Consider the following 72,089-nt stretch of genomic DNA (forward strand, 5'->3'; position numbering starts at 1 on the left):
GTGTGAATGTTGTTTGCCATCCTCTACAGGGAAGTGGTTTGTGAGCACAGGAAAGGACAATCTGCTGAATGCATGGAGGACTCCATATGGAGCCAGCATATTCCAGGTAACAGCACATACAGCACAGTTTAGAGTTACATCTCAGCTTGGTCGCCATGGATAACGTGTTCAAATCCTCCGACATTGCATCAAGGGCACACACATTTTCAGCAGGGAGTCCCTAAAATGCACAGCAGTTGGATCTCAATGTGAAGCTGCACTTTACTTTCTACAACAATTCTGCTCAAAAACAAACAAAAACAAATCGTATTTTTCTCCACCAGACTTGTTTGTTACGCAGCTTCTATCCGTCTTGCCCTTTCCCCTCCTAAGCACAACTTTAACATTTGTATACCTCTTTTGTTCCCCTTGCAGTCGAAGGAGTCCTCCTCGGTGCTGAGCTGTGACATCTCCATAGACGATAAGTACATTGTGACTGGCTCAGGAGATAAGAAGGCGACTGTTTACGAGGTCATTTATTAGGAGGAGGAGTGCAGTCTTTAAACGGCGAGACCGTCCTTCCGTCCAGGCACTTTGCGATGTCCTCTTCACTATGTACAGTTTTAACTTGCATAAAATGGATTTGTATGGAACAAACCAAACTCTTTACTTCTTTTCTTGGACTGTGACTTTTTGATCTCTTGGCAGTCGTGGATTAAATTGAACGGCCAACACTGAATTTTTCTTTTTTGTAATGGATTTTTGTTGTTGTGAGTGAATGAGTGAATGTTCACAGTCCATCCTGGTGTGGAAGCTGTGATCAGTTGTCGCAGCCACGCCCACATTACATTCCCGTAACACCTCTTTGAAAAATACTACCTGTGGATATTTGCATAAAGATTGATTTTTGTGTTTTGCTTATGTTAAACTCTTAAAAGAAAATGCAATCTGTAAGGGCAGCACTGTTATTTTTTGACATGGAGAATCTGTCTAATTTTTGCCTTTGTGACATGCAGTAAATCATTACGTCATACCGAATTTGCTTATAAATTTGTTCATAAATACCTTTTTTTTTTTTTATTTCAAGTTGCCTCTCCAAAATCAGTATTATTATTTTAATTATTCTTTTAAAATCCATTTAGCAGTGGAATTGGAAGGTTTTGTACTCCGCCATATCTAAAAAATGGATGCTTAATATGTTAGAGATCTAGAGTTTAGTGTCATTGTGATCAGTAACAGTGGTGATCAATAATGCTCTTATCTCTATTGTCTCAGAGATTTCAATCATTCCTATGTGAGCTTTACAGAACAGGTCGCTCAGACAGGAGCCACATGATAAAAACAAACAGCATCACCCAGCATGGAAATGTTAAAATACTGCATTTTTTGTCCTTGAAGTTTACTAAAATTTCTAATATTGGCTGGTTTTAGTTTTAAGTTGATGTGTGTGCATTCATGTCTGTGTGTGTGCGTGTGTGCGTGTGTGTGGGCAAACAAGCAAAATGCTCATGATTACCTTGGTTACCCTCTCTCCTGGCTGACCTTTGCACTCCATTCTGGTCCTGTGGTTCAGATGTCTCTCCCAGCTTCACTCTGACAATTGCAGAAAACCTATTTGGCGTTGGACATCACACAGACCTGTGTAACCTTTGTGTTTTTATCCCTTTGGACCAACATTTCTCTGAAAAACAAGCGACTGGTGATTTTGAAATGATTTATTTAAGTGTTGGCTTGTAGAGATAACACAGTGCCTTCATGCTGCTACACTTCTGACTGCTTTTGTCCTGCTGGGTGTTCAACTACACGACCAGGTGAAACGTGTTGGACTCTACTGTGGGAGTGGTTGTTAAAACTTGGTGTTTTTTAGTAAAAAATGTTAATGAAACATACACTTGATTGCCTAGTGACAGATTAATCCAAGCAGCTTGCCAGGATGTCCCGTCCAATTTCTATCCATTGTCCTTTGTCCACTGCTCTTGGCCTCTAATGCTGTAATAAGACAAAAGCAGGTCCATATGACACACAGGTATCAGACACATAAGCAAAATACCAATTTGAAACAAACAAAGGCATCTAGAAATGTACAGACTGGTCTAACAATAATCAGAGTGTCTTCCTTCCACCCCAGATCTCTAATTCCAGCTGGACACTTACACAGAAGAAACATCATTCATATTCAATACATTTCAGCGACAACACTAAAAGTCATTCCATCATCCTATTGAATTGTCCACAATCCCCCACGTATATGAACACATTTTTTGCAGTAACATGCTCACTAACTGCGATCATCTTGACCCTGCCTTCACAAAACCAAACCTTTACACAATATCTATACACAAATCAGCCTACAAGACCCCAGCAAAGCCCTAAATCAAATGCTAAAAAAACAATTACTTGCATATGATTGATTACCAGCTGCATTCTATACACTTTTATTTATTTATTTATTTCCCTCCAAAATCCCCCTCAACCATGAATATGGCTATATCACTTTTACTTCAACCTAATAACAGTAAACTGTATCAATCACACACACTTATCTGAGTGGATACAACATGCAGGGCGCAGCTTGAAACACTGTGAGACTGAAAACAACAAGGAAAAGAAACCAGCAATAAACAGAGGACATCTAGTGAATGTTGATGTATTCTCATGTTAATCATACTGGTTTCCTGTTAATCTCCCCTCTTGCACTTAACCCACGCCACCTCTCTTCCCCCTCATGCCTATCAGATGCAGAAACAGAGAGGTATAATTGTTCTTTTCTTATTTTCAGAAGCACTATTTCCTAATTTACATTCCTTAACCACAGATCGGATATCTGAAGGTCAAAAAGATTTGATTCTACTTAAAAATGGGGTTCAGAGGTTGTGGTGAACATCTGGTCCACATCTCAGCATATTCCAAAAGTACCTGTTTGCTTCTAATTATGGTTTCGATACATAAACTCAAACTCCAAGTCAATCTTGATCTTAATAATATAAACTAGGATAAAGGGAAGGCAGCAATGATAATACGGTATGTCGTAATTGCTTTAGTTGTCTGGATTTGGACCAAATTGCAGCTATCGTGGGCTAAATAAATGTAAGTCTACTACTGAGACTGATCCCTCTGGTGTGAATGAAGCGACTTCATTCCAGTCTATGATGCTGGTCACATGTGGGATCTGACTAGGAGCTCTGTGAGACAGATGGACTGGGCTGTTCTAATGAATATGACCTGTGACGTCTTGCAGTAACACGACGACAATGTACATTTTGAATTGTCACGACAGCAATTTGTTTTCACAGCATTTGCCTTATTCTGTGTTTTCTCAAATGCACCGGGCGCACGTCTCTGTCCGCTACAGTCAGACACAGTTTGATCTAATCCACACAGCGGAAACCGACTTTCACCAAACTGCCATTTTAACGCTCTGCTGTGCTTTTTGCCGTTGTCATTAAATCTGGTGGCAATCAACTGTGCGCGGTAATCTTTATCCACGTTATTCAAAAAAATACACACAAGATATACTCCCGCCTGAATGTTATGTGTCTCATCCGAGTACTATGAGTTAGCTGACCCACATGGCCTGACACAGAGGACGTGGTAACACACAATAACAATGTATTAATGAACTCATGAAGGTATAAAATAACTGTTAACATAATAATTCAAACTTACAGTGGAAAGAAACTGTTGCTAGTCAATCTGTTTTCTTCAATACGAAATGCCTTTGCTCTCTTTTTACTAGTCTGTGGTTGCTTTTATTAAATTATTGTGTGAAGTGGTCTATGACTCATTGATTGCTCTTTTTTCAGTTTTCCTCTCTCATAAATACTTCTTAAATAACAGAGGTACTTCAGTCTTATCAAGAGGTGTTGGTTATATACAAAGTGACAGTCAATACTCTTTACCGATTGGTGGAATCTTACAGAAATATGTGAACGAAACAAGCCTGAATGTCAAGCCTCATCTTTAACACCAGCAAACTATCAGCCTCCCCTGCAGTCTGAGGACGGTCAGCTGAAAAACAAACGTCCAATATAAACACGATGGAAAGGAATACTGCCGACTTTACAGATGAAATTCCCAAGTCAATTTAGTCTGACCATAACAATAACAGTATGTGATTTCTCTCTTCATGTCCACACACTCATGCACCACAGTTCACACATCATCAGGTGAAACAATGTTCAAACCTGCTGCTTTTAAAGAAGAGTATCCAAGATATTCAAATGTATTGTTGGAAATGGCCGTTTAGTGGCAGAGGTTAACCCAGTGCAAGAGTCCAAGAGTTCCTCCTTCCGCTCCTGTACAACCATATTAGCATAAATGTTTGTGACAGAACACTTGACTCATCCACTCTTCACATTTTTCATTCCACATTTGAGGCCATTAATGGACTCATATTAGCCGGCCCATTATTCTCTGCATCTCTATGGCATTAATATGCAGATGATTTACTTGACAGTCTGGTGGCACTTCACACAGTGGACAGGCTACAGCACATGTTCAACCAAAGCGGCGGTTAATGTTGCATGAAAGGTTATTGCTCTGCTCGATGACCGAATGGCCCATAAAGGAACTTGCAATGCTCCTATGTGACAAAGCCTGTGTGCTTGCACCTGTTAGTAATAACTGCAGGGAGCAACATGGGATGGACAAGACTGTATAAGTTGCCAGGTTATGCTGGAAATCAGGTTACTTCTTCAATTATTCAGACAAATGGCAACTGCTCTCTTGTTAGCTTGTTTGACGTTTCTAGGTTGTTTGTACAATTCAAGCAACTAATCAATTATGCTTTTCCACAGCCAACAAAATCAGACTGTTATGATCAATCTAGAGATATAATGCCACAATGCCACTGGATTTCACTGACTTCCCATTATTGTATTGTGTCTTGTCTTTGTAGAGAGCTTCCACAAGGGCCTGTGACCAAAAGCCAATATTGGGATTGTGGAGCCCAAATACAGACCGACTACTGGATCAATTATCTTTGCCCAAACAGGCTTCAACTTCACTGCCTTTACACATTTGTATGTTGCATGGTGTGACAGAAGGTTTTTTTTTTTTAAACCTGTGATGTAAAAGCCGGCACACTCCACATATAAGTTAGTAAGTGTGTAGGGAAATAAGGGTTTCAAGAGCTTTAGTGTGACATTTCAGTGCAGGCTCACAGGTCACCTTTGGTCTCTGTCTAAGCTGCGGCTGTGGCTGTGCTGTGTTCATAGGCACGGCGGTGCTGGACCGCTAAAGTGGACTAAGTGATCTAAGTGAGAGCTGTGGAGGAGGAGGCTACACCATAACAGTGAATGATACTCCTCGTACAGCTCTCAAAGCACTCCAAACAGCCAAAAGTGTGCGAGAAGGAGGAAAGGTGGGGACGCAATGCAGGAATGAGCCATCTTACCTCAGCATTTTAGATTAAGAGCACTTGCAGCTTGGAAATTGTCCACTTCACTGGCAGACTCCGAAGCTGGATTAAACAAACAGGCCTCACAATATCAAGATGGTGTTAGGCTGTGTGCCTTGTGTAACGAGAATGATTCTGGCCCTACAAAGATAAACAATTGATATGCGTTTATGTCCTTCCACAGATTTCATGTTAATGAGCTGACCTTTATCTGACAATATGGGCCACTTTGCAGAAAAACTACAATACTAATGGAAGAATTGCTCTTAATTAATTCAAATGCATTCAGATTGATTTTAGAGTACTGACAGAAAAGTCTAGATTAGAAGATAATGATGGGCAAAACAGTGTGAATATTTACATTGGAGACAAGGGAGCTGCACAATTGTGAGATTGTAGCTCACTGCATTCTATTCACAAGTCAAACCAAGCATATTTGGTCCCATTGTCCAGTGGGGAGGCACTATTGAACAGATGTATACCAAGTGAGACACACAGGTCAAATCGTGTGGGCACAGTTTAGTTCCCTTAAAACTGGTTGGAACACGTTCTATCCAGCCCCCCCTCCTTTCAGTTTAAAAATGGTAAGTACATCTAAGGACGGCTAAGCAGCACACACACACACACACGCACACACACACACACACGCACACACAAGCACACACACGCACACACACGCACACACACGCACACACACACACACACACACACACACACACACAATTTCATATTTTTACAATCCTTTTCACAACTGGACCCTTTAATCCACGAGGAAGTCATAAATCAACCACTAACAAATTGGAGCAGAGAAGCAACAGAGCCTCCCCACTTATGAGCAGAAACAAAAACATTTAAACATATTTCATCAGCAGTGGATACTCAATCAGACTTGCATTTTGGGCCATTTCCCTCAAAATCACAACATAAGTGCAGCATTTTCCCCTCTAAGGGCAGATGAAACTGTGGGATAATGATGCTATTTCTTCTGACACTGCATCAGTGATGGTTGCTAGGAGATTTTTTTTCCCCTCAACAAAACCTCAAAGCCTTGATAACAGGAACGGGGAGGTCACTGTGGCTACTGTGCTTTGATTATAAACCTCAGCTGAACTTAAAATCATCGGTCATTCTTTTGTAGGGACCAAAAAACCAATATCCCACTGTGCATGAGGGACGATTAGTTCTGCTAGGAAATGCCAAGACTGTTCACTTAAATAATAAACATGGATGAACAAGCAAAAGCCTTTACCGCAGATAAAAAATGGCTTTAATATTTTTAAGTACTGCCATTGTACAGCAGCTTCACATCATAACAATAGTTACCACGGGCCTTTTAATAACATCTGCAGGTACAAGACATTACATTGTAAGTCACCGTCGCCAACTCGGCTCTCAAAAGGCATTAAACTAAGTCATAAAAAGTTAAGGCTAAAGGCTTAAGTGCTATGACAGGCATTTCCACACAGCGTAGCAGCAAATGAGCAAACAACGAGGGAGACAATAACTCAGTGTGACATTTTCTAACGTTTCTCACGGTGCTACATTTTTCTACATTTTCACACATGCACATTAAAAGGACATAAGGATGAAAGTACATTTGTTGCAATGGTCGGCCCCGCAAATATGAAATTATCAAGAGGGTGAAAGCGTATAAAGGAAAACTGGTGAATGGAGATTTGCACCATTGAAGGAACTGGTTATCCCAGAAAAGTCTGTATATTCAGGATGCAGTTTATTCTGTTAAATGAGATTATATTACAGCTGTATGGCTGCTAGTTCTCTCTTTTAATGTCCTGACTTGGTTTTTAACTCACACTTATGCGTCCTCACTCAATCCCTTTTGCCTCATCTGACTCACTGACGCTCATCTCCTCCTATTTTTCACCTTGCCAGGGCTGTCACATCTGTGAAAGAGATTGGATGAGGGAACGTAGGAGGGGAACACGTCCATCAGCTTATGTGCTGGAGTAAATTTGGCAGTGATCCTGTAATGAGATGAAAGATTTGTGAGAAGCTTTATGCGTTCGAGTGATTCAAAGGGACATTTCTTCTAATAGCTGATGCCGCTAACAATCGGGCTGCCTTGTAAAAGGGTAGACTGATGATTAATTCATGTCTCTGCCATCTTAACGAGGTTGTGCCCATTTAGTAGGTGGGTGGATGTGGGTATGGGGCGGGGTGCACTCTGCCACGCTTTGATATCCTACATTCAAGGCTGTGTCACACAGTAATGACTTCTTTGAGCGGTGAAACGAGCATCATTATCTCTTTCCAAAAAGGGAGGGTTGAGAGATTTCTGCTCAGCTTGTCTAAAGACTGGATGAATCAGTCACCACTCTGTGTGTGTGTGTGTGTGTGTGTGTCTGTGTGCGTGCGCGCGCGTGTGTGTGTCTGACAGAGAAACAGAGAGAGAGACAGAGAAAGACAGAATAACAATCACTTTCTATTCACTGTTTGAGGGAGTCAGTAAAGTGAACATGTTATTTGCAGCATTCATAGTCTTTATCTCTTTTTTAATTAATGTATTCCTACCTTCATTAGTCCCATTGCTGAAAATACCTGCTGTGGTTCCAAATATCACAGTAAAAAACATGCCGTGACTTTGGTGTTGCAACATTTGGATCATGGATTGTACATTACATTTTTTTCCTCTATTTTTATTCCTTCAGCATGAGTTGATGATTTTTCCTTTCACATCTAAAACTGGCCAAGGGCAACCACCTTTCAATTACAACTGGATTAAAAACAACAACACAAAACCTCTGTTCTTCCCTTTCAATCCATCCAGAGCCCCTGTGTGTGTGTGTGTGTTTGTGTGTGTGTGTGTGTGTGTGTGTGTGTGTGTGTGTTATACAAGCACTTTCCCTGCACTCCCCTCGACGCACACATCTACTCTGTCACTTCATCAGTGCAGCGGTGTCAAAGGGTCAAGGTAAAGTGGAGAGAGCTGGATGAGTGAGAAGGTTTAAGTTCACGTGGAGAGTGGAGGATTGTGTATTTCCTAAGAAAACAGGAGCAGCCATTTGAGTGGAGGTCATGCACATTTCCATGCATGCTGATAGAATAGGTGGGAGCGTTGGAGGAGAAAGGCCTCTTAAAACTAAATGAACTAAAAGCTCTTGGTTTGAATGCTCTTCAGCCAATATATTGCCAAATGTACTCTACCTCGGAATAAAGCACTCGGGTCACAAGGGATATTTTTTTGAAGCTTTTAGGCTAACTCTAGTTCCCACTTTAGACCAACTTTAGTTGCCATTCCTAAATAAAACAAGGACTTTTTCCCCGTTAACTGGAAGAGCACTTTTTAAGGTTCAGTTCAGGTTTCACGTACCAGGAAAATAAGAATTTTCATCTCCCTATCAAGCACCATCTGATAATTAATCTAACAGCAATATGTATACTGTCTTTGTTTCTACAAGTACACAAATGTTCAAACTTCAAACTCATTAGGAAGAATGTTGTTGATTGTTGTTATTTCTAGCTGTCTTCCACAGTTCACTCTGACATGTGGATTGCAACAAATGGTACTTTAGTGCCTTTAATATATTGATATCTCCCTGGAGCCCCCGTTAGTTTTTCTTATAAGGGATTTAGTGCTTTCAAACTCCACATGGTGGCAGCATAGCTTCACGTTCTCTTGCTGGGGAGTTTGTTCGCAAGTTTTTCTCTTCAGCAGGATAAGGGAAGAGAAGCCTTGAGACCGATTCTATTCATTACAATCACCCATAGTCATTATTCAAACACCCTGATGGAAAGTTGTTACAAGCAGTAATTCACACACACTATTGAAAGAAAACAATCAGAAAAGTCACAACTGAAGTGCAGTGATACGGTACCGCCTAAACCCACACCACTAACCTGCACACACAGAGTTCATAGAAACACACAACTTCATCTATTGAACTCCATATCACACAAGGCACAACTGAGGGCTTTACCCAAACAACACGTCAGGCCCTTAAAGGCACAAAGTAGCAGTTAACATGAGTTTGCAAGCATGTTAGTTATATTACATACATGAGCCAATGACTAACATTAAGAGAACGTACACATGAACTGGGTAGAACACACACCACATTTTAATTATAGTAGTTTATTTTTAAAGAAATATTAACATGAGGGAAATGGGTGAAACAAAATTATTACAATTACCATATAGTTCATTTCCAGGAACCTATGAGTAAAGTGTCGGTTTACTCTCTCCACATGTAAAACAAAAGTAGATTTTACTAATTTAACTAACTTTAATAATGTGATGTTACGACTATGTGGCGACACGCTTTAAGCTGCCAGCAGGTGGCGTATTAGAAGATATGGAACATCACCCCTGTCAAATTTAACCACAGAAGAAGGCTCTTGCTAGGTTAGCTAGCAGGTACAAACTTGACGTTTATATATCTCAGAAGCGTGAAAATGCTCTTGCAAACGGTGAGGCCATGGCTGCTCCGCTGCAGGAGTCTGCCCGCAGCTGTCACCAGGTCCTATTACGCGGATCAGGTCGCTCGACTCGGCTCTCAGCCCGATAAACACGCTGCTGAATATCAGGTAGGTTAGTCTGATGCTAACAGGGGGCGAGCAGAGCTGCAGCGTCACACCAGTGGCTAAAGTTCACCTCACAGCTGTGGAGGCTGGAAAAGATAACAACAACAACAGCAACAACAACAACAAGACAACAGTTTAAACAGAAACAACAAAAATGTCCCTCCTGAAATACAGAGAGGCCAATGCTAATGTTAGCCAGTGGAGTGTCAGAGGTCAAAACCTTGAGCCCAGACCAGACAAACACAGGACTGATTTACAATATAGAATCTAATAATGTATCTGTTTAACTTGGTACATACTGTACACTCTTTATGGTTGCAGGGCAGAGTGAAATCCCAGCAGAGAATCATGTATTGAAATGTATGGGAAACGTGTGGCATGTTAAGAATACTTTAATGTAGTTTTAATTGAGGAATAAGGTGTTATGACATAATCTTTAATATCCCAGCTTGTCCTGTGTGCAGATTGGTGCTTCTGCTCTATGTGGGTGTCAGTAACTTCAGCTTTTTGTGTCATTTTGTTTCGTAAAGGTTGTGAGGTGGTGCTTGTGCCTGTGTCTTGAATAGAAAGGAGCACATTATGTTGATGCTGCCGATACATATGCAACATATTCCAGATTTCAACATGAGCTTAGTAATTAAGTGTTTTTTTTAATGATTTAAATTGGCTTCACCGGTGCAGTACCAAATATTGCCACTTGATGTCCTCACAGCCACAGTTTATTCTCCTTGTTTTGTATCTTGATCTGCCAATCTAGACTTGAGCATGAAGATACACAGCCCCACATTAATTCCTTCATATTAATACTGACTTTATGTGACTGTAGGTAGGATCAGGGCTGTTTTGGTGGTCATCTCTTTACTAAAGCACTAAACGGAGGAGGTCGTGACTTCCTCTATGGGGGGAAACGGCTCAAAAACCTTACTCATTACACTTTCATTAGCTGCAGAATCAGATTGACTTATTTTGTAGCGTGGAAAGGACATCAATCTTGGCAGAGGAGAGGCGCTCTAATGAAGAAAACGCAATAAAACCTAGCTTGATGCTCAGTCAGGCAATGAGTAGAAAGTGGTTTGTACGTGAAATGAGGAGGGTTCTGTCAAAGTCACTGGTCTTATGTGCTTCATCAGCAGATGGGTGAGATCTGCTCCTGACACCACGTTAACGTTCCAACTTCACTTTCCATGAAACTGAATTTGTTGGGAATCAAACTCCCAGCATAGAAGTCTTGGTTGTGCCTTAATGTAGCCTTGATGATGTAGAGTAGAGTAAAGCTGTCAAACGTTTCATCTCAAGGAATAGTTTATGTACACACCAGATGAGATGAGTTAAAGTTTGTTTTTTCGGAGAATCCACAGCGTTCAGTGTTCTGCTGTCTAGTCTGACTTCCCTTCACTGTATCTCACTGCTCAGTTTTTATCCAGAGGCCTCATTTCATGCTTTGACCGCCATGTTTCCCTGCCAACCTGCCTGGGTCAGCATCAAGTCACAGCACAAAGTGAATTTATCTTCCCTATCTCAATGCGGGCCGGTGCTCTGCCAGAAACGTCAATAATAGAAGTCGTTTACATGGACCAAGAAAAACAAACGTGTGTTCATATGTTCTGTGTTTTTCAGGAAAATTATGAGCGAATGCAAGTCCTGGTTGATGAATTGAAAAGTCGAACGGAGAGGATTAAATTGGGTGAGTACAAGCACCCGATGTATTCCAGGCCAGTTTAGATGATCTTTAATGTGAAATTATGCGGAAATATTTTCAATGTGGCAGCCGACACGGAATTGAATTTGTGTTTTTAAAGTTCAGCTGTTGAAATTAGTGAACTTCTTTTTTGTAATCTGGGAAACCAAAAGTGCTGACACGTCCTTTTCTATGACACACTTAACCCCCCACCTGTTCCAGTGGAGCAGATAGTAGGACAGAAACAGGCAATATATTAGGCCCGCGGATATTAAGGTAATCAGGACATCATGTTTCCAGGTGTGCATGTGCAACTACTCCTCTGTTGCCTAAAAAAAGAAAAGCAACTAACAAGTTTGTGTAAAATATTATCCCTCACAGTAAGAGTCTCTCCCCTTGTTATCAAGAATCAGGAAATTCAATGAATCCCAGGCAAATGTAGCTTCTTTTATTATTATTGGGGCTCTTTATTACCGAAAAACAAGTAGGTGTAAAGCTTTTAGAGGGTGCGTTACTAAAAGTTGAGAATAATTTTGGCAAATAAGTGTTGAAGCTGTGGATTATGGATTTCAAAATGTGTTGACGTACAGAAAATGCAGTAAGCTACATTTGTTTCAACATCCGCCTTTTTGACACATTCAGTTAAATATCAACGTTCCAGTGTCCAAACTGTCGCTGAATTGTCTGTTTGTGTGTTATTTTGCGTCTGGTCACTGCAGGTGGGGGAGAGAAAGCCAGGAGACTTCATACTTCTCGGGGAAAGCTCTTGCCAAGGGAGCGTATAGACAGACTGCTGGATCCAGGGTAATAACATAAAACTGCCACCATAGATTTTTACTCATCTGTGCATTTTTAATATTCTACATTGTTAAGTTATATAGTTATAGCCACCAGTCCTGATGCAAGATACTGTATGATTGCCATTATCCTGACCTCTATACACACAAGGTACAGGGAGGGCCAAGATATCATTGTTGTCTTCTTGCAATTAGAATACAGTAGGCACCAGAGTTTCATGTTAAAAAAATATAAAACATCTCCATCTCATGCATGTTTGAAGCTCTTCATTTGTTTTTTTTCCGCAGGACTCCTTTTGTGGAATTCTCCCAGTTTGCAGCGTACGAGTTGTACGGAAAAGAGGAAGTACCAGCAGGCGGCATTATTACAGGGATCGGCCGGGTTTCAGGGTGAGCGCTGTCCACTCTTCAGGCATGAATTTAACTGAATTTAACACCAAATAGAAACTCTTTTGATGTAGTTTTGGCTTAATTTAATCGTGAAAAATCAGCGTCTCTTGGCATCCAGTCATTTCATGTATTGAATCAATATTGGCAGATTTTTATTAGCTGATATCATCTCAGTGTGAATGAAAGGAATAAAAACAAAATACCATCACGTCACAATGATGATGATGATGATAAACAATGTCAGCGTTATAGTGTTTCTGCTACTGCGATTCAGTGTTTACAGCACTATGCAGCATTTGAACAGTCAGAGTTGTATATCACAGCAGATGGTGGTTCAGTTGGTTAGAATAATGGGCCTCCAGAGGCTGCAGCCTGTCAATACTGCATATGATAACCAAACTCACAGGTTCTTTATATATCAGCTGTATATGTTAGAACATTGTCCAGGATTAGTTTATTAGTGCATATTTGTGCCATCATTACCGTGAACATTGAGTATAGACTGGGCTCTTCTTACTACTAATCAGTTCATTCTCTCATTATTCAAATATACCAAAATCAAATTAAAATCAACTTTGATTCCAAACCACAAAGTTCTGCCTCTTGAAATGGTCTGTGTGTTGTCTTTAAGGCCATATAACTCATTCAATTTCACTTCACTGTTCCAATACTGTTTCATAGGGTGGAGTGTGTCATTGTTGCAAACGACGCCACTGTCAAAGGGGGAACATACTTCCCAATTACAGTGAAGAAGCACCTTCGTGCACAAGAAATAGCTCAGCAAAACCACCTGCCGTGCATTTACTTAGGTAAGTTGTTAAAGGTATTGTTAAGGACACTTTTTAAGACCTCTAAAAATACTCTGCATCCTGTAAATCATGGACCTCTGGGGAGAAAAGCCCGATACTTCTGCGTAGACGTAGACCGTCTCAGGCGTACCGGGCTGAGGGTTTCAGGCTGCAGTTCCGCATACAGGGAAAGATAAAAATTGTTTGTGATAAAGTCAGCAGCCAGATGTTGAATTTATAGTCCACTCACAATCTATCACTAACACTCAACCCCGCAGGCTGGAGAGGTGGCTGTAAAAAAGTTTGGTAATGCGTGGATAATGGCGGCTTTGGTCAGCTTGAATTCATGCCGTTACAATGATTTTGGGTGATGTATCACTTTAATAATCAGCGTGGTCTCTAAATGTCCTCATGTTCCTCGCTCCTCTAGTGGATTCAGGAGGGGCCAATCTCCCCCGACAGGCCGATGTCTTTCCAGACCGAGATCACTTTGGACGCATTTTCTACAATCAGGCCCGACTGTCTTCAGATGGAATATCGCAGGTAGACTGATGTTGAATTTCACACACTGAGCATATGGCGCTCCACAACAAAATGGACGGACGCCGCTGTCTCGTTTGTTTAGTTCTATTACAGCAGTACGGTTTTGAGGGACGTGAATGTCAAAGTTGCGCTGTGGCTTAGTCGTAGTTTGTTGTCTGTAGGTAACTTAAGGTAAGTCCAGCTGCCACAAGCATATGGACGACAGATTCATATCCAGATCCTGACCGAGTTCTCCAAAACTTTTTTTAGATTGCAGTTGTGATGGGATCCTGCACAGCTGGCGGAGCATATGTACCTGCCATGGCTGACGAGAGCATCATCGTGCGAAAACAAGGAACCATTTTCCTCGGAGGACCTCCTTTGGTGGGTAAAAGTTTTCACTACACTCTATACATTACAGGGCCAAGTTGGCTCGTTCCCCCGTTAATGGATTGCAGCCTCATCCGGCGCTGCCTGCCACAGTTTTTAACAACATCATAAAGCAAGCATGAGAAATAATTTAATAATATCCTTTAATATGTCCTTTTTGTTGCTGTAATTTCATTCAAGCTATAAATAGTGATTAGTTAGCAGATAACAGGTCACAATGATGGAGAATGCTGCAGTCATATTTCTGTTAATGTGTTGCTGTGCTGTAATCCCTTCTGCCTGGGCCTCGGCAGGTCAAAGCTGCTACCGGGGAGGAAGTATCTGCAGAAGACCTCGGTGGGGCTGATCTTCACTGCAAGTATGAAACAGCAGCGCTTTTTCATGTTAAACTGGCCAAATATCCTATATCATAGTGTTATTCAAGGTGTTGTGGTTCATTTTGGTTATTGTACTATTGTGGTACAGCTTAAATGTGTGTTTTCTTCCAGCTAATGAAAACAAAGACACCGGCTCGATGTGGAGCCAGATTAGCTTCTACTTAATATTTGAATATGTATACAAGTTAACGTACATATCGCATACTTTCTGTAAATCACCAAGATTTTGGCCTCTTTCAGAAAATCTGGTGTCACAGACCATTACGCTTTGGATGATAACCACGCCCTCCATTTGGCGAGGAAAGCAGTACGAAATCTGAACTACAGGAAAAATCTCGAGGCAGGTCCTTTAGCGACACTGATCATTCACATCCGTGGTTCTCCATAGCTTCTCCTGACGTGGGTGCTCTGTCCTTTATTTGGCAGGTGACCACAGAGCCGACTGAAGCTCCTCTCTATCCATCAGATGAACTCTACGGCATCGTCGGTGCTAATTTGAAGCGCAACTTTGACGTCAGAGAGGTAGTACCCCACTTCCCTGTGCTGCGTTTTAAGGTGTAGAGATTCTAGTCCTTAAAGTGGGAGTTGGCCATTTTCTTAATGACCATCTCGCTCTGACACCTCCTGAAGTCCACAACCTATTTGGGCAAATCCCATGAGCCCAAGTGCTTTAAGGTTTTAATTATTATACACTTAAAGCTTCAACCGGGGATGAAATAATGACCAATTCCACATTATTCCTTAAGTGAAAGTCATCAATTTTTGGGAATAATCTCATGCCTCACCTTGATGCTGTGTGCCAAATGGGTGTTTAGTCAAATTCTATTACATTGATTTGTTGTATTCCGACTTTTAAAAATGAGTTTAAGAGCACAAAGACTCATAGTAACACTGTTAATTATTTAAAAATGCGCTTTAAGTCCTTTAGCAGTCTGTCTAAGCATTTAGCCAATAATGAGAGTCTGGCTTCTGTAGCTTGTTTATCTTGTTTCTCTGTGCAGTGGTCACCAGATGTTCTCATGACTTGGACCTTTTGATTGTTGTTTGGGTCCCAGGAGCAAAAATTAACACTAACAGTAAATATATAAAAGTGTCAGTGATCCAGAACTCTATCAGTCAGAAAGTTTAGGTGAACTAGCCGCTTCCTTTTTTTCCGCAGGACTTTGCCCTTCAACTGTTCCAATCATTTTAAAAACAGTTGAGCACAGCTGGTGTCAGAACATATTGTAAACGTAAAAAAAAAACCTCTTCCTAAACCGATAATAAGATTTTTCTCCCCGGCGCTGTGGTTTAGCTTTGCCTCATTGGCCTTTTCATGACTCATTGCAGGTCATTGCCAGAGTCGTAGACGGCAGTAAATTTGATGAGTTCAAGGCTTTCTACGGAGACACACTCGTGACAGGTGCGTAAGACGACATCTTTCCCCTCACCACAGAGATGATTTAGTTTTTGCTGTGGATTCTGCCAACCTCACTGTTTAAACTTGGTCCCCCTGTGCAGGATTTTCAAGAATATTTGGTTACCCCGTTGGAATCATCGGAAATAACGGAGTCTTGTTTTCAGAGTCTGCGAAAAAGGTATCCAAGAAAGAAAGCTTGTTTTTCTTTTCATCCCACAGATGACTCACCTGTACTCTTAGTGTATGTGTGTATGTATTTTTCAATCAGTCCTCTTAGAGCTTAATATGAGGGTTTAATCATCACTTTTCACGTTGTCGCTTTTCACAACTGTTCCAGCTCATTGTTCCCCTGCTTCCCTTGTAGAATGAACACAGCGTTTCTCGGTGAACTCGTCCTTACACAGACATTTTCAACAGCATCGTTTTCCTCTCCTATTGTCTAGTTTTCAACATGCCATGTCGCCTTTTCAACATAAGCTCCTATCTCTGACAAAGAGCTTTCCAACTGTGCCTATTAGCAGCTGAAATATGGAAGGAACAGCATGTTGATGAACAAACATCTCTCTCACACGTGGCCTGGGTCAGGTTGCTGTGGTTTTTGTTGTTGTTGTTGTTGTTGTTGTTGTTGTTGTTCCTTGTCCCTAAATTGTGTTTTGGGCCTGTTTATTGAGAATTGGAGCTCTGCTGTGTTATTATAAAGCCTCAAATTCTTCCTTCATCTTCCCTTACTATTCAGATAGTGAATGGCACACCTGTTATACAGACGAGGAACTTGCAATAAGCCTTCAAATCAAAGCGATTGAATTTGAACAAATAAAGCGTTTCAACAAGCAAATGCAAGCAAAACGTGGAGTGTAAAACTTGAATTAAAAACGGATGAGTAGATGGGTGAAGAGGCAGATTTGCTGCTTACACACAGAATACTAATATTTCGCCTTGATGAAGCTTAGTCTATTTTGACCCTTGACAGCATTGAGCCCCCCTCATACAATAAGCTCTCAAATGGCACTTGGGATGAATGCTGGGCTGTAATAACAGCATTTATAAACTAGAAAAAAGGCGAGAACCATCTTTTTCATTTCATGCAAGACATTTAATTTGGATTTACACAGGCATCAGGAAAATGAATAACTGAATTTGCGATCACGTAGTAATAATCTCTGAAGCGCATTCTGAATTAAATTAGGGAAAATGGTGTTTCTCCATCTCAGCTCTCGGTGAAGTCTCCTAAGGTTATGCACATTAGTTAATCTCAGTGGTGTAATTACTGGAGATGGGGAGCGACGGTGATTCAGACTGACTCAGAGGTGGAACAGACACGCTCAGAGAGAATATAAAAAAATCAATACAGCACCTGCTTTTTCTAGGTTCATTTTTGAGACACCCTGCCCGCCCTGAAGACTCAGTCGGCGTTCTATTCTACTAACTGCTTAACCGCTAAAAGCTACTTTCTGTTTGTGAAGCGGAGAGATAACAGAAAAGATGACATTTCTATTGTTGTGCACACACGGCACGATGCATTATTTTTCGCCAGCTGACTGTGTTTAATAAGCGGCTTTCTTTCACATCGTTTCCGGCTGTTTGCATTTCTATAACACAGGCTTCACTGAAAGAAAACCTGCCGAGGTAAAGGCCAATAACGTAATTCAGGGATACAAAGTGTATGGAAATGAGGTTTTCTACAGAGCGCACAGACTTTTGTGCTCGTTTGCATGTGCAGCGGTCTGTGGCCCTGTGATTTGGTGTTTATTTGTTTGGCAAGGTTGAAAACACTTAAAATTCAAAGTGAAGTGGTAAATAAAACCATCGTGAGAAATGACCTTTCTCCTGTATAGACACATTTCCATCCCAGATGACGATGATTAAGGCGTGTCCTTTTTCTCACTGGGCACGGGTGTTGTTGAAAAAGGGGATATTTTTTGTACCGGGTCTGTTCGGTTTCGATTTTTTTTTTATCTTCAGGCGACATTCTAACATTTCCAATCTCCTCATGGAAGAATTATCTCTAAAATGGATCAAGACAGCCAAATACCAGTCTGCAAAGCATTCTGGAGCCTCAAGCAGCTGAACACGTACTGTTTAGTTCTTTTAAATATATTGTGATATATATATATATATATATATATATATATATACTCAAGGCATTTTTTGACAGTTCATTTTCAGCTTATATCACATTTTTGTCCTGAAGTTGAAAAAATAAAGCTGTTCCAACACATCACATTGAAGACGGAGATAAGATGCTTTTCACCTTTGGGCAGATCAAGAGAATATACTCCATTTCTTAAATTAAACTGTCCTTTTTTTTTTTTCAGGGGACACATTTCATCGAGTTGTGTTGCCAACGGAATATTCCACTTATTTTTCTCCAAAACATAACAGGTTAGTTGGGATTCTTGATGTCTGATTCTTTGTGAGGTATTTTCAATGTCTTTTGCTCATTGGTCAGAATAGAAAAGGCCCAATAATGAGCCTTGTGTTAAATATAGATATTGCATTGAATTATATGATGGGTAAACAGTGATAACATTATATACAGATATGTTGGATAGATTCAGTATTTAATCAAACTCTCAACCACACGGCATAACGCACAAATCTCTTGCTCAACAAACAAGTGTTTCCATTTCAGGCTTCATGGTGGGTCGAGAGTATGAAGCTGGCGGAATCGCCAAAGATGGAGCCAAGATGGTCACGGCAGTCGCTTGCGCCAATGTTCCCAAGATTACGGTGATCATTGGTGGTTCGTACGGTGCAGGGAACTATGGCATGTGTGGCAGAGCCTACAGGTATGCTGACCTCATAATTAATGATGTAATAGCGGATATCTAAGATGTGCGAATGTTATTAAAGGAACAAGTCAGGAACAGAAACAATCTACTTCAAGATCATCAGCTGTGTCTGGAACGTTGATACCTTCACTATTGGTCAAGTAAATACACACTAATTGGATAAGAATGTGTAACAGAAGGAAACTGTAGGCTCTGACGGACACATATTACAGTGTTTGCATGTACTATTTTGTGAAATAGTAATTATGTACAATTAATTGATAGTGACAGTCCAGGTTGCCTCGATAACCAGATGAGAACAGACAAGGGATTGTATTTAGTTTCAACCTCATCCTGCTCATATTGTGTTTTATGTATAAAAATAAATGTATTTATTGATCTTTTGTAGTTTATATGTGTATATAATCTGACGGACAAAGCCCCCTTTGTTCTTCCACAGCCCGAGATTCCTCTACATGTGGCCAAATTCCAGAATTTCTGTAATGGGTGGTGAGCAGGCTGCCACTGTTCTGGCCACCATCACTAAGGATCAGAGAGCGCGTGAGGGAAAAGAGGTAACCATTAAAATATACTGTCTCTTTTATGCCTCATATGCCCTGCAAATGCTGTGGATTTGGTGCCAAAAGTGTGAACATAATGAAGAGCGCTTAGTTTGACACAGGCCTTATACAATGCTAACATTAAATATTAAGTAGGAGTTTGACGTTTTGTTTGCAGGACATGCAAATTCCCTCGGGCACTTAGACTTGTAGTTGCCTTTTAATTTAATGCCTGAAGTATTCCAGTGATGAGTCACGTTGAATGGTGAAACAATCTAGTGGCTGTAATTATATTAACTGTGTCAGGTATGCGGTTATGGGTGCATTAAGAGTGCATTAATAGCCTCAGAATTACAGAGCAAACGCTCACATCAGTTTTCTGACAGCAGGGACCCAATTAGCTGGTTCAACACGGATCCATGTACGACAGTGAAATGACTAATAGTTGTTCAACTTGGAGTCAATCTGAATTGACTCTTTTTCCACCCACACACTCCTCATCCCTGAACTCTTATCAACAAGTGCTGAAGTATATTGTCAATTTAGCCTGCATGCAAAACAAAATGCAAATGCATGCAAATTAACATAAAATCTGTCTGTTCATGCAGTTATCCTGTGCTGTCAGTCCTTTGTGTTGCCACACGTTCAGGCTTTGCTCTTGTCGTGGCTGCCGAGTGTTTGTTTATAGTAATTGTTGCCTTTAATGCAAAAGTGATTGTAAATTCATTCATTTTCAAACCAAGGATGCTCTTTTCCATGACAAATGAGCCTTGTGCTTTTAGCTTGACTGTTTAATTTACTGTGCTGTATACTTTCAGGGCTAAAAGAAATGTTGCAAGATTCACCCCTTTTTGGTGACTTTTGCTCGATTTTCTTTTGGGTTTTATTCACCTTTTCTCCTGCTGAGTCTGCAACTGCATGGACTCTACAGAAAATCCTCCATCCTCCTGAATCTTCTCTATTCAGATTTATAGGCCGCTGTGTCCTTGTCCATCTCTTATCCTTCTTTTTATTGTTGAATAATCTGGAGCCACTGCAACCTCCTTCCTCCATCCTTTACAAATACTCTTTCACACACTCACTGTACCTGCTGACATTGAGTGGCGTACAGAAACTCACTTCTCTTTAAGTATAGTTGCCTTTGACATTTCTTTACTAATGCGTTTTTACCGTTGCTTGTTAAATGAATATGCTGGTATTTTTGTTAAACCTGTTCACTCCACTTCCAGTTCACAGCAGAGCAAGAGGCCGCCATGAAGGAGCCAATAGTGCGGCGGTTTGAGGAGGAAGGCAGCCCGTACTTCTCCAGTGCCAGGCAAGTTTGGTCACGACACAACAATGACGAGTTCATGCCAAAAACCCAAACACAAAAAGAATCAGTTTAATACTGGCACAAAGCTCAGGGCACCCACACACTTTTAGTGCTATTTTCCAATTTAGTAGAATTATTAAAGCTACTCATCATGCATTAGAGAAGATTTTTAGAGATCTTAAGTGTGGGTTCTGTCATACCATGTGCTTTTCTAATATCCTAATGATAATTCCATGTCTAGTTCAAACATTACATAGTGCACTTATTAATGTATCAATTTGCATCAAAGCGGAAACCTGTAAATGTGTGTGTGTGTGTTTGTGTGTTTGAGTGAGAATGTGTGGCTCTTGCTCTTTCACCTCGCTACAGCAGTGTGAAATACACGGTCAGCACAAGCTTACACACTTTTGGGAGAAAAGTGAATTAGTAAAATGAGTCGGATTATAAATTGGCAAGTCTATTGGCCATGAGAGGCTTTTAAAGGTCATTTTCAAACGCCCGAGTCCTTTCGCTCCGTGCCAAATCACAGAATGAGTTGTTAACTTGCGCCGCGTCGATGTTGATGATCGATTCGGACGTTACAGTTGTTTTGGAGCAAACAAAGCACGCTCCAGTAATTAAAGCTTCACTTTACTACTTCATGGTAAACAATCTGTGTGTGCTCGGCCTTCTCTGACGCTGGATTCATCAATAGAATATAGGAAAAAAGCTGAATGACTACAGCAGGAGGCTGATCTTAAACATCTTAATCATTCACTTTAAACCGCGCGATGTTTAAGTAAGTATATGCATTTTACAGAACATTGATACTAGCTTGGTTGATATACTGTATGGAACAAAAAAGAAAAGTAGCAAACATTTTTAACACAAGACAGGAGCGTATTAAAGCACGACTATGAGCGAGGATGTCAGTGAGAGAGAGGCACACATCATCCTGGCACTCTATTAAAGTAACTGATAACAGCTTTCCACGAGTACCACAGGAAGCATCCGATGAGTGGAGGCGAAAACGCTCCTTGGAATAATGTGATGCGCTTTTATTTCCTCGCAGGCTGTGGGACGACGGGATTATCGATCCCGCCGACACTCGTGTGGTTTTGGGTCTCAGCCTCAGCGCGGCGCTGAACGCACCGACGAAGAAGACGCGTTTCGGCGTGTTCAGGATGTGATGCTCTGTGGGCTTTCACAGGCGGAGGAGAGTGACCAACCAATCAGAGCTGGACATTTACTCTGCTTTACTAACTGTTTCTTTTTTTTGTAGTAATATTTGGGTGTGAGAGGAAGAAATAAAATCAGGGGAACGGAGCCGCACAGCGTTGGATTTATTGGGACGTAATGAAAGATGTGCAAGGTTTCCACTGGTCAGCTGTGCCTTAAGTGTTACTTCCTCCTTGTTAAAGCAACAACGCTTACAGAACGGTTTCCCTTTCATAGATTTGTTTTATTAAATATTGTGAATGGTTCAACATAAAAATTTAAAACTTGTTAATAGAAGTGCTTTCTTTTTATGAAGGGCCGTTACTGTTGCCAAGGTGATGCCTGACAGAGAAATATCTACGTAAAGTATCATAAGGGGGCAGTGTTTAGCTAGAAATACCTGCCCGGCTGTGTTGCAGTCGGGCGTCGGGGGGGAAACTTGACATTTCTGTCTTCTTTTCAGATAAACACACCGCTCGTTGTCGCTGCTCTGACACAGGAGCTGCTTGGTGGAAGAACGTTTCTCCTGTGCTCGGTGAAATTCACTAAATCGTTGTTTTTTTTTCTCTTCTGGATATCACTGTGTGTTTGTTTATTCTACCTTCTGACCCAGCCTTCTGTTTCAGTTTCATGTTTATGCTTGTGCAAATGTTGAGTTAGCGGGAGGGAATACGATGTGGTGTGTCCAGATCCCATGCTGGAGGCATAGTGTGTACTGAAGCTGAGCCAGCTTTACTCGGCCAGCTGTCCGTCCTCTCCCTCTCCCTCCCTCTCTCCCTCTCCCTCTCGCCCCCCCATCCTCTCTCTCTCTTTTGAATAGCCTAAAACAGAACATGTGGCATTCAGTTTCCACTCTAGGGTATCGACATAGCTCACTAGAGTCCATTGCATTCCCAATTTGATTCAATCTAAAGTAATGTTTTGGTTTAATTATTACTATTCTCACTTTGGGGAGTCCAGATATAATTCAGGCAAGAGTGTATGTATGTGTGTGTGTGTGTGTGTGTGTGCCACCCACGCTCATCCGCCTCCTACCACTGTTTTTTGAAAATTGGTTTGCTGGTTAAACCTTCATCTCCTTCCACCGAATGTCACTGTGGGAGGCGTAACAAAGCGGTGTGAACCTTTTTTTTTGTTTTGCCAGAGCTGTGCTGAAATAAGGCTACGTGTTTGACAGACGAGTGCCGAGATAACTGGACCTTAACGTTTCATAAAACCTTTAAAGGCTGTTCAAGGTACGTTTGACAGTGAGCAAGGTAGCAGACCGGCGAAATGTCAGCACGCTGATCAATGTGTTATTGTATAGGCAGTAACAGGGATGATATATGATCAAAGGCCGGCTTTTACACTCTTGTCAAACCTGATCTGACCTTTTGCAGACTCCCTTGGTGCTAAAATGTAGCTTTATTGCGGTAATTTCTACTTACTGTGTGGCTTCCAGGTCCCCTTTTACAGAAGGCCAAAGGTGTCCTTTTGTCTGGCCAGAATGTCTGGCAAGCTTTTTATCTGATGTCAAGTGCATGGGCTTTGAGGACATGCATGGATCACAACCTAAATAGTCACTCTGTATTCCAGCAAACGCGTTAAAACACTACTGCTCATACAATACTTTCATTTATTCACCTATTGGCAATCACAAATGTAAACCCTTTTCTTTCCCAGTTAAACATCCATGCTGTTTGTAAGTCCGTCTGCTTTAACCTGAACTTTAACATTTCGAGCGTCTACGAAAGACCAACTTGTAAATAAATAAAAAAAGAGGTCACAACACGAAGTCAGAGTGAAGCGTTGCTCATTATTCATAATGGGAAGACCTTGTAGACTTATTGGGTTGCTATGCCAACCAAATCTGCCAGCATTCTGCTATTTTTCCCGTTTCTAAGTTCAAGCAAACGTGGGATGGTAACTAATGGCTCGGGGGGTCGTCAACTTTTGAGTCGAAAACTTGGCAGCGAAGCCATTTCAGCCTCACATTCCCTCACCTTAGTGCCTGTGTGAAAATAGTTTTGAGTTTATTTAGGAAAGAAGGTAAAGGGCAACTGAAAAAGGATGAGAAAGAAAATGGAGAAAGAACACCAGAAGAATTGATGTGTGTGCGTGTTTTAAATTTGGATTTTAGGATCAAAAACATCTTGGGCAACGAGGGACCAAGTGGCCAATGATTACATTACATTACATTACATTACGAGCATTTGGCAGACGCTTTTATCCAAAGCGACTTACATTGCATTACACTACCACCCTTCGCAGAGGGGGGAGCAATTGAAGGTTCGGTGCCTTGCTCAGGGGCACCTCGGCAGTGACTCAAACGGCAATCCTTCGGTTCCCAAGCGGAAGCTCTACCCACTGAGCTACTGCCTCCCACATGCAATGATGTCCCTTTAAAGACAAATAAAAGAGGAAGGTGTAAATTCCCAGGTGATTGATATTAGGTGTAAGTGGAATTCTCTCTCCTATGATAAGCATTTTCAACAGTGTAAACCATGCTTTTGAATCGGATGAAACGACCCTTGCAGCACACCAAACTCTGACCCTTGACCTTTACCTGCAAGGCAGAATTTCTCTTTTGGGAATCAAAATATGAGATTATTTCTATTATTTTGGTGTCGCGCTATTGTGATGCTTGTCCAGACTGTTCACTTAAATCCATTAAAATATGGAGATTAATTAAAGAATACCTAAATTTAAGGTATTCAAGCAGATTTGAGCTGTAAAAACCACCACCATCTATAACCACACATGCATGAGTCACCACACATGCTGCAAGTGTAAATTGTGAGTTGATGACTGATAAGGATTCTCCCCCAGAGACGACAAACTATCATTTATCTACACTGCACAATGTCACCGTGTAACATTCAGCTCTACTCACCTGATAAGGTTCAGATGTGACATTCGTTTGCACATTATGACTAACGTTGAAAGGATCATGTGGTCTAAGAGTAATTTGGTTTTTAATATGTTAATTTTCTGTTATTGATGAAATTGTGTTGAAAATGTGTCATCAGCAGCAGCAGTACAGAGAAAAATGAGCATCCCATCCAAAGTCTCAGAGATATATTTTGTCTTCATTTAGGAGAATGTGATGCCTCAGCGTCTATTAGATCAAGAATTACAAATCTTCAGTCCAAGATGGGGTTTTTATGGTGCTTTTTTAAATATTGATTCTTGGTGCAGTTAACACGCAGTAACCTACACAAAGTGCCCGATCGGCTCGTCTTGGCCAAAACGCAAAGTGTCAAATGCACTGCAATGCAGGCAAAATCCATCGAGGTAAACGGTCCTATTAGAGACAGCTGGGGCTGAGTTTAGGGGGTCGTTACCGGATGAGATCGGGTCAGGTGGGCTTTCCCCCCCGCCCCCCTTCCTAACTTTCTGTCCCGGGTCCATGGATCGCGGTGTTCAGTTTGTGGGGGGATGGATGGGGGGGAGTGGGGGGGCAGCTATCCCCAACCCCCCCCCATCCCCCTTATATGTGTGGGGGCCCGGACGCTGAGAATGACGGAGCCCTGTGCTGCAATCTACGTGTGCACGCCGTCCCCAGGACTGACGGAGCCGCGCGGCCAATGAGACGAGTCGACATCCCGAGCTTGTCAAATCAAAGCCGGAGAGGAGGCGCCGTCCCGTCTTCGTGTGAATTACGTCATGCACAAACAGCTGGTCGTTGGCAAAAAAAAAATGTGAAAAAATGTAGACCAGCACAGCGACGGAGGAGCTGCAGCCGGGCTCGAGCCCATCACGGATAGCTCGCGCTTCGGAACGATGTGGGGGGACCTGGCGCGTGCTGGCTCGGGACTGAGCCCCCCGCGGCTCGTGCTGCTGGTGTACACGATGAATCTGTGCGCGCTTGGAGGTGAGTGTTTTCCCGTTCGGTGTGTGCGCGTGTGTGTGTGTGAGAGAGAGTGTGTGTGTGTGTGTCGCTTCGGTTCGTGAGGAGCTGTCCTTTCCGTGCGGGGTGCTGAAGAAGCCCGACCACAAACACGTCTCTCCTCATTCCGTTTTCAATACACTCACTTCTGTATTGTCAACCGCCCCAACAACAATAACAACAACAAAAGCATTTTCACACACTCTCACCGTGATTGAGAGGTGACATGGGCTGCTCGCTACTAATTATGGCACGCAACACATTGATATATGCTCCTGTGTAGGTTGTGGGCTAGTGAATGCATGAATTTGGCCGTAAGGAAATACACCGCGCTGTGTGTGTGTGTGTGTGTGTGTGTGTGTGTGTGGCTTTCGCCGCTGCCACCTTTTGTTTCTTCTATTTGTGTTCGCTGTTGTTTCGCTTTGTTAAAACAAAACAAACAAAGACGCTAGAAGATTCATCCGACAGTATAGAAATGTTTAAATAAACCTTACTGTTCCATTTCCTTGATTAAGGCTAATCTGTTTAAGGTGATTAATGAGACAAAATGTCAATGTTGAAACCATTTAATCCTTTTAATTTCTGCCTCTATATAAGACCATTAATAACTCCCTATTTATACATCTAAAATCCCACCTATCCCCCTATTGGCCTTATAGATGTCATAAAGGCAGATATGTATACTCTCTTATGATTGTGTGTTTTTATATCCACCCATTAAAAAAAGTCTGTGTAGCCCTTGGAGACAGACAAAGAAAAGCCTTAATACTCATGTAGGACAAACAAAGAGTCTGAACACACAACACAAGACAAACCCTGCTGGTTGTGGTCACGGAGGAGCTCAAAGGTCCGTCTGAGGATGTTGCAATCCACTGACAGACTTGTTGCAGTGATTCTCTATCACTTTGAACCCTTTGTAAACAATACAAACAAAACAAAAAAAGGATGAACTTGGTTTAAGAAGGGGAATCTTGACTCTTTTTTCTCTGGCTGAGATATTTAGTATAGCGTCAGAGTGATGTAGGTCTCTGGCTTTGTGTAAGTGTTGTGTCTTAAAAGGAAGGGATGGTTATTGGTTATCCTCTGATTATCAGTTTTTTTTGGAGATATCTGTGTTGGCAGCTGAATTTGAAGGTGTATCGCGGGTTGGCGATGTGTTCAGGTGTGCATTTCTCTCTTTGCTACATGTGTGACAGTGTTTTTACGAGTGTCAAGGCTCTGTGTTTGGTTTGTTTCAGTTGTTGGCGCGCGCGTGTGTGTTTTTGTGGATGATTGTGACTCGACAGCAGTTTTGGAGATCTAATGCCATCAATCATTTTCAATTTCCTTTCATGTCTGTTTCAAGATTTTAAGTACTAAAGGACGATGTTGGATGAGGCATTATGAAAAGACTCGTTCTCCCACACACACACACACACACACACACACACACACACAAAGAGAGAGAGAGAGAGAGGTTGAATTGCACATATATTCAATGAGCGTTCAAGGATAAATCTGTAGTTGAGATGACAAAAGCAGGATTATGTGGATATTAAGGCTCACGGTGTAAAACAGTCGTTAAAGGGCTTACCCAATTCAAAAACCTGGTGTAAAAAGCCTCTGAGCACGCTGCTAAAAATGAAAAGTCTTTGTAGGTTGGAAGCAGAGGAAGATTTAGAGATCTTACCATGTTCTACATTCTCAATAGTGTCATTTCTGCATGGCTGTTGATCTGTCACTTTGGGAGCTGTGTGTGTTTCTATTCCCTCAGTGTGTCTTTTTCATATAGAGGGTATAAGCATCAGTAAGCACCTTTAATAGTCCAACCATAAACTACTGGTTGACATTTGTTTCAACAGCCTCAGATGCTGATACGGATTGGATGTTGCACTGTGAATCTAAACAGACAAATAAATATGAAATATACAAAGTTGACTCCCACCTAAGGCACTCTGGGTAAGATTGAGTAAGATATAGGTCAATCATCACCTTCTTGTAATTTGTACCTCCAAAAATCCACAGAAAATGGTCACGATGCGTTCAATGAGCCATTCCTCCTGATATAAAAGCTTCATCACCATTTAAAACAATTTCCAAGAGTTATTCCCAAATCTAAAAATGTCTAATTTTCCCTCCAAACATCCAAGTTTCCCCCCCGAAATAATCCTCATTATTAATCTTTTTCTGTAATTATTTTGGACATAAGCTGTGATCTGTAACGGCTGATAAATAGTCTGAATATTACAATTCCGCCCCCACAGAGATATATCACTGTTATCTCTGTCACGTGACCACTTTCTGCACAGTCCCAGATATCCGTGTAATGGGAGGGCAAAGATTAATGTAAAGATGGCCCACATATACCTCAGACGGAGGGACCGGCGTGAAATCCAGCCTGAGAGCTTTGTATGGGATTAGACTCTTGGCTCTGGACGGCAAGATTACTTTGCTGTTTCTGACTTTTACGCGTCCTTATTCTCCTTCTTTAGTAGTCAAGGTTACTGGCGTGTAGGTGAGAGCCGTTGCACGCTTACAGGGCCGGGGGGGGAGAAGAGGAGAGAAGAGAGGAGACGAGCAGAACAGAGCCATTTTCTCCTCTTTTCACTGACACACACATTTAAAGAACACACTGCCCCCCTGTAGAAAAGAGTCTTTCCATGACACATTTACCCCTCTGTGCTCCCTCTGCTTGGAGGGTCACTGGGGTTTACTTTGTGTCGTCGTTATGGTGAAAGGCAGAATCAGGGAACCAGCGGCAGCAAACGACGGCATTACAAAGCTGAGCTCATCATTTGGGCTGGTGTGGTGTTGGAATCATTGCTTCTTACTATATTCTTCACACGTGTCAGAGAAATGATCCCCCGACACAATCACCAGTTAGAGAATTGTTGACGTGCTACAAATAGAAACATTCTCCTCAGCTGAAACATCAATATATTCATGTATCGCCCATCAAAGCCCGCCGCCGCCGCTCTTCTCCCGTCTCTATGTTTATGGTAACGGTTACTAAGGGAAAGGTGCTTTTAATTAGCTGACTCTCACCTAATTCTCCCAGCTTCCGCCCCCCCGCCCCCTGCCGAGCGTTCTCCATGCCGGCGCCAGGCTCATGTCACTAACATGGCAGATTAGGCCCGTCGCTTGTTCTGCTGCTTCTGTATGCGGAGCGTTGGGTGGATGTAATCCGTGGATTTGACATCATGCAGGACACGGCTGAGCCTGCAGACAGCTCCACCTGCTGCTTAAGAAGGTTCTGCTCACATATGGAGCCGGTCCAGCTCCACGATACTAAATGCAAATGCGTTAATTCTAAAATATCCTTTTGTAGGTAGAAAGTGTCTTTTTGGAGTTTAATATCAAACCAATGTCCCATTTGTGTCTCTGTTTTTGTTCCTAGATTGCCTTTTTGTGACTGAATATTTCACCCGCACGCCTCGTAAGCTGAACGCTTTCAACTCCTTCGCCAGTGTGGAACTGTTCCACTTCAATGTGCCTGATGACACCATGATGGCGGTATGGAACCTCATCACCTTCAAAGAACAAGGGGGGACTTTTGGAGACAGCTGTCCAAACCGCAACGTGACTGTGTAAGACTGTCAAGCCCCTCTGTGTCTGTGTCTGTGCCTGTGTCTGTGTCTGTGTCTGTGTCTGTGTCTGTGTGTGTGTGTGTGTGCGTGTGTGTGTGTGTGTGTGTTTTACGAGGATGTTAAAACGGTGTCCACGCTGTAACCTTTCTTTTGTTGCTGACATTATAACTGTGTCACATACTTGACCTTTGAATAAAAGGTCACATCAGGTGGTTAAACTTGTGCTGATGACTTTCACTTAACATGAGATGGAATTGTTGTTTCTGAATTATACTATTCATTTCTGTATTTTAAAGGCAAACGTATTAATTTCCCATGGATTTGAAGAGGCGCATTTTCCACTTTTCATCTCAAAGTAAACAAGGTCTTTTAGTGATGATTGTGGTTCACAATATGGACAGAAATTGAGAAAAAAAATTGCAATTATCTGCAAGGTTTCGTCAAAGTAAGAAAGATCAAGTTATATTTTTGTACGTTGTTGGGTTTTTGATGATTTTCATACCCTGCAAATGGGTTTTAGTGCTTCCTCCCCCTCCCTTTGCATTGTTGTGTGTTTGTCCTATATGTCGTTTGCTCCGTTCTGACTCCTCCGTGTGCCTGTGATGCTGTGATTGATGTGAATGTGATAGTTATCACATCCAAATGTGTGGGACCAGATATCATTATGTGTTCCAGGGGAATGTATCTATTTGAATTTTTCATGGTTAATATAGGAGATGCCATCTGCGCTCGCACTGTCAGCTGTTCTAACATTGCAATCAGTTGGATTTCATATTTGGCTACTGCCTCCGTTGTTTAGAAAGAGCATAAAGGCTGACAGGGATTGGGGTTTGGACTCTGTTATTTATAGGTACTTCAGGTCTGGGGCTCCGCCGGTGATCAACCCCCTCTACACCCGTTTCCCGCGGGATACGGTCGTCCCAGGATCCTTTGCCGTGACTCTGACCTGGACTCTTCCAAACCGTACGACAGGAGCGTTCAACGTGACCAGCCCGCTCCCTGGTGATTGGTTCCTAGCAGCACATTTACCCAAGGATGAAGGGAAGATCTCAGTCAAGGTGAACCTGATTAGTTATCATTTGTCACTGTGGTGTGTTTGCACCAGAGCTCACTTATCAGACTGTGACGTCTATTTCACCCAAATGTTCTCTAATGAATTTCGACTTTCTGCAGGAGTTCTTTCCCTCCCTTTGTTCAGCTGCAGTGTGTGTCTCTGTCTGCATTCAGAACCATCTCCATCCTGTGTTTACTCCAAGCCCAGCCCTGTTTCTACATCACATGTTTAGACCAGCTTGCACTGATTACAGGTTGAATCACCGCTGTATCTAATCAATCAGTAATACAGGGTGATGGAATGTGTTATGAGTGAGATGCTGCTTTAAAGGGATCAGTGTCTAGAATATTTTCTTCATGGTTGCTTATGTTGATTTGATATAAACCTCCTGCAGCCTGTGCTGAAGAGTATTTCTTCATCCCATCATGTTCTTCATTTTCACCACATAAACACCTTCTGATTTCCATTTTCAGGTAATTTATTTGTCACCAGGTTTGTTTTCTGTTGTGCCTCCTTTGCATCTTCCACTGGCAGCCTTCTAGTTCAAAAGTGCGTCTGAATTAAATTATAAAAATACTCAAACATCAAACATAAAGATCCAAACGGCATAAAAGAAATGTTTTGCTTGAGGGGGCTGGGGGGGTTCTGACGTGGCGCCGATGTGACTGGCTTCCTGTCACACGCTCTGCAGACGGAAATCAATTCTGCTTTCTGAAAGCAATTTAGCAACAAAGATTTTGAGATGATTTTCAGTTCAGAGAGGAAACATAGATGGGAGCTTCGAAAGACTGGAGGCGGGGGTATGTGTGTGTGTGTGTGTGTGGGGGGGTGGGGGGTGTTGCATCGCTAACAGTGATGTCAAACACTCAATCGACTGCACAGTATGTTAGGATATCAGAAGAAGACAAAGAGGCATTGATAATATGTGTTTGCCTTCAAACCTCTTTCATCTCACTGTGGTTTTTGACTTGCTGCAGGGTTCTGACCTGTTTTGAATGAGCAACATCTTTACACAGCAAGAGTGGAAATTATTGTGTTAACCTCGCTTTGACGTTAGACAGGAAGGAATGAAGGAATGTAGAATACTGACACTTTTCCATTGACACTCATCCTATTAGTCATGTTATTGCACTCACTGAAGGAAAGTGACGTGGAGGCTGTCTGAGGAATTAACTATTTAACTGATGACAGACTGAATAGGAGCATGCAGAGCTGCAATAATATTTCAATTCTTAATATATAATAATAATAATACTGCTAATAACACTCATAGTAATAATGTATTCACTTTTATACCAGCCTGAAATTATTTGACTGTTTTGTGATGTGATTTTTGTATATTAACTCCATTAATCGCTGAAAATTTTTCTTTAAAAAATGGCGATTGGTAGGCCGATGAAAGTCAATGAACAAGCTTAAACTCTGACCGCCTGTAAAACCTGCAAGAAAATGTGAAATGTAATTACTCACACTATTAACTAATCTAATTGTTCATCTGTGTTTTGTAAATTAGAGCAATTCTTCATTTCGATACCTAATAAACCCCAGAGTTCCCTCTACCACCTCTCAGTCGCCGTGGTTACTTTGACTGATGGAGCTAAAAAATGCAATTAGTCTGGGTTTCAATGGGGAGTTTTAATGCTCAGTGGCCTACATGCAGTTTTAGAGGCTTTAATATCCTGCCAAGACTGAAATTCTGTGGAAAATAAATAAACACTTCTTTTCTGGCTGGATGTATAACTACTGAGTACCAGCGCAAACTATACACAACAAAATATTGTCCTTGCAAACACATGTTGGGTCGAGCCTTAATTTAAACACGACCTCTTCTACATACATCTTCAGGGGCAGATGACAGGCGGTAATAAATCAATGGGTCACCGCGGCACTAATGACATGCCACAGTAATTGTGGTGGGAGCAGGCGGGTTAGTGATCGTTTGACAGGAACGAAAGACCTCATTTGGCAATCACACCTGTCCAGCGCTGTAACACTCCTGCAACTGGAACAAGCCTGAATAAAGCAAAACATCCTGGAGGCGAAAGGATAAAGTGGTCAAAACTACAATTCAGTGTCAAATTGAATACTTTTAGTTGTCATTGTCTTAAAAAAGGACTATAGTTTCTTTGCCATGACTGCCAAGTGTGTAAACAGCATACGACAACGGGAGGAAGTCTAGTTGAGTAGACAGCACAATGTTTCCCTCTGGAATGTAATATAGAGCACAAGTCAATAGTAGAATAAAACAGACACACTCACATAAATCAAATGTACCTCAACACTGCACTTCACTTGAGTCAGAGCTCTGCTGATACCGAATCATCAGTTTAGCAGCTTTGAGAGGTTGTGTGTGTGTGTTATTCCACCATTGTCACCACGTCTTTATGTTTTCATTTCAGGGTCTGTCTGAAGAGTGTCAGTATCTCTTCCAGCCTCAGCTCATTGTCCAGAGGCTCATTGGAATTTCCGTCCTCTATCCCGGATACTTCATAGACCAGATGATCCCCATCCACAACAGATCGGCTCTCTATAAGTAAGTTTACCTTGTGGTTGTTAATTACCATAAACAGAGTAGGTTTTTGTAATAACTCACGTATATAATCATGCATTATTTGGAGCTTTTCTGCCCAATTTACTCCCCCAATCCTCCAAAACCTCGTTTTCCTGCAGTCTGTGCTGTAAGCTTATTCATTTTAATTCTAAAATGTTGCATTTTCAAAGTCGAGGCACCTTTATTACCTTCCCTTTTGTAACTTACCTCATTCCTGTGAGCAATATGAATTTTCTTGTTAGCTTTTTTTCTTAATCTTTGGAAGGTGCCTGAAAGCAGCAGAGGCAATATTATGTCAGGGGGAGAAAAGCCAATGTGAAGGGTATTGAAAATGTTACTTTATCATATAAATATCAGGGCTTGATTTCCATATAAAGTAAGCTATTGGATGTGGAAATATACTGTGGACATTATTTGCTTTTAGAACTTAAAGCAAAACAAATAAAAGGGCAAAGAAAATTACAAAACTGCTCCCTAGTGATGCTCACAGACCAGAGAAGGAGCTGAGGTTGATAGCACCACTTTTCTACTGCAACTTAAGTGTGTGTGTGTGTGTGTGTGTGTGTGTGTGTGTGTGTGTGTGTGTGTGTGTGTGTGTGTGTGTGTGTGTGTGTGTGTGCGCACAGAGTGTTTATCCCCAATTATATATCGAAGGTGAAGGTTCAACTGGTGAACTGCAGCACTAAGAACAAGAGCAGCGACAGTTGTCCCGTGGTGCTGAAGATAAGAGCTCGAGCTCCGCCGGTTCATAACTCGAGTGCCCTCGACTGCAGGGAGTGGAACCCGTGTGAGTTAGACACACTCATTCCTGCCTGGGAACAATGGTACTACATACTGGTGGAGAGATACCTGAGTAACTCCGACGTCTACTTCCGCATCGGAGTACAGGTCAAAGGTGAGTGACATCATGTTGTCATCATTCTTGTGGTGAATCCTTTTGATTGAGGACAGATTTCTATTATTAATTCAAATGCTTTGATAGAATTATGAGCATTTAATATATTTCTGTCACTTTGTTGAGAAGATGTATAATAATCTCAATGAAAGAATCAAATTTGCCTGTATTGGTTGGTTGGTTGGTAGGGCCTTGGTGGAGGTATGAGTGCCCTGCTGGTCCTATGAAGGTTATTGAGAGACATTTCACTGACACTTAACAGTGGCTTGACCTTTGCTGGGTCTCTCCATCCTTAAGTGATTGCGTCCCCTTATTATAGTTATATCACCATGCATAACATTAATATACCAGGAGAGGATCTATCTCATCTGCAGCATTAATGTGTGCCAGGTGTTACACAGCACGTTATTCTGCTAAATTTACTCTCATTAACGCTTCACAACATCAGAGCTTTGCCCTTTATTTTTCAATTAATTTAGCTAATTTTCCAAATCAAGCACAATACTCCAGCACACCAGTATTCTTACAGCTTCTCTTTATGTGAAAATTCTTTTGCAATGTTTACGATGTGGGAATGTTCACGCGCTCTCATTCTGTGAGCCGTGTGCTTCCAGCGTCGTAGTTCTGCTTTTGCTGCTTTTTGACGTGTGATTACGAGGAAACTGTAGTGTTTTCCTTCAAATCTTATTTGGAATCCAACCTGAGGACTCACTAATTAGGCCAAACAAAAGCTCACACTGGGTCTCTTAAGCATATGATATGAAAAAATCCATAAATTAGACCCTGAAAATAGAAAGGAGTGTGGCTGTCAGTTTGCTTGGGTAACTTCTTACCCCGAATCAAAACGGAAATCTTCAAACGTGCCTTGAAGTGTGTGTGCGACGCTTATGCTTTTCACAGAAATGTGGGCCAGAAAATGAGCTTTTATAGTCTGCACATATTATTTGGTGGGACGCACACAGTTGGAGCATTAACAGGCTTGCTCAATAAAAGTGCAGAGCCCAAACGGTGGCGAATCATGAGGGGTTTTTAAAGAGGCCGGTGACTGCACGCTTTAAGTGCTACACGCTGTTTTTCAGTGGTGGAGAGCCGAGATGTTCTTTATGCTCACTCCACAGGGATGGATCACAAATCAGTGGGAAGTCCACTTCCATGTAGCGATCTCTTCCCTCCGCTCGACACTGTACGTTGCACTTTGTTTCCATGGCAACACTCACACTAATTATTCACACTCTGACTTTGCCCCTGCCTGCCAGCCAAATCTTACTTGACCTTTTGCGGATTAAAATTAAATAAAAGAACACCTCCCGTTCAGGAAGGAGAGCTTCTGGAATCTTCGCTTTCCTGTGGTTTCTGATTGTTTCCTCTTATCATTGTTGTGATCTGTCCCAGAAAGGTGTCTAACCCCCCAATTCAGCCCAATTTACAGGCCAAGCAGGGAATGGTGGAACTAACGTGTGTGTTTTGTGTAAGAAAAGAGTGTTGTGTTATTAGATGTGCTGTATGGTCTGAAAGTTATTTTTCATCTGTAGTCTCTGGGCAGATGTTACCAACATTCCCCATTGTGCTTAAAAATCCAATAAAGCACACTGAAATAGGAGAGAAGCAATAAAGTTAAGTTAATACTAATGCACATAAGATCACTAAATAAGATCACTAAACAGGCCAATAAACTCATTTGTAGAAACGTCACATAAATCACACAGGATTAACAGCACTCATGGCCTTAAAACAGGACTATAGTTTGCCTTTATTGTTTTTATGAATCCTTATGTATTTATTGAACATTATCTATTATCTAATATATGAAAATATATATAATTTATCCAAACTGAGATGAGAAAATACAAATGAGATGAAAAACCAAAGATTGCTCCGTAATGTTCCCGCCCAAACCACATGACCTCACTCCTCATGTCATAACTCTGTCTGCCTCCTGACAGCAGCACTTTGGGGTTTTTTCACAGCATTTGTGCTGCATTCTTGAATGGACATCAAACTACTTCAGAACCCTTTCAGAGGGGACGCCACCACGCACACCGAGCTGAGCTGGAAAAGCCTTTGAAATCCTTCTTCTTCTTTTGGGAATCAGTGTGTTTGATGGAACTTTGCCAGTTCTGTGGACATTTTGCAGCCAGCCACTTTGTGTTGAGCGAAGGCATATTGTTTGCGATCGCTGCGAGTCTTTGTCTCATTAAAAAGCAGCATACAGGCTGAACCTTGATGTTTACATTATGAACAGCAGATGAGGGGGATCATTCCAAACGTTTGCAGAGGAATTAGCCGCTCATACTGGCAAGCTAATGCAAGTAAAATAATTGAGGTAGTTATTTGGTTGTTTGCTTGAGAGTTTCCACGGATTGTTTGTTTGATTTTATGGCGGGGATTATTACGTTCGATCTTCAGAGGTGTGCTATAAAAAGATTGAGCCGCATATCTCTGCTAACACACCAAGATGTTCAGTTTACTCACAGGCTTCAGTTTGATTTGCAATGAATTTGGGTAAACTCATGACTCCAGAGCTTTGGGGAAAAGGCAGCAAACCTTTCCCCCCAGTTTTCCTTGAAAGATCATAATCAAACATAACATTAGCTCAGGGCAAAGGTCAAAATGTCCTTTTCCCTTTCCTGATGATACTGGAGAGATTTTGGACTGATTTGTTTGTCTGAACTCTGACCACCTTACAGACTGTAATTGACAGAGGTAACTAAAGCCGATATCTTCTCCTCCTTCCTTCCTCCTCTCCTCTTCCATTAGATTGCTCCAAGTCCAGATCAACAAAGGACCAGGACCAGGCCCAGCCCGGCTCCTCAATGAACATGCCTCAATCTTTTGGGGCGGCGATGGGTTTCTCCTTGTCCGAGACGCTCTCCATGGCCTCCCTGCCCAGCCTGCCACAGAACGCCAGTCGCCTGCACGCCTCAGAGGACAGCATCACTTACCTCGCGCCCACGCCTGACACCAACAAGTGCTGGCCCATACGTCCCACTCTGCGCAACGAGCTGGACACCTTCTCCGTGCACTTCTACGTCTTTTTCGGTCCGAACATTTCCATTCCGCCGGACAGGGCTGCCGTGTTCGCAATCAACCTGATGCCTGTGTTAGACAGCGGAGGAGTCCTCAACATGGAGCTCAAGCTCAACATGGTGAGTTCCACACAAAAGAGCTTTTACAGACGGAAGATTCTTTTTTGTTGACGTTTTGCTTGAGGGTGTTTTGATTTGTGGTCATTTCGCTGTTTTGCCGTCCAACAATCCACGTCTGCTTCACCGCTGTAAGACAGCAGATTCTGAGCTGGAAAGTGGTGTAAATATGCAACAGCTGTCACAGAGAAAATCCCCATCAACCAGGGGGGAGGGGGGGTAGCTGGGCTTACAAATGGTCTGGCTGAGCTGTCCTGCTAAATATGGATGCTCATATGGTCATGGTCTTTCCTTTGGGGGCTGCAAAAGTTCTCAATTAAACAGACGGCTGTGTGTGGCTGGTGGCATATGTCTCTGATGGAGAAGGAACAAAACACAAATGTCTGCCAAGCATGGTTTGATATGGCTTTGTTAAGATGTCATTCATATACATTATTAATGGGATTAGAAGTGCACCTGCAGCGGGTACAACAGGGAGCCAGGACCCAGAGAGGAGCACAGTCGGCAGATGGACTTCCACAGAAAGCCAGTTAGATGAGATAACACGACGAGGGAGCGACGGCAAGCTCGTGTGATATAAATATAAATGCAAATACAAATTGTTGATTATTTTAGGAAGTGACAGTGGCTGATTGAGTAATTGGTCGGGTGGTTTATCGATTGATTGCCTCGTTGGTGGGCTTCCGCTGTGGATCAGTGGTTAGAACTGTCTCATCATCCGACAATGTTTATGTGATGGTGTCGTGTTTCCTATCCCAAGGCGAAGTATTTCAATTCTACACTCGAAATCTATATATCAAATGTACAATTCTGCAAAAATAATGTCCCCGGATTACATCGTGGCAGTCTGGATTGTGTTTGTTGTCACTTGTTCTTGCGGCGGTTCATCTCGGTTATCTGGATGATCGCCTGCTCGGAAGTTTAAGTGCTTTCGCTGGACTGGAAGATAATTGCCTTCTCTGCAAATGTCTCAAATTGTTCCTACATTATCCGTGCTAAAGAACTACACTGTGGTTAGGTCACAGAAATATGTCAGATAATTTATCCGCTTTTGTCATCCAGATGAAATCAGCCGTGAAAAATCTGCTGCGATCTGGTGCTTATTACACAGAAAAGCTCAACATAATGACTTACTGGCTCAATAAAATGATAAATATTTCAATTACTGTTAACTATTAGGGTCAGCCTTACATGGAATACAAGTTTGCACCTGCAGTATTGTCTAATATGTACATTTCCCTTGGGAGACTATACATGAGATGGAGGTGAGGTCATTCAGAAAAATCTAAATTGTCCAATAAGCGTTTGCAGTGAATTGGTTGATTGATTTTTGTGGATTCTCTGCGACATGAAGGTTGTAACCTAGACAGAATGTTTGTGATCAAACATGATTTCGGTGGTTACCGTACGGAGAATGTCATGCTGTGTTATTCTATGGACAGTTTTCAACCCTTTCCCTGACGATGATCTGTCACTTGCCTGTCACAGACGCAGAATCCAGTGAACCGCTGCCATAGGGGCGGCAGATTTGTAGGGCTCAGGGAGGCAATAGAGGAGCCGCTTATCTGGCTCACATCAGTCTCTGTGAAAGAATGCGAGGGGAGGTGAAAGGAGTGCATATTGTACATTTAGTTTCCTCCCATAAATCAGCTGACATTGAACTGTTTTATTCATCTTTGATCCTCAGCTTTTTATTTCCGTAGCACTTAAAGAGGGGCGGAAAAAAATTAACATCCTTGATGAATGTCACTTTGTGTGAAAATGTCAAAGCGTGCATTGACACGAGTTTATCACAGTAACACCACATCCGTTAAAGACATATGAGGCGACGGCTGTTTGATTTAAGTGGAAAATGTAGCGCTCCAGCATTTTAAAGAGATGTAAAAGACAAATTACATTTTAAAAAAGGAAACTAGAAGGGCAGTCATTACAGCACATTCCCCCACCAAGGTTGAGAGAAAATGTCCTTATCTTATCATCCAACCTGCCTGTGCATAATGATCCTCGCTGAGATCGGTGTTAGATTACACTGGAAGAGATTGACGAAAAATATGAGAAAAACAACCCCTGGTCTCAGGCACATTTAACGGTCTGAAATAACCTGAAATCGGAAAGTAACGGCCACATGAGTATAGCAGCAACTAGGAATGGAACCGTTTTTAAATGTCTCCATAGATGTGAGGGATTACAGTTAAGGTGTATGTTCACTTCCTCTCCCAGGTAGCTCAGGCTGGTGCTGCACTTTGTTCCACTCAGTCACCTTGAACGTTTCTTTGTCGGGAGATGGGACTCCTGATTGAATTATGCTTCTCTCATTCACATTCTATAATCCTTTCTAACAGCTGCATAATGCATCAGGCTTATACAAAGTCATAATATTAAACTTGATAAATGTAGCAATATTCGCAAAGTGCTTTACATGCGATACAGCAATAATTACAACAAACAATAACGCTACAAATCCTGCAGATGACTGTGACAGCGTTGGTTGGTAAATAAACAGCACGTAGAAACTTTGTGAACGAGCCTCCCAGGGAACAGAATGAGAGCCGAGATGCGGAAATCGACTAAGATTTGATCTAAAAATGTAAAGATGACATCATGAAACTACACAAATGTCTGGACAAAGATGTTTGTATGTGCCCAGACATGTCCCGCCTCCACCAAGGACTGGAATCCTATTTGAATGGCAACAGCTCTGACTCACTCATAAGTAGATGAATGAGACAGTCAGTGGTGTCCGGTAGGAAAATCTAGTAACAAGGAAATACATGTATCAATTTAAAAAAACACGGCTTTCTTGGCTTCGAATGCTGGATGCTTAATCGTTTAAACTTGCAGGGGGTGGTGCATGCGTGTGAGTGTGAGTGTGTGTGTGTGTCAGGGTAAAATCTTAAAGCCAGTGGGCGTGGAGTCTTTCTACCGGGAGAGTACCGAGCAGATGGTGAGTTTAGGAAGGCAGAAATCTCAGCACCTGGCAAAGTGTTCGTTGACTCACTGGTATTAATCAACAGCTTTGCCACCCCCCCCCCCCCCACCCCCACCCCTACACACACACACACACACACACACACACACACACACACACACGTACATTATGCTCATTTTATGCTAAGGGCCAATACAAATCTTCTTTATTCAATAAGGGATGGTGCCAAGTAATTTCTACCACGAGTTGAGAGACAGAACCCGAACGCTAGACACCAAAGCTCGCTGAGCCGTGACCGCGCCTGCTCCGTCTCAACAGCGATGGAGAGAGAACATTTAGAAACACACGGATTCGCTCCATCGTTATGATTTGTTGGTCAATCTCAACCGAACACTGACGTCCTGCTGTGGACCTTCATCAGCGCCGGGCCGCATGTGGAGTTCCAACATGCTTATATGGGCTTTGTGTGATTTAAGCTGATATTGGAGGATTGGAGCTTTGTTTTACCCAGGAGGCCACGCTGTGCTGTGTCTTTTAGCTGCTTTATTTGACCTAATATTCTCATCTGCTCACTGTTTGAAATGCAACAGCTGCAGGCTTCAAATATGTTGTTACAAGTGTCCATGTCAAGACTTGAATTTATAAATATATCTCCGAAGGCTCATATTCATTTAATACCTATCTATGCGTCTGTGTGAGCACTCAAAACATCATCCCTGCCACGGCCATTATTACCTCGTCACTGATACGTATTACTTAGCTCTGCGTAAGAATGGAGTAACAGCGATTCAAAAATAATGATGCAGTGTATTCCAGCTAAATATCTGAAATAACTGTAATTCTGTAAACATTCATGCCTTCAGCTGCACATAGCCTTCATGTGCGCCGAGTTCGAGGGATTACTGGCTGCTATCCATGATTATGGCTTTGAAGTAGCTCAGCACCCACACTGCTCACCTGATGCACCCCGTCTCAGTCTCCCCCCTCCTCCCAAACATGAATAAACCTTTAGCTGGAATCTGATTTTGTCTCAAACAATGATGTCATTTCAGCTTTGGCGATGATTTTTTTTCTGTAACGACCTCACAGCCATTTCAAAGAAACTGTGATAGAAATTTTCGTCCTGTGTTGTTGTGAGAATTATGCTGAAATGGAGAGAGCTCACACTGATCCTTCTATTTTTAAGTCAGAACTTCTCTGTCACCAACTGCCCGCACTCCTATTGTTCTCTTCTTGATAAACAGACTGTAGCAGCTTGTTGTCACTTCTGTACAGTTTGAATGTCTTGGCATGAGCACATTCAGTTCTCAGCGCTTGGATATTTCTCCAGGATTTTTAATGCAAGCATTGTTAATGCATAATTAATGCTTGAGGGAGATGAATTGCCGACATCTTCATTTAGCTTCCTCAGTCAGGCAGAGGGAACGCAGCCTCGGTTGATTTGTTCGTTTTAAAGTTTACTATCTCGCAGCTAAAGGAAATGAGACTGGAGGTGATTATGAGCAGTGTGAGCTCACCAGTACGATGGCAACAGATGGTTGATTACTGCATGGAAAAAATGCCTCTCTCTCCCTCTGTGTGTGTGTGTGTGTGTGTGTGTGTGTGTGTGTGTGTGTGTGTGTGTGTGTGTGTGTGTGTGTGTGTGTGTGTGTGTGTGTGTGTGTGTGTGTGTGTGTGTGTGTGTGATTCCTGCAGTCCACGCTAAAAGGAGCAAATGTGACAGTGTTTGGCTGCTTGAACCATGGAATGCCTCTATACCTACAAGAAAACACCTCACTGAAATGTGAATCAGGTATTCATTATTTACGACTCTTACAACTGCATTCTCATATAAAAAGTGCATTTTATCAGCATTATTATGAATACATTCCTTGCTTTTATGAGAATGTTCAGCTTTCCACGCCGGTATCTGGAATGTTTTGTTTTGTTTCTTTCTTTTACAGAGTCGGTCGCCGGGTTTTTCCTTTCTGTCAATGCTTCCTCCAATATCACCAAACTGAGGATTCCTTATCCACAAACAGGAACCTGGTACCTCAGTCTGCGCACGCTATGTGCCACTGGACACAGGTGAGACCTGCAACAACCATACTGCTCCTTCATATGATACTACTCTCCGTTTTGTTGGATGATATCAGCATTAGAATGAACTACAAGAGCGTTATAACCAAACAAATATTAATAAGGCAACAATCTCACAACAACAACACATGATGCAATCAGATCTATATCTCTGGATGAGGATGTGATCTAATGAACTAAACTGGTTGTGATGAATCTTCAGTCGTTATGGCGATAGATCCAGGGGAAGATAGTCTGTTTGTTATAGTTATTTGTTTGCCTTGACACGAGAATATTATCTGAAGGTTTATTTGGCCTTAAGGTCAAGCTCTGCACTCTAATTAGTACCCTGCTAGTTACCAAATGATTCATCACTAGTTTGTTTACCAGCATTATTAATTCAGCGCTCTCATTAAGGCACCATACCCGGTGTTTAAGAGGGACACCCTTGCTCATTCAGCCGCATCCTTCACCATCTGTCACCCTGAACATTAGTCTCATAATCACAATTCTGGTGCACACTTAGAGTATTATCCAGAGGCCAGAGTCAGAGTCTAAGATCCAAAAGCATATTTTAGAGGCTGTCACATCTAAATGTTAGGAAACTGAAATAAATTAATTCAGATTCTGTAAACAAGCACAGAATCCAGCCGGTTATATTTATTATTTCTTTTTTTTTGTTCCAACAAAACATAGACACAATGGCATCATATTGAGATATTTCCTGCTCAAACGCGCCAGAGTCTGACAGAAGGGAATCTGAACAGGTTTGAGAATTGTCAGTTTTGGGTGTCAGTCCTTCAGACTCAAAGAGTCAGAGCTTCTTTAAGGATTCACCATTTCACACAGACAGAAAAATCACAATAGCACAGGGAGAAACACCTTGAGAGGAGGCAGCGACAACGTCTCCTCTAGTGTTCAGCTCAGTCGCACAATATGTTGGGAGTGTGACACAATTCTCCTCTTCAAGTCTCGCTATTTCTATGGCTTTATCTGCCGCTACATACAATGTAATTCTCAGCTGAATGGAACAAATGCAGGCTTATTTTGTAAAGGTGGTTAAAAGTCATTGTGAGAAAAGTTGGCAGACAAAAATGTTTGTATTAAGTTGTCAAACTGCTTTGACAACTTACATTTTTTAACAGGTTTTCGAAGGTATTAGCCATTCAGCAGATTGAGCTGTTTTGCCGGAACCTTATTGGAAAGTAAATGCCAGCGGAATGAAATTTAGCAGACTCTTTCCCCGCCGCTTGGGAATTTCAATTGAAGGTGAATAACAGATGGTGTGGGACGCAGACACGTACTCAAATGAGCGAGCTGCTGAGGTATGAAAAACGCGGTAAACATTTACAGAGCTGTCTGCTTTGATTTCTGTACATTTACACTTGCTGATCAAGTCTCATTAGTGAGAAAAGAGGTGGCGTGAATGACAGGCGAGCTTCCCGACTACAATTAAACCGAGGTGATATGCGCTTTCAGAATCAATTAAAAAACAGGAATCTGTATTTTTTAATAAATGGGTTGTGGGCAAAAGCAGAGAATGCACATTTGTGAAATTGGCATAGAAACACAACCACAATTGTAGAAATATCCTCCTCAGAAAAGGCTGTACACTCTGAGAAGGGAGTTTCTTCTCTGTTACCTGAAATTAGAACTCGCCGGGGTTGTACCTTTCCGAATACAAGAAGGTTAGAGAGAAAAGAGAGGAGCGATGATAAAGTTGGATAGGGATTAGGTGGGGTTCGCTGCTAAAGTTCATATTAAGGTCAAAGTTTCACCGTGAAAGCCTTTCTCCCACACGACAGGATTATCAGCGAAATTCAGGCGTGATTTATGGAAAATAATGACTTTTGGGAGCGCGCAGGTACAGCAGAGTAATCTTATCTGACAAGGAGGGAACCTGAAACAGCCTTTTGATCCCCAAAACGGTGTGACAATTGAGCCGCGGGACATAAATCGAAGAGAGCAGCTTATGAATAATGATAATAACAAGGTCTGCTTTGAGTGCAGAATCAGCTGAGCCTTGTTTGGAAGTGAGACAAGTCGTAAACTTGTGCTTCCATTCTGTTGAGGAAAGGATATGGATGCTCTGATGCGGCGGTTAATGTTCTGTCTCTGTCTTGGCGTCTATAGATTTGAGCCGTGCGCCAACATCACAGCCGAGGTTTACATGCGTGCCTACCTGACTCCATGCATCAACGACTGCGGGACGTACGGGCAGTGCAAACTACTGCGCACCAACAACTACCTATATGCAGCATGTGAATGCAAAGCAGGTAACTAACAACATGCAGTATGGGAGCTTTTTCCTCTGAATTGGATTTTGTGCATGAGGTGAATGTGAGCTGAATTCAGATGAAAAAGTGTTATGTTTTTATATTTTGCTGTCTTTTTTATGCTTCTCTTTCCGTGATGTGTGTATACTTAGCTATACTATAAATTACTAATCTTAACTCGTAAAGAGAGATTAAAGAGTACAAATTGTTCAAATGAAGACAAATCCTTTGTAAGTCTTGCACAGGATCAATGGGAAACGTGCAGTGCCCTGGATTCTACATGGTGCCGCCGCATTCCTCGTTTAACGATATACAACTCTGACCTTATCTGCCTGTGACCTTTCCAACACGCAACTAATGATGTAACATCTGTGTGTGATGCAAGTAGAAGCAACAAAGCCAAAGAAAAGCTCACGGGCAGCGCAGAGCAGCAACGCTACACACATATAAAAACTGTAGCGTGATGTGGGCCAAAGGGCGAGGGCGTAGTGACACGTCTGCAGTCACAACCAGAGTGAATCTTACGCCTGCGTCTCATCATCATTCGCACAATCTCTGCACCGTGCTCGCGAGAGGGAAATGGAGGAGAGGCTTCTTCTTCTTCCCGACTTCCCGATGACGGATTGCGTCCTGGCCGATGCGTTGCCCTCGGCCTCCGTTCCAAATTCCATTCCAAACGACGCTTCACCATCTTAGTTCACGCTGTCTCATCCAATATGACGCGTGATAAAGATTCCAATTCAAACGGCAGAGTGAGCGTGTTTTAACAGTGATGAGCTCGCATCAGGAGGCCCCATTGTCCAGTGAAAACACGTTTCTGTTTTTGATTATTTTTCACGCTGGAATGTCTGTTTATCTCACACGGCTGATGAAGCTTCTGCCGCAGAACAGAGATAAACATTTCATCTGCTTTGAGATAAATTCAGACATCTGAAACAACATTTGTGTTTACCCTGGAATATTTGATGGGATTTCTCAAGTTTAGAAGGGCCAGTGTAACTTTTGAATGCAGAAATAGCACATTATATAGATGAAAAGTTGAATTTACGAGCAGTAAAGTGTGCTCTTCCTCACTGACTCACCCAGTTCAGCTGTGGTCAGCAGCCTTTAGTAACTAAAGCACTTAAAGTAACTGATGGTACTGTGTCATTTCAGTGACGCAATGAGGGCAAAGTCATAAACCACAGCGGCAGGTTACCATGCTCCCTCTTTTATTATTTACTGACAGAGATGTGACTATTTACTCATTTGTATGTCAGGTGATTAATAAAGTACGGCATCATGCAAATATTCACACCTGTTTTAGTCTGGTGGTACATTTTGCAGGCTCCTTAGTGAGTCTATTTAATTAAAAGGAAAGATTTGATCTCACACACTTTGTCACGTCCTCTTCCTACTGTCTTGATTCCTTCAACATCATAACGCCTTTTATGTCATTCCACATTTGATAACTCGACTTGCTCCTTCTGCTTATTTCAGATACTTCTCATTTGATTTACAGTCTCAGTATATCAGCCAAGATTGGAATTATCTCCACCGCTGCTCTTAAAACGCAGCATCAACTCTACTTTCCTCACCCCATTTGGACACAACCACTTTTCTCTGACACCACAAGAAGCAATAAATATGTTGTCATTTATCATTAACAACCTGATTGTCATTACCACCTTACACAACAAAGTGCAGCTAATGGGATGCCACTGTGCTAATGAACACAACAGCAGCTTTACGTGGGAGCTTCTTATTGTGCGACTGATTGTATTTCTATGAAGTGAGAATGTTGGGAAATGTAGGATAATTCAATACGGCATTATCGCCCTGCTCTGTTAAATCAGTGTAACCACAATACATCTGTGTGTGTGTTTGTGTATACGTGTGTTAGGCTGGGAAGGCTGGGGATGCACAGACAACTCAGCGGCTTACTCCTACAGCTTCCAGCTCCTCTCCACGCTGCTCCTTTGTCTCAGTAACCTGATGTTTGTTCCCCCTGTGGCCATCGCCATCAGAAGCCATTACCTGCTGGAGGCCTCTGTCTACATATTCACCATGTTCTTCTCCACAGTGAGTGGCTGCCGAGCGCACACACTGACGCATTTTCTGCATTCTGCATCATACGAGCCGGAGATGACCTATAAAGTTATTTTGGGTCTGATACCGGCATAAACATTTGGGAGGCGACATCACTGCTGTGTCTGCAGCGACTGATTCTCTGTGACAGGAGAGAGAAGCTACGTGTTCCTCACAGTGACTGACAGAAATAAACACGCTGATGTGCTTAGGAGTGCAGGAGTCTTTCATTAAACGCGAGCATCAAGTATAGCTGTGGAGAGGAAAATAAGCAATTAAATCATACACAAATGGAATCAACTCACTCACTCATGGCAGAGACACCATTGATGTAGCTTATCTGGTTCGTTTCAGCCGTTTCAGAATCATTTCAGGGATAAAGTAAACTAAATGTTGTTGCCTCTTAGGGCCAAATGTCGATGGAAAAGAATGGATTTTTGGGAAATTTCATCCTCTATCATGGTGAAATGTATTATGAAAACAGATATCAACATTTCAGAATGTTACCACACCACCCTCAGCAAATAACACACCTAAAACACAGTATAAATATATAATACTACTAACTATGTTCTGAAAACTTGACTGCATCCTTTCCTTATTCATTGATTGTTTTATTCATTCAGAGGGATATTCAAAAATATGTATTATGTATGTATGTGTGTGTATGATTGATCAGTTTGCTCAAATGCCTCCTCCACACAGACAGAGGTCGTGACCTTGGTTTCCTGAATGATGCTGTAAATAAACATGGATCTGATGGTTGTTCCCTCTGACACTCTGTTGTTGCTCTGGCAGTTCTACCATGCGTGTGACCAGCCAGGCATCGTGGTCTTTTGCATCATGGAGTACGACGTCCTGCAGTTCTGTGACTTCCTGGGGTCGCTCATGTCGGTGTGGGTGACTGTTATTGCAATGGCCCGGCTAAAGTCTATTATCAAACAGGTACGTGCCGAGAGTGAAGAAGAGCTACGTGACAATGTGAGGAAGAATGCTTCTTGTTGTTTTGCAAATGTTAAAAAAAAATTAAAATAGTCTATGAATATAATTATATCTTGAATTGGTCCTTTAATTAATCCAGAAACAGAATGTAAATAGATTCAAACTGCTGAATGTATTTATATAATTCAGCTTGAGCACTAACCTGCATGATGTTTCCTCGTGCAGGTTAGTGATGATTGTGATGATGTGTGTTGACTTCTCCTCCACAATTCTGATGAACAGAATCATTTGCATGTTACTTTTTTACCAATTATCCCTTATTTTCATCACTGAAGCTCGTTGTTTGACATTATTGACTGGTGTCTGCTTGGGCAGTATGGAGTCTGGCAGCATCTAAGCTGAGTTCTCCCTTCTAGCGGTCATTTAAAGTAACCCTTTGAAGCGAAGAGTGATTAGAGCAGGAGAATCGGAGACAAAAATGAAGAAGGAAAATTTGGTCTTAAATTGAAAGATCAATGTGCAAGGAACAGAGAGATTCTGTGACTGTGGGCATATTGCTGTGGCTAATGGTAAACACAAACAGGTGCACCCTCTCCCCATGTCACTCCCTGGCTGAACACCAAGATGAAGCGGTCTCAGTGTGTGTGCGTGCGTGTGTGTGTATGTGTCACACGTCTGAGTGGGATGGAGGGGAGGGCTAGAGGGGGAAGTAGTGGGAGGGAAAGAGAAAGTGTGAACATCTGCTGTCCTCTAGAGTTTTTATTTTTGCTGAGTACTGCAGTATGTAGTCACTAATCAAATCACACATGTCAGGACTGGCAAGTGGAATTGCGTGTGTGTGTGTGTGTGTGTGTGTGTGTGTGTGTGTGTGTGTGTGTGTGTGTGTGTGTGTGTGTGTGTGTGTGTGTGTGTGTGTGTGTGTGTGTGTGTGTGTGTGTGTGTGTGTGTGTGTGTGTGTGTGTGTGTTTGTTGGTGAGCCTCACCTCGCAGCAGTAGAGGGCGAAGGACCTTGGAGCACAATGTAGTGAGGGGTTGTGTGTGTGTGTGTGTGTGTGTGTGTGTGTGTGTTGGATGTGTTTGTACAATGTTTCATTTAAGAGGTCCAAATGTTCTCACAAATATTCCATCATAAAGAACATTTGTTTATAGGTTCAAAGAAAGCTTCATTTTCGGATTTATGCATTTAAAATTTGTAAGCGATGGCCGCCTTAAGCGAGTTAAGTGTAAACGGATAATTTACCTCATACATTTCCTACCAGTTTGCTGTCAATCCGGCTGCTTTGATTCATTATCATATCACTTTCTTACACTGGTGTTAGAGTCTCATGTGTGAATATCCATGCTGCATTTCACCAGCAATTATTTCTGATCATAAATCATCATCAAAGGGATGACATTTAAAGTTTTTACTTGGGCGAAATACCAAAGCTGAATGCAGAAATAGACAAGTCAGCACAAACAAACTTCCCAGAGAGGTTTGTTTTCTCTTATACTTGGCTTAGAAGGAGCCAGTAGCCAAGTTCATGGCCCAAAGTCTCAATTCAACAGAAGAAAGTAGTTTGGTCTCCTTGCGGCCAAAGTGATGGCTTCGGCAAGTCTGGTATCCGGTTGGGAGGGATCAGGGAGAGGGATAGTTTGGAATCTGACATACTTGTATTTGCTGCATCTTACCAACGTAATGGATCCCTCAATCTGGACCCTCATCCAAAATGAATGCAAGTGAATGCAAACCTCCAGCCAACACAATATGATCAACGGCCCAATACTGAGAACGCATGATACACAACAGGCGTTTTCAGTCCTCTGCCTGCTGAACCGACTGAACTATTTTTTTGGCTGAACTGCCTTATTGAAACGAGCGCCCTAGGTCTGTTTACCTTGCTCCAGGAGTGCATTTCAGCCAAAAACAAGCAATTCTCCCATTTAATTAGCCAGGATGCACACACACACACACACACATAGATTTAAGCCTCCATTTGGCACATACATTATTTGTCTCATTTGGAATTAGGGGTGTTGTCTTTGTAAACCAAACAGGATCCTGCTGCTCAGTAAAAACAGTTTATCCAGAACCAACATGAGATGATTTTTGATATGGCCCCATTTTATAGCAGATCTCACGGGTCCAGATGCCCGTGATTGACAGAAGATCAAATATTAAGTAGAAAATCACACAGTGTGCAAGCTACAGCCTCAGCACAGAGCACATTCAACACTGTCACGAGGTAGCAACATGAATAAATTACGAGTTGAAGTCTTTGTGACATTTCACATTTTTGTAGAGCTTGGCCCCAGTAAGGCAGACTGTGGCTCTGACATTAGGCCTGTTAAAATCAACACACTCACAAATACAATACAGCCGTTTGGGTGTACATTACACTACTAGACAGGAAAAGATATATGATGTATAAAAATAGCCTTAGAGGGAATTCCTAAAAAGCATCGCAGTGACAGATAATGATTCATTACACCGTCACACACACTGAGACACAAACGCATTCATGCCTGCATATACATTTGTACATGCATGTTTATGCTGCAGTTTGATCATTTGGCACCATGACTGATGACTGTGGCTGCAGCGAGTCCTGGGGCTGCTCCACGCTGCTCCTCTCCTCTTTGGTTCGTGCCAATTAGTCCTATTCTCCTGCCGGCGGGTCAACCTTTCCCTGCTCCAAAATCCCCAATTTCTCCTCACGTTCAATTCTCTCGACCAGAAAAAAGATTGCAGACCCCGGGCATTCTGGACAGACTTGTGACTCCCCAAAGCATGTGTAGCATAGCTTATTGATTTCTTTTTTTTTTTATTTCCTGTGCCTGCTGTGTCAATTTGCTTGCTTGACAAAAAATGTAAAATTGATTTTGCAGCACAAGCTTTTATTATTCTATCTTTATTATTATGTTTATTCCTTGGATTAAAGTACCATCTCTGTATGCAGATACATTATGTATCCATAATCACATCTGCATGACCCGATCAAAGTGTGACTCACACTCTGCACATGTTTATACTATACAATTCATTTTCTCCCATCCTGATAACATAGACGGATGCAAATAGCCTCTTTAATGCAAGATGTAAATGTGTCCGGACACTCCACATGGTTACTTTCTCTGCTGTTCTTGGCTCATCACTGACACTTCTGACAGCACAGGCACTTTCACAGAATGAGCTTAGTACTGATTTAGGAACTACTCTAACTGGGGCTTTCTGGAGCAAGAGCTAAACAGTTTCTTGCTTGCACTGGCTCCGTATTTAACAGGACTGTGGAGATTTTGCAGTTTATAGTAAGTGATGTCTACACTGGCGCCATTCCCATAACACAATTGACAATTCTATGTCCATTGGGAACATGCTGCTGTGAAGTGTTGGTTTTTCAGTAGATTTTTCAGTTGAATCCGTCTTTATTGTAACATCAAGACTTTTTACCATACTGCAGTAATCCTTATTTTCTCCTTTGCATATTATTTAAACATCTACTTGCCAGAACAATGGAACTCCCACAAGTAATTATTGTGTTTTGGCACATAACTGCAATACCCCCATTACCACTTAACCAATATGATGGGATGCGTGTTTTTTCCGCGTCAAAAGCAGGGATGGGTCGTGTCTTAACACATATTTCTGTTTAGCAAGGATGTTACAATGTGTCAGAGAGGGATTTTGTTGATCCGTGTGTTTTTGTCTCAAGGTGCTGTACTTGCTGGGGGCGATGTCTCTATCCATGGCTTTGCAGTTGGACCGGCACGGCCTGTGGAACCTGCTGGGACCCAGCCTGTTTGCTCTGGGCATCATGGCTGTAGCATGGGTAAGGAGAAGACGTGCCAAATACTAAAATATACACACGGAATTCTATGAAATAAGCAGAACATTGTGCCCCACTGGATCCTTTATTGTATGCAGTGTGTTGAGCCAAACACTTTCTGGGGATTCTTTATACACAGAATATGAAGTCTGGGTGTTCATGGTCTGTGTTGTTAGCACATGCAGATGAAAAGTGTCCCTGTATTGTTCCTGGGTTGAGCAGGTGTACAAATCCATTACACATGTGCTTGGCTAAAACTGTGGCTTTCTGACCAATTAAGCTATTTCACCTCAACAGCGACGGGGTCTTTAAAGTTTTCCAGCCTGTGAGTATTAGTCATGGCCTGTAGCTCCATTATAAGTCAGCTTGTACATTCACTGACTCTTCTCCAAGTCATAATGTGCTCTTTGAACTGAGAAGATAAAAAGTAATAGTCTTTTAGACATGGTTCGGGGGGAAAAGCCTTTAACACCAAACCTCTGACATGAGTTGGAAAACAGTTTGTGGCTTCCTTGGAGAAAGCTTTGAATAAATTGCCAGAGTTGTAGCTCAGAGAGTGACTGTAGCTCCCCGTGAGCTGAAGGATCCTATAGGAAGTGTAAAAGGTGAAGTTCTGCTTAATTCTATGAAATAAACCCTGCAGCTTTAGCATTAAGGCCACGTCAGAGTTTATTTTGCCACAAGATAATTTTCCTCACAGCTTAAACAGCCCTGCAGAATTCTCGCGCGGCTCTGCTGAGTCTTGCTCATTCAAATGTGAGTCCTCTCTGAGAATTACATAAAGCCAGGGGCTTACGCTGTTTGGTGCTTTTCCTGGAGCTTTGCCTCATCTGTAATGCGATTGCAAATTGCTTGTTGACATGTTATACAACAAATACAAAATGCAAGTATATGCGGAGTACACTGTGACAGTATTTACTGGATGGAGGCCTATGCAATGTAGAACAATGACAAATGAAAACGTAAAGTTGTATTATTGTCAAGATAAGACGTCCTCCTACTTTGATTACTTGTCACTCCATCATTTATCAACTGTTCACTAGTGTATGTCCAAATTTCAGCATTCTGCCTTCACCGCTGCTGTGAATTTGAGGATGGCTTATTTTCAACAAGGGCCTTTCATTTCAGGTTGTCATGTTTCTGCAAAGCCTGGCATTCTGAATGTTCCCAGACACAACCAAATTAGATCAGTCAAGCGGAGGGCAGAGAGCGTCTGCTGCTTTGCAGGGGTGTGATGTGCAGTGAGAGGCAAGGGAGAAGTTCAGATCTGTCAATGCCAAATCTCCCTAATTCTCCAAACTAAATGGGGTCCTGACTGATGTGTGAAAAGACCACTCTAGTCTGAAGTTGTTTGTCAACTTCACCAGAAACTTGTTTACCTCCAGAGGGACTTAAGAAAAGCACACACACAATTATGGAGGAAACACAGCTCATTTTTCCGTCTCCACTTGGTTTCAGCAGATTAAAAGTCTTTTACCTACAATTTATACAGCATAATAAATTAATCAGAGTCATTCTCTTGTGACAGTGAGTGTAATTACTTTAGTCATTCCTGGACGGCTTATACTTCCCCTGATAATAAGGGGATTTTTATATGGTAAAGCTAAGGGAAATGAATATAATGCAAGCAATCAATGTTTATTATCTGATGAAAATAGGGAATAAATACAGTAATCCATCAATCTCCACATGGTGTTAAGAGAGGAGTAGAAGGAAATGACCAAGTCGCTCTCTGAAATTGAAAAACAGCAAGGGCACTTAAAGAAATGATGAGCATATTTTCAATTTACATTAGGCAAATACACACATCATTTCCTATTACCAGCGGATAGAAGTTGATAGAATAACAAAATGTATTTCAGCTGGTGTTCTCATCTTGTCCAAGCAGTGATTTCCCCAAACGCTGTTGGATCCTTTGATCCATCGTTGTTCATTGTGGTGGACTAAATGCATATTTCATTCAATAAACCCAACACATTTTGTACCGCTCATCAACTGAAACCCCATTGGCCTCCACTTTAGCCCTGAAGTAAGTATAGATACATCTTAAGCGCCTAGCACTCAACTCAAACTTTAATTAACATGACTTCTGTGCTCAGCAAAAATGTAACCACAGGAAGGAGCAAGGGTGCAAAATACTCCATGATTAATGGGACAGCATTGTTGTGCCGTCACATTATGGGACAAAGGCATTACTGTGGCTAGTAAACGGCAAAATCCATATTTCATGTATGATGGATCCCTCAAGGTCTTCCTGTATTCCCACCTCAGTGCCCACAAAGACTCATCAAGATATTGAGTCAGAATGTTATTGTGGTTTATGTCAGAATGGGATGGCAACAAATATTTTTTTATTTTGTTATTGAGGCTCATCCAGATATTTCATGTTCCAAATTTGGTGAAGATTGAAGAAGAGTAAAGGTAGTGAACATAGATCAGTTGAATCAAAACTGAGGAAGCTCCTTCGAAACGGCAAAGTGGCGTCATTAAGTAAACAACTGAGAGTAAATATTAATGTGCAAAAATATCTAAATTCTTCTTGTCTGTCTCTGGGCCTGTCAGACGGTGCGCACCATTCGGCGGCGCCGTTGCTACCCTCCTACGTGGAAACGTTGGGTGTTCTTCCTCTTCCCGGGCACCATGATCGCCACATCCGCCGTGGCGCTGTACGCCTTTGTGGAGACAGAGGAGAACTACTTCTACATCCACAGCATCTGGCACATGCTAATCGCGGGGAGCGTGGGCTTCCTGCTTCCGCCGCGTGCCAAGCCAGACGCCAAGGTGACCCCGCTGAAGCGCAGAAGGGGCTGCGGCTATCAGCTGTGCGTGAACGAGCACGAGGAGATGGGACTGGTGGACCCGGCCATCATCACCATCAACAGCATCTGTACCAGCTGATAAATTCCACAACCTTGTACCTTAGAGACACTCCATTGCCTTCTTTTACTTGGGGAAATTCACACACGGGAAAATAAGCCACAGAACTTGAATAAGCAATGTAAATACTTTAATGCAGATGTAACACATTGAATTTGTTTCTGTTGTTATTGTCATGGTAATTACTAGCGATACAACTGTAATTATTCTTATCTATTGTTGAAGTTGTTCTGATGAATTGTATGTGTACAGTGACACATTATTGTTTCTGAATATGTATTTAAAGTCAAAGCTGAAACACTGCTGCTATCTGACGGTGACTGTAAAACTGCTTATGTTGGTTATTTATTGGTGGTCTCTTAAATAGGCCAATTATTTTACTGTTGGGTACAGACGAGGGGACGAGGGACGGGGGTGGGTGGGAGGGTGGCGAGGGACATTTATCAAGGGCACGGCTTTTCTGAAATTCTTTTGAAATATATCTTTTGCACTGAGACACAAAAATGTTATTCTGTACATTTTTATAACGGCATAGTATGTATAAACTGGCATCACTAATGAAATGTAAAATCTAGTTGTCATGTGGAATGTTAGACTGTCTTCTGCAATTGCAATGTATCGCTTTCACACGAATGTGCTGATTGTTCTTAATGGGAACGATTCCAAAGCGGGGCTGCCTGTGGAAAAAACGAGGGCGAGACGGGATTAGATTACAGAGACCTCAAAACCAAGACCTCACCTCCCTGTTCTCTCTGCCAGGACCTGTGTGACACCAGATTCATAAACAATAAATGTTTTCTTTCTTTGCCTCAACATTTCTTTAGCTTCCTGAGCTCTTAAATGTGGTGCAACCGGTGAACCTCACACAAAGACATCTTATTGCAATTGCTGGCCCTAATGGAAGCCAGCGGTACTCAGACAGTGAGATGAGAAGCTGTCAACAGCACTCCCTCAGGAATAGCACCAGAAATGAATAATACTCCAGCAGGATGAAGGCAGCTTCAGAGCTTACTGTCGATATGCTGCAGCCTCTCTCATGTGAAGAAAAGAGGAGCTGGGAGACTTTTATGACATACATTTGGATTATTATGAATGTTCCATCAGCAGCTCTTTCGTTTTTATCACCCAACTGGGCTTTTTATCGCATTCTCTGAGAAATGATTCAATAATTTATTCTTTTGAACAATTAGACAACTGAAGCAGGTGAGGTGTGGGGACACACATGACAGGAACAGAGGACAAAGTGTCTTTGACATCACATATACTATACACGTATACTAAAATCGGCAAAAGCTCTATTACGATTCTTTTTAAATACAAAAGAAATACATAACAAAGCACGAGATACGATTTTTAAAATTGTATAATCTACAGACACAGTATACAGTGTTTAGATACAAGCACTCTCTCTCTCTCTCTCTCTCTCTCTCTCTCTCTCTCTCTCTCTCTCTCTCTCTCTCTCTCTCTCTCTCTCTCTCTCTCTCTCCCTCTCTCTCTCTCCCATTAGACCAGCAACGTTTCATTTTCGTTCAAGAATTGCAAGCAAAGAGCAAGACAAAAAATAATTCCACTTTTTGACCAGAGCTGCAACTACTGCAACTAATTAAGCATCAGCTCTTTATGTGAGGCTGTTTCTGTTGAGCTTTGAAAAAAAAAAAGGGAATGAGGAATCTGGACGGCATTCTGTGGCCAAATAGTAACGCAACAGGAACTCAGTCAAGCAGCATAACACTTGAAACAGTATGAATTTCAGTTCATTTCTCAGACATTTCCCAACCACTTCAGTGAAAAGCTAAATCATGGAAATTACAGTAGTAAGAGACTCTATACTCTAAGTGCAGAGTGTAACCGGGAATAAAGGCCTCAGACCGCGCTTAAAGAGATGAATGACCTAAATAACAAGGTCTTAGCTATTGAAATTTCAAACAATAGACATGATGGTATTTCCACTACACGTGTAATCAAACCTTCTTTGAATTCAAGGATTCCAACAGGATTATTGCCTTTACACACCATAACCCTGAGCACTAGAGCACTAGAGCACTAGAGCCATTTCATCTGCCCCTTATTTGTGTGTTTGTTTTTCTCCTGAGGTTAACCCCCCCATATGAGTACAGAGCTCCTCTACTGGCCTGACTAACATACTTAACATGTTGGTGTCCTTGTGCTGTCAATCCACTTCCATATCCACATTTCACATCCATTTCAACCAATGTAACTTGTCTGTCGCCCAAATTGACAAATGTGAAAGCCAGTCATTCTGTTATTGTCTAATGCTTTACAATCATACACCTTTATAGGCAATTATAAGAGACTGCAGCCCGGTTTTTGATACGTACTCTCATTTCACATGAATGTCAACTGTTGGGCTTACTGTATATATTAAAGCTAATTCTCACGACATTCCATTGGGAATAAAGAACATACTGCCATGTGCACAAGCAAGTTAAGATAAACTATTTAATAAAACAATATGACTCAAACTAGATATGAGCATTAAGAGTCCAGATTGCAGGTCCAATAAGTCATATAGCTTTGAAATCGTTGAAAACTGCAGAAGGAACATTCCTGGAAAAGATGATAACACATAGACAAAAAGTCTCTATGGCCTGCAGATTTACCATGGAAATGAATTTCCACCTGAGTGACACAGTGTCAACAAAAACGGCACCTTCATTGCCTCTCAAAGCTGAGATTTATGACTGCATTGCATTTTGAACACCACCAAGGTTAAGGCACAAAGATGCATAACGTGGTCTGAGGGGGCACAGGCACAGAGGTGTGAGTGATGGGAAAAATAAAACCCTCCTGATGAGTCATCTTTCAGGCTTTCTCTACACAGGCAGGTTTACATTTGGAGACAGCCCTCAAACCCACAATGTGTGTTACCAACCATTAAACACGATGGTCCCTCTGTAATGGTTTGGGAATCCATCTGCCGGGCACTATCAGGTCTGATGTTTGTTCTGCATGATTGCATAGCAACCAGGAAACATGATGCCATTTTATAGGACCAGATGCACTCTGGGGCATAAACACTGTTTCCTAATGAAGGAATAAAGGAAAGGTTAGGTTAGGTCAGTCCAATCTTACCTTATTCAGCCTGTATTTGATACCATAACATTAAACAAGATTTTCATAATGAGGTAGACTTCATTTGTGGCTCTCTGTTCTCCTTGAGAGAGGTCAAATCTTGTCGTAATATGATGTGATCTAGGTATTGCTAGGTTGATTTCTCCCAATATGAAACATTTGTCTCTTTTTTTTAGGTAGTTTGCACCTTTCCGGCAGGTATGAATACGTTCTGGCATTCACCAAATAGGCAAACCCCCTTGATAGAAGGCTACAGAATAATCATTATTGGAGATTCTCAGGAAGGATCTTTTCATATTTCAATTCCCAGTTCGGAGGCTGAGCCTAAGCAAGAAGACCACACTTTTGAAGGCAGAGACTCATTAGGATCAATCCCTGCCTATGATGTGGTTCACTGGGCCACTTCAAGTCAACTGTCTAGTAAAAGCCAATTGTCACCAGTAGGGGTGGAGGTGACTGGAATACAACAGCTCCCACAACAACAATCATCCTCGAGCTGCTCTCTGTTTGCTGGGCTAACAAGAGTCATTCTCTCCAAACTCTCATTGGAGTGGATGAGAGTTTCATCAGTGCCACAACAGTCATGAAACTCAAAATTCCCGTCAGACCTCTGATCGACCCTTTGGTTTGGACCGCTTTCAAATCTAGCATATGTCAGGATTGCTAACAGACTCAAAGCTCATCAGGCCCTGTGGGCTTCGTTCCGCTCTCGTTCTCAATTTGTCCTCTCTTATTGCCCAGGTGCTAAGAACATCAAAGCTGATGCTCTATCACACTAGCCCTCACCCAAGAAGCAGATATATGACTGGCACACTAATCTACCCTCTGTGTGTATTGTCACCGTACCCTATTTGGAAATTGAGAAGAATCCTTACAATTCACATAGTGCACTTTCTGTCCCTCTACTCTTTGCCCACAGGTCTTGTACCGGGCTCATGGCTTTAGATTCACATGTCAAAATGAGCCTTCTTCATTCTGTAGCACATCTATCCCCTGTAAATATGGGCCTGGGCAGAGGCTCTTGTTTTTCACCAGGGATCTTCTTTTACTAATGGAGTCCTGTAAGCCGGTTCCCAAGTTTGATGCCCAATTTCCTTCCTCAAAGGTAATCAACCTCAATCTACTGTCAGAGCGAGTTTGTCTCACTCCCTGTGCTGGACCTGTGGCTGTTAGTCCTCTCTGAAATTATACACAACCCCAATCAATGAGTTAGTCAGTTTATTTGATGTAGTGATAAAGTTTGTACCATTTCTCCCACATACCCGAGTTGCACTGAACAAAATGGTCACCGGCTCAACCTCTCCGTCTCACAGGTCCAGCCCCGCCCCGCACTCCCCCCTGCATGCTGGGACTCTAGCAGTGTGGTGATCACTTCTCCTTTACACACTTTTTTTGTGCTGTTGTTCCTCTGTTTTAATGCTGTAATCGCATTCTAGAGAATTGGGACATTCCTGTAACCCCCCCACCCCCCCAATCCCCCACCTGCCTTTTTTTTCGTAGTTGCAGCAATTTTACCCAAGAGTCAGGAATTATGTGTTTGTATTTTTCCCATAAAATGTTGTGCTCTAACACAGAGAATGTAGTTCCCTTGTCTGGTGTGTGTGTCCGTTTATCTTTGTCACAAGGGGGAGCAGTATTTTAAATATGTAACAGCTAATTTCATTGGCTTTTATCTGTACATCAGCATGTCATTAATGAGATATCGCTGTGCTAATGAATCCAACTGAGGTATTACGAATGAACTCCAGTTATGACGGTGCTATTTTGTGTGTGTGTGTTTTGAATTACCTGTAAAACTGCAGGACTGCATGCAGGATGGAAGGCTGAGAAAACTATTGACTGTTGATGTAGGAGCCTTGTTGTTGGATGTATTGTGCATCTGCTTATTACATTTCAGTGATACGTGATTTAACTGGGTACTAGTTAAGCCTGCAGTGACAGGGAGTTCATACGGCCCGACCTCCAGGTCTGATCACATAATTGCTCCCACATGGCCCAGTAAGCAAGCAATCGATACTGCATACAACTCCTCAGGCCAAATCCAATTGTTGACGTTGTCCCTCAACATTTACTTTGCTGTTTAGTTTCTACACTGCCCTTTACTGGATACTTGTTGAATGTCTTGTAATGACTTTAATTATTCTCACAATTGCAATGTGTGCGTAAACATGTACAATAAAAATAATTTATGGTCAGTTTTAGTAAATACTAAAACATATCTGACTGAAATTGAACCTGTAGATGATCTATCAACAGACAGAACAACAGTGAAACAACACAATAGCTACCCAGCTGCCTGATTCAGCTAGAATCGCTTCCCAAATTACATTTTCATGCTAATATTAATAATTCAGACGTCTTGATGATTTTGTTTATTAGGATTGCACAGAGGCTGACTCCTCATCTAAAACCAGGTTACAATCAATTCAGATAGCATTACATTAGATTAAACAGGAAGCCATTTGCTGCGTGATGAGAGGAATCACAGGGAGACGCACCGAGCTGCAGGAAACAAATGTTGTTTATGAAATGTATTTCCTGGAGAATAATCCTTTCTTTTTTTTTACTTAATCAATGATTAGATGAGAATAAAAGATTAAGAAGCAGCCTGTGAGCTATCCGTCTGAAATATGCAAAAATGAAATGAAATAGATCAAGCAAATGCATGAACCTGTGTGATCATCCATTATATGCACTCAGAGAGAGAAAGCAAAGGTCTAATTATGTGTAATTATGTCGTCTTTTTGGTTTCCCTTCCGTCCATTTCTGAAGAGCACTGTGGTCTTGTTACAGTATAAATAATATGCCATCCAAGTTCTTCTCTAGAGTATTAAGAATCAAGTCAGAATAGATGCCACATGAAAATGGAGAGAAGAGTTTTTACCCCAGTTTCATAAGTGTCTACATGTCCGAAAAAGTTGACAACAAAGCTCTTGTTTGGGAAGAAATTCATGTCTGAGGGAGCTGAAGCGGAACAAGTTCAAAGCCAGTCAGTCTCTCAACGTATCTATCAACACTTGTAGCTAAGTACCATTTCATAGTGAGGCTTAAATAAAGAAGTAAAGAGGGAGGAGGAAGCTGCCAAAACAGGACAGATTTGAATAAGTCTGATTTGGCTCAGCTTATGCTCCTCCCTCAGGTTGCTGTCAGCACAAACTGGACCCAAACACATCAAGCAGACAGGCTGGCAGGCTGATGGGACCAGAAAGGTCATGCTACATTTCAGGTGCGGTGTAGAGAGGAATGGCTGGGTGTCGGTGCCGGGAGATATAATAGAATCTGTCATGGGGATATACAGTACAGAACAGCGTGTCGTTCCACACAGGCATCTGCCACAGACGACTAAATGATGGCTGGCACACTGGAAAACACCCTGTGGTTTGCAATGTGGCCCAGATGTGAATGAAAAATATCTGCAGGTTTCAAAGGTAAATGATTTTTTTTAATGACAGCTGATGTTCTTTGAGGAAACACAAACAAGAGAGTACAGTAAAGTCCAATAGATGAATGTGTACTATGTTTTTTGTTCATGTCGAAATCACAGCCCACAGTTTTTACTGTTAGTTTACTGTAAAAATTCTAATCAGCATTGCATCATATTGACATTTAATATTATTCAAGGGCTTTGCTGCTTTGAAATGCTGTTTAACACTTTTTTCCCCCAAAATTCCTTCACTTCATTACTGCAGCAGGAGTGAAAACATTTCCCACGTTCTGTGTTAGTTCATTTATATCACCAGACACATCTGGCCCCGCCCCCTCCCGCCACCTCCAGGGGTGTTTGTGCATTATGCTTAATAGTCAAACCTATTCAGCACACCGCATGTATGCTTGTGCCAGCTGCTGAGTCTTATGAAATGATGAAAAACACAGACAAATTACTCTTAACAAACTTCGCTGGCAAACTTTGTGCCTGCCGATGTTGTCACTCATTAGTGATCAGCGTGAATCTCATACAGCTCATCCAGTGTGTAGAGATTGTTAACTGCTGATCAAATAGTCATGCTATCAGTCATTTTAGTAGGGTTTTTTTTTATTACATTTAATCTATGAATCTGCTTTTCATTTCCTCTATAACAGATGCTGTACACAAATATCATGTAAACTGTATCCCTGCCTATTGTTTATGATCTGGCTGGGTGATCTGTGCTTGTTATGGGAGTCACACAACCAAACACCCTGAGGATCCATGTTGACAGGACAGGAGGGTTTTTTCATCCAGCTCACATCATTACCAGCCGACTTTGGGGCAGGGAGGTCGGACGTGACCTCTGCTCTGATCTTATCAAAGGACGTCTGTCACTCACGCCGGACGCTTCACACGGCGGCTCATCCCACCTCTTTGGATCAATGTTTCTATCTTCTTCCCTCATTGCTTTGGTTTCCTTTTGACATTCTGGTGGCTGAATTGTTTTCACTGTCTATCAAGTTGGCTATTTTCATTTCTTTCCGTTGTATAGTCTCTTTGTCCTGGAGTCATAATTAAGTGTCAGTGTGACACGAACAAACAAGATTTATTTAGAAGACAGTCTACGATGTATGTTTACTCTGCTGTATGATTACACTGTCTCAAGTGGACCACAAAGAAATTCCACATTGTCTTTTTTAATGGCTGTGTGCATTGGTGATGTGAGCATATGTGTATGTGTGTGTGTGTGCTGCTCCGATGATGGTACATGTAACTATGCCTTAACAAGCTCTGCAGCCAGCATGCAGTTCCACTCCTGTGGAGAGGAGGACATCCTGATTGGCTCATACTTTGCGATAAGCCCACAGTTTCCCCAATTAGGCGGTTCAGGGTATCGGTTTTAGGGGGTTTCAACTCAGTCACTGAGTTGAAACAGCTTGTTGTTGTTTGAAGCAAGATGGAAAACACTGTTAATGTGCAGAGATAGTAAACGATACAAATGAATAGAATAGAATCTTTATTGGGTCAAATCACACATGCAAACACGTGGTCTGAAATTTGTCTTGCGTGCCCCTCTTACACACACACACGCTTTTTACAGAGGCGACAGCGCAGGGCGGCCAACTGTTTTTGCATTAAAATGGAAAGAGTTGGTGGTGTCAATAATTCAGGAGGCTAAAATGAGTTTTATAGTTCTATATTTACAAAAACAAAGCTCCTTAATATTTTAGCCTTATAAAATAAAACTTTATATTTTAGGTTCATTTTTTCTACTATTGGATGAAACTGTCGATCAAATTGGAGCAGGTGGGGCAGAGTAGTATTCACTCGAAATGATGGGTCAGTTTTCTGTTATCATAGTGTGGTAAAAAAGTTGCGGATTCTTTATTTATTCTTTTAAAGAAATCCAAGGCAGGTAGGATATTGAAACTTGTTGAGTGTTGGTTGGTTGTTAACTATTCTGCTCATTTCCAAAGCGGTGTTTCCATGTGGCTGCAGTTATGGGTTATTTGAAAGCAGCAGGGGAGCGGCTACATCGGTAGCTTGGTTTTTACTTGTATTTTCATTTAAAAATACTTTTTTTTAATTGAATCTCATGTTGATGGTGTCTAGAACAATTGTGAGCTCTGTTGTGTAGTATGTTTATGAAGAGTTATGAGCATAAATAGCAAGCCAAAAATACAAGTGAGCTTGTGGCCCTGGCACCGGAGAGGTTAATGAGTTAGCAGGATTTCATTGTTGACCGTTTGTAAGGATCCTGGATCTCTCAGGTCTGTAAGGCACTTGTTGGAGTTGTTGTCATAGCAACACATCCTTAAGGTTATGGCTGTTCTGGAGCAGCCTCATTCAATGTTAATAGGATTAGATCACAGCTTGAAACATACATTACACAGCCGCCCAACTTCAGCCACTACCTCTCTGTTTCTAAGAGAACAAATTGACATCAGTACTTCATAATAATAATAATCAAATTTGAGGTTAATGCGCAATCACCAAGATCCCATTGCCTGAACTGTACAAAGGGACCACTTCAGTTAGGAGGCAATCATATTTTCTTCCCTGTTGCTTTACAAAAATAAAGAAAAAATCAAGTAATTGCTCTGCATTGCTGATTACTAATATTGACGGCTGATAGAAGTAACATTTTGGAGAACATTTTGTATTCTGTGTGTATATTAGTTAGTTTAACCTGTGCTTCAATTTGCACAGAGAGGACAAGACCATCATTTAAACACAATTCATTTGTAGAAGTAATAATTGGCTACTGTGGACAAAAATAGACTCTGCACGTTCTCACATGAGGGTGAATAACCGAAATATGCAGCTGGGTGTTTGCACGATTAGATTACAAACACATTACGATCAAGTACAAGCTCAGTGTACAAAGTGTACTATAATTGCACACAGCGGGAGTGTGATTTGGTACCCACAACAGATTTTTCAGCGCAAGGCCACTGGCACATTAGCCCAACTTGGATGTATTAGATTGATTTCAGTAGTGAAATAGAATTATAATTTACACATTGGAACTAGTCTTTGTTTATCTTTTTTCTTAATGTTGTTATATTGCTTGATGATGCCAAATCTGAACGACATGAAGAGGTTAACCATCATTGTCACAACTGAGAAAAGAGGTGCTACTCTGCTAAATTATGTTTTACACAGAGTGTTCACATGTTCTGCAACAAGAGTGAAAGAAATGTGTGTTTGGTTAAAGAAAAATGTGTTTCTACTGTGTTAACTAAGTCAACTAAGTTCTTGGGCTAAAAATACACACTCGACTGAATACATGTTGCACATCCAAATGTGAGGATTAAGGTTGACAACTGATTGACTTTTATCTTCAAGGAATTTGCATGTTTTTGCATGTTTTTGCCTCACACACAATCACATGGTGCGATAACACACGCATGGTGAATGCGTCATAACACAGATTCTTATCATCCCGGATCAATCATTAAGTGTGGTTCATGTCACGTAAGCGGCCTGTAGATCATCACATATGGACAGTTTTTGTGATTGGATTTTAGACTTTGAACTCTGAAGAAACAAAGAGTGAGAATAGATTTCACTCCATGGAAGGTAATGAATGGAGGTGCAGCCCAGAGGCGCCCGCTTAAATCACCTCTATATTCACTTTTCACTGATGACTGCACTGCCGACTACAATAGGCACTGCATTATTAAATTAGGGAAGGGCAAAACAGTGACATGAAGAATTCAAATCAATCAATCAAAAATGAATCCTTTTACGGGACTCGCTGAGTGGAATTACGTGGCGGTGATTTAAATGCCACCGAGATGAAGAAATCATTGGTGAATTATTCTGAAGGTGAACATTGGCAGAGCAGAGGAGTTTAAAACATACATGTTTCACAGCAAGCAGTGCAGAGGTGGATAGAATAGCTCCTTAAATAAAAAGGGACATAGAAATGTGTGTATGTTGCATTTAATCTCAGTCGAATGCTCTTACTTTCCCTGCCACATGATTCCAACAAAGGAATTTTAGCGGTGAGGAGTGAAAGCTTATTGTCAAGGCTATTATAACTTATTGGAAGAGATTTGCCATCTGTTAGTGTCATTTGGTTGCAGAAATTGGACCCAGAGGAAAATCACAGATGCCAAAGAGCCCAATGTCAGATAGACAATAGTGCTGAAGTGCTGCTTCCACCAAACTGCAGCAAGGTTCAAACAAACAAACAAAACTGTCCAGCTTTGGAAGGTGCAGCAGCCATTTATCATGATTTGTCTTGTTTGTTGTGTCTTGTGTGACACATTTTTTATTTAAACTGGGGAAACAATGACTTAAAATATTATATAACTACACCAAGTAATACATCAAGTATATGTCAAAATGTGGGACTATACAGTATATCTCTGTAGGGAACAGGTATGTGATATGCATACAAGATGTGTGTGTAGTGTGTGTAGGTACAGTGATGTGGTCTGGTATCATATTCGTACAGCCCTTGAAATATAAATTGTTGTATAATAATCATCACTGTGCCACAACGCTTTAGTAGTTTGTGAGAGTAAAGCTGAATCAGATCAGGGCTCTTTCTCCACCTTCTCCAATTTCCTCCCACAGTCCAAAAGAAAAGTAAATGACTTTAATTAAAAACTCTAAATCACATGCAGCTGCAAATGTGTTTGATATAAACAGCAGCTAATGGAGTGTGAATGCTGGGATGTGGGAAAATGGATGGATTGATGAATCCTAAAAGTCAAGCCGCTACACTAACAGAGACGAAATCCATGACTGCCTGGTTTGAGAGATGATATATACGGACCGCCACGTTTTTATTTGTTACATATCTGTGAACTGTGTCTCATCGGAAGTCACACAGGATTTTCCCTTTAGAGGAGAGCTTGTCTTTTATTATTTTTGTGGAAAGAAACCAATGGCCTACTTGGCTGGTGAACGCATTACTGAGTCAAATCAAGTTATTGTAGTTCAATAATTAACATCATAAACAAACGTGTTAAAAGCCTTCTATCATCATCATCATCATCATCATCATCATCATCTTTACAGGGATGGTGCTCTTCACATGACAACTGCCATCGAATTATTGTCAACTGCAATATTGTTCAGGTTTTCAAGGGGAAGTTGGAGTCTAACTAAAGCCACAGTTTATCCACGGCTTCTGTGTTAAAAGAAGCCGTGGATATTGGATTTATTCCTCACACTCCAGGATGAAAGCCAATGTCATTCTAGTGTCCTTGGTAACGTTTCTATCACATTAATGCTGAGTTTAACTTTATTTCTCTGCTGTCATTAATTAATTAATGAATTTATTATTTTTATGTCATTATACATTTTACCTGGACATGATCATTTAATTAAAGACTTCACAGAAACTGGGTCAGTGAGGAACATCTGTCACTGTGACTGTTTTGCAAAGTTAAAGTCTGTGCAAATATGAGAGCATAGATTTTTATATTTTGCACCAGGCTGTGGGAGGACCATTAATAATTGTAGTTAAAAGCCTGGAGAGGAGGACCTGTGACTGGAATGTCAATAGTCAATCCCGCTGACTGATAGGAAAAAGTGGGGGAAGCAAATGACTATGATACATTCATTTGGACTATTTCATACAGATCTTGAATGCATTTTGCAGTTATGCTTTTCTTGCAATAACCTCACAGTGACTAAATCATCATTTGGTTTATGTGGTTAGACAACTGAAATCACTTGGTTACGCCAATCCCAAAAAATGCGGTGTCAGTAAAGAGAGAAGGATTACAGAGCAGTCACAGTTATTGTTTATGCTTTGCCAATATAGGTAATCAGGCTGTTGTTCTGTGGGAAATGTATTAAGAATGGATTTTAGTCCTATAAACATTATCTGTAAATACTGTTTGCACCCTTTTGAGTTATCCTAATGTAGAAAGTAAGAGATAGAAAGGAAGGATCTCCACTCCACTTCATGTCAGCTTTTTGCTCATTATTTTCTTAATTGGTCAAATATTTGCAGTTAAACCAGCAACAACCGACGTGAACGCTGCAGAAAATAGCCCATAGTGATGTAAAACTGTAAGGGAATAAAGAAAGTAAACACTCTTCACGTTGGAAATGTCATTTGTGCATTCATGTGTGATAAAACTTTGAAAATGTTTTAGTTCAATTGATGCAATGGATGATTTACAAAAATGTCATGTAAGCATATTTACACTTGTTTATGTTTTACTCACATTTTTGCATTTAATTCAGTGTCGTGCAGCATGAATGAAAACATACTGAATGGATCAGTGCAGATGAACGCACGGATGCCTGAGCGCGCCATGTTGTTTGGAGAGATCAAAATAAAAACATCTTCTTAAAGCTCTGACTCTGGCTACTCAATGACAGCAGATCATCTGCTGCGTAAAAGAATGTCTGACTTTTCAAATGATTCTTTAAGCGTGTGGATGAGCGAGAGTGAAGGCACTTTCTAGGTCAAGGAAAGTGAATCCTCGGAAAGCTTTTATTTCCAGCAACACGATTTGCTTATCTGCAGTTGCCAAAGCCTTAATCACATTGTCACTCTTCAAGCCTGCACTATGTAAAGTCTTCCCTATTCATAAACAGCAAATTACCACAAAAATTATCATCCTGCATAGTCATAAACCCAGCCAGGCCATTAACCTTGTTGCTGTCGTTTAGAGATACACGCTTCTACACTATTCTGAGCGGCAGTGACTGCTGTCGGAAGAAAACAGTCCCAGCTCAGACGACTTTAAAGTGGCAGAAAAAAATGCAAATGATGTTTGGTGGCATAGCGGTTTGATCATCCGACTTTTTTCATCATCACTTCTGTGTGGGTTTTTCTTCACAGTTCTCTGTTTGCTTTGTTTCCACATAGAGTAAAATTAAATTAAACTTGTGAGAGACTGCCAGCTCTGTGTTGAACTCCCCCAATGCATGCTGGGATAGACTGCCTAGAAAAACACAAGGAAAGGTAATAAACAAATTGACGTATCTAAAGGTTTACTGCAATCACGCCACAGTGTTTGTTAAATACCATCGCAGTCATTTTTCATCACGATATCCGACTTCACTTGTCATTTATTATTGTTATGAAATGCCAACGTGTCTGTGGGATTTTTGTATTTGTTCACGCATCATCCGGCTTCAAATTGTGATCAGTTTCCTAATGCCTCACATATTTGCTTTGATTAATCGACGGTACACAAGAATTTAAGCAATTATCAGCATATCGGTGTTCTTTTTTGAGACACCTGGTGAAGTAATATGTGGCAAACCAACGAAGCACTATGATTGATGTAGACATGTGGATGTGTTCATTAAGGGCTTTGAGCTGGTCAGCTACTATCTCAGACAGGGCCTCATATCTGGGGTGGAGTTCCGCATACATTTATCGTAAATTTATGATAATATTCTAGGCCAGTGCTTCTCAATCCCGGTCCTGCAGCGCCGCATCGCTGTATATCTCCCATCTCTCCCATCTCTCCCTGCTCTATCCTCATTTCATTTGCTAAATCATGCACGCTCAGTCAATCAAGATCTAGGACGCACTAACTTTTGAACATTTGTGAACACACCTGATTTAGTAAGTCGTGCATGGGTAGAGCAAGGAGAGATGGGAAATAGGTAGTGCTGGATTGAGGCAGGAAAAGGATGGAAATAATACATTCTTATACGCATCCTGAGCTTAGCGACCTGATTTGTGGTGGTCCTACAGCTGAATGAGTTTCTTACTGACTCTCCTCCAAAGACAGGAATATAATAAGACATCTGCTTGTAAATACAGTTTGAGCAGCGTCACTCACATACATGTTTGAGTATTTGTCTACGTGAAGGATGGAACACCAGGTAGAAACATGAAACAAAATATGTCAATAATGCCACCATGACTTTTATTGGTGCTTCATCTTGTAAATGTGCAGACCAACACCAAATTCCAGTCTTTACATGGAAGGCATCATTTGTATGCAGTATAATACAAACCTCTAAATGAATTTATTGAGGATTTCAAAACTTGTTGTTGTGTAGCACCTCTATAATTACTGTGCAGTTTTTATTATTATCAGCTTCACATTCACAGTTCACTGCAATAAAACCAATTTTGGTGAAACTAATAATTTTCACTTTTTCCCATCTTAACTTTATCAGGGAGGTGATGATGCAATCTATGGACATTTTGCAATTTCTATTGGACTACATTTGATTGAAAATTGTTCATATTTTGCCCACTATTTATATGCATGTAGTGGAGGGAATACTGAAAAAAACATATTAATATAATCTAATCCAAGACTACCGTGTTCAACCTGTACAGAGTTCAACCACAGCTGAATATTATAAACGCCACACAGGCAGAGGTTGTAGCAGGGCTGTTGCATTGAGTTGTATGATAATCTAATAAACTGATGAGTGATTGTATGTTCACGCTGTGCAGTGTTTATATAAACAATACAAGTTATTTAATGAAGTGCAGCTAATTTGCTGTACTATAGTAAATTAGCAGTGAAGTATCTCCTCGGCCATTGTTGTCTGTCCACCTCTATGCATACTTGTCTTATAGATAGATAAAATGTCTTTAAAGGGTTATCTGTAACTTCACAAAATTGACCAAAAAACATATTTCTAATGCTGATTATGACAAAGACATGCCCTCAAGAAAACAAATATAATTCTTCTATTTTGAGCCGTTGGTTGGAAATTTCTGCAGTCCCAAAAAGGCTCCGGCTCAGTGTTCTTCCCAATGTTTTAGAGTTTAGTGGACAGCTTGTAACCTCCCGCTTATTGGATTCCCTGAGTGTCTCTGCCCTGCATTAGCTGAAATGACTTCTATTTTTCTGGAAACCCCCATCATAGTGTTTAAGAACCTCTGTCCACAAAATGCCAGTGTCTGTGACAGACACTGGCAGTTAAATTAGAAATACTCCATTCCTATTCTTGCTTGACCTCTCCCGGTAGTGATCCCATCAGGTATATTAGCCAAAGTCCTGGGAGAGAGTGTGTTCTTCAAAAGCAGTGAAGTCGGTAATGGCATTCTCTCCCCATGCACCAGGGGGCTGGTCCACGGCCAAACACTCTGACCTTCTCTTAAAGAGAATTTATAGCGAGGAAGATTTAGCGGAGTCTCTATCATTATTTGTGTGATATTGACATAAACACACAATGGTGCTTTGAGTGATGTTGGTGGTGTGTGTGTGTGTGTGGGAGGGGTCCAAAATCCTAAAACCTGGAACAACAGAAAAGGAAGTGGATGTGCCATAGAGTGAGAGAGTGAGGGAATATGAGAGATGGTGAAGCTTTAGGCATACACCAGGTCTGATGAGACCTGGGCAGCCTCCAGCTCAGAGGCCACAGCCAGCTGGCAAACAAAAGAATCCAGCATGTGAGGCTATTTATGAAATCTATACTATACAATATCCTCAGTGGCTCCTCTGTTTTCTTTTACATATTACACCAGACTCTCTCTAGCTGCCTGACCCACTCACTCACACAGACATGCACGCACGCACACACACACACACACACACACACACACACACACACACGCGCACACACACACACACACACGCACGCACGCACGCACGCACGCGCACACACACACACACACACACACACACACACACACACACACACACACACACACACACACTGTGAGGTGGCCTGAGCTAGACAAGAAAACGTAAACACAGAGGGCAAAAAAAGCAGCAAAAAAATTGTATTGTTGGCAGGCAGTGCAGAGTGCTCCAAAATAATTGGCCTTTTGGGTCCACAAGTGGCTGCTGCTGGTAGCCTGCTGGCGGTGATGATGATGATGATGATGATGATGGTGAAAGCCATGAAGGCGGAGCAGTGAAAAGTGCAGAGCAGAATCAGAAGGTAAAACTCACACATGTCCCAGAAAAAGCAAACCACAAACCCACAGATGAATGTAAACAAGGACAGGACAGGACAATTAAATTCAATTTCAATATGCTGCTGTTGTTGTCACGTCATAAAGAATTTCAATGTTCAGTATGACCTGTGTTTTACTGTGCACACGACAAATCAACTTGAAACTTGAAACTTGAATACCACCACCAAGACCACCCAGTCTAAGAAGCTGAATTATCATCATTGCAAACAATATGAGTCTATTTACTGCATCAGAGTGTTTGCAGACTGTAAGTGATGTCTTGCTCGTATTTCTATAAATATACCCTGAATGTGATAATGTCAGCCTCTAACACTACAACAGAGATGAATCATCTCCCTGACGTATAAGTAAAGACTGAATGTGATCACTTATAATTGGCTTATTGTCGGGGCACTTTAATGTAGTTAAACATTATATAAAGGTTTTCACAGAGTTGAAGGGAGGGAAGTGATAAGGCATGAAATGTTCTCATAAACATACAGTGACATGCAGCCTTCATTTGGTTTCAAGGGTTCACTCTTACTCCACTGTTCACTGTCGTCAAAATAATTGGTTACCCTCACTCCAGAGTGTTCCAAATCAAATTTTCCACCAGATGATTTTAATAGTGAGAAAGGGAAGAGGTTGCCTGATACCATCTATGCTATCAGCTTAGAATGAGCAATGTGAATACGGCGTCCATGCCATAAACCGACACCTGCAAACTTATTCCAACTGAACTTGCAAAGCCATATTGCATGAAGGTGTTCTTTGATCTGGAGCGCTTGTCTAACTCCTTATCAGACAATGGTGTGACAGGAGCGGAAAGCTCTGAGGTAATCTTTGTTATTCTGCTAGAAGTAGTGTTGCCCACAGAGAGAGGAATCCCAGACTGTTTAATCAGCCATATTAATCATACATTATTTATCACAATTAGAAGAGCTGCTTTGTGTGCAGCAGTAGCCTCAGACCTCGAAGGCAACAGCGTGAAAAGAGTGTGTGAATAGATTAAAATAAGCCATTGGCACCTCCAAAAGAATAAAATGTATCACTCAGAACCAAGTAAAAAGTCCTCTTTCTATCAACCCTATAATGTGAGTCCTGAGGCCAAATGGAAAGACGTGCAGGTAACTTGTATGTCGTCACACAGATGGTCAGAATACCTGCACGTTAGCCAAGTGCTCAATTCAGGGCACCAGATTTGAGTATTAAAGTTTTATCCAATAGATATAAATCAATTAAACAGGGAACCACAATAATTAATCAGGCGAAAAATCAGAAACTGTTCATTCTTGATTACATCATCAACATGTCCCTATGCTGAACATTTCTGGTATCAGTTGCTTGGTCTACTGGCATGTTTTGAGAGAAAGCACCTGCTTTACCAAACACCAAGAAAAGTGGGGAGTTTGCCATTAAAGGTATTTCTCCAGGCCATCCATCATCATGCCACTGCAGCGCTGAGGTATGCTTAGGTGAGCCTGATTATAGCCAAGGATGCCTCCCAACCCACTCCGAAAGAAATGAGAGGAGAGGGAGGCCTAAAGCCCCGGCTTCATCCATCTCCCTCCTGCTTTATTCATGTGCTATCTGGTTCAC

At 41.6% G+C, this 72,089-nt stretch overlaps 3 protein-coding genes across 22 annotated transcripts in view; all 3 read left to right on the forward strand.

Annotated features, from left to right (window-relative positions):
• The window catches only part of LOC143003455 (transducin-like enhancer protein 4), a 23,467-nt gene extending 22,493 nt beyond the window's left edge, over window positions 1–974 (forward strand). For all 20 annotated transcript variants that reach the window (XM_076154142.1, XM_076154143.1, XM_076154156.1 and 17 more), the window contains 2 exons: window positions 30–106; window positions 415–974. In XM_076154142.1, coding sequence (XP_076010257.1) covers window positions 30–106; window positions 415–522 — 185 coding nt within the window. In that variant the 3' untranslated portion in view covers window positions 523–974. The remainder of the gene's footprint in view (window positions 1–29; window positions 107–414) is intronic.
• Window positions 975–9,691: 8,717 nt separating this feature from the next.
• Window positions 9,692–22,387, forward strand: mccc2 (methylcrotonyl-CoA carboxylase subunit 2). Its single transcript, XM_076154264.1, has 17 exons — window positions 9,692–9,922; window positions 11,537–11,603; window positions 12,317–12,401; window positions 12,683–12,784; window positions 13,466–13,593; window positions 14,003–14,115; window positions 14,365–14,478; window positions 14,778–14,842; window positions 15,102–15,201; window positions 15,288–15,383; window positions 16,191–16,263; window positions 16,362–16,438; window positions 18,576–18,642; window positions 18,893–19,049; window positions 19,492–19,606; window positions 20,821–20,906; window positions 21,955–22,387. Exons 1-17 carry the CDS (start codon window positions 9,791–9,793, stop codon window positions 22,070–22,072), a joined length of 1,695 nt encoding a protein of 564 aa, XP_076010379.1. The 5' UTR covers window positions 9,692–9,790; the 3' UTR covers window positions 22,073–22,387.
• Window positions 22,388–25,862: 3,475 nt separating this feature from the next.
• Window positions 25,863–54,326, forward strand: tmem8b (transmembrane protein 8B). Its single transcript, XM_076154003.1, has 13 exons — window positions 25,863–25,953; window positions 29,345–29,534; window positions 30,385–30,592; window positions 32,988–33,121; window positions 33,766–34,034; window positions 36,792–37,180; window positions 41,802–41,898; window positions 42,050–42,173; window positions 44,298–44,440; window positions 46,323–46,501; window positions 47,306–47,452; window positions 51,142–51,258; window positions 53,818–54,326. The coding sequence occupies exons 1-13, from the start codon at window positions 25,863–25,865 to the stop codon at window positions 54,151–54,153; spliced, it is 2,424 nt and encodes an 807-aa protein (XP_076010118.1). The 3' UTR covers window positions 54,154–54,326.
• Window positions 54,327–72,089: the final 17,763 nt, after the last annotated feature.

This window comes from Genypterus blacodes, unplaced genomic scaffold (assembly GCF_046128005.1).
Source record: "Genypterus blacodes isolate CSIRO-AG114 ecotype Tasmania unplaced genomic scaffold, CSIRO-AGI_Gbla_v1 ptg000061l_1, whole genome shotgun sequence".
Taxonomy (NCBI): Eukaryota; Metazoa; Chordata; class Actinopteri; order Ophidiiformes; family Ophidiidae; genus Genypterus; species Genypterus blacodes.

Bases quoted from the DNA above. Each gene is read 5' to 3' on its own strand.
- mccc2 (XM_076154264.1), top strand. From the start codon at position 9,791: ATGCTCTTGCAAACGGTGAGGCCATGGCTGCTCCGCTGCAGGAGTCTG. The intron at 12,785-13,465 runs GTGAGCGCTGTC...ACTGTTTCATAG, and splicing joins GGGATCGGCCGGGTTTCAGG to GGTGGAGTGTGTCATTGTTG. The intron at 15,384-16,190 runs GTAGTACCCCAC...GACTCATTGCAG, and splicing joins GCAACTTTGACGTCAGAGAG to GTCATTGCCAGAGTCGTAGA.
- tmem8b (XM_076154003.1), top strand. From the start codon at position 25,863: ATGTGGGGGGACCTGGCGCGTGCTGGCTCGGGACTGAGCCCCCCGCGG. The intron at 37,181-41,801 runs GTGAGTTCCACA...TGATTCCTGCAG, and splicing joins TGGAGCTCAAGCTCAACATG to TCCACGCTAAAAGGAGCAAA. The intron at 47,453-51,141 runs GTACGTGCCGAG...TTTTGTCTCAAG, and splicing joins TAAAGTCTATTATCAAACAG to GTGCTGTACTTGCTGGGGGC.